Genomic DNA, 72,089 nt, shown 5'->3' with positions numbered 1-72,089 from the left:
ATACAGTATATACTGTATTTATTTAATTTGGAGCTTCTCTTACACTTATGAAATCCATCAGCACTTTATTTCATACTCTTTAGAGCAAGTAAAGAATGCCCAACCATTTTAGCTTAAAATATGACAAAAAGAAATGGAGAGGGTTGTTTTTCTACCTTCCTCCACCTTGTCATCTTCCAATGAGACAGGTGTCGAAAGCCCAAAGCATGAACAAGCACAGCAATATGATGATCAATTCTTCAGTATGGATTTACAAGGAAAAAAAAACCAAAGCGTCTGCCCTATGTTGATATAGTCTCAATACGACCCAGAAGACACCTTGAGACAACTTCCAAGGAGCATTTGGGCAAGCTAAAAGAGAATGAGACAAACTGAATAGGTAGTATATGACATTTAACGAGAATGCAATGAAAGCATCTTTCACTGGGAGGTCAGGACTCCAGATTGTTCCACAACCTGTCTTCATTGACCTTACTTTGTGCACAAGGGCATTGACACTTTGGTACAAGTTTGGGCGAAAGTCCTTAGGCTACTATCATGCTGTCTCGTATCTTGCCATGTAAGCGGCGTGTGGGTCAAACGCCAAGAAATGAGGCGTATTTTGTCCAAAATTCAAGTCCTGTGACGTACACAGCATATATGTGACATTTCTGTGGCATTCCTGTGGTGTATCTAGGGTTTGTATGGGGTTCAAGGCATGTAAAGTTATGGTGTACTGAGGCGTATGCGTGGCGTATGATGCATTGCTGCGGCGTAACTGTTTCATTGATTTCATTGGCATGGCATTTCGTTCTTACGTCTGACATTGTTGCTGCGTACCTGTGGCGTATCTGCGGCAGTTGTCATTCGTCACAGTCAAGAAAGCATCATGCCAACGAAGAAGTCAGGACCCAAGAAGGGCAAGGGAAGAGGGAAGACATCAGCCGCATCCACCCAGCCAGCCCCAGAGCCAGCTTCATCAGACACATGTCAACTAAAGCATTTGCACGGCATAATAAGTGTTCAAGCAATGTTCCCACTGCGTCACTGCTGCGTAGCTTTCGTTTTAATGGCGTACACGTGATGTATGTGTGGCGTATCAAAGCTGCTATGTATGTGCTACGGATTTTTAAGTGTGGACTTAAAAATACGCCGCACCCTGGCATACAAGGAGATCCTGTTACGCATCCTAGAGTATTAGCTACTTAAGCTGGCAATGCTGTGACGTTCCTTTCTTACTGCCACGTATCCTGATACGCCGTACATATGCAAGGCTGAAACGCCAATGTGTGAACCAAGCATTAGTTCCGAACAAAACAAATTTTAATACTGCAACACACAGACATTCCAGATAACTGCAAGCTTCCAACTTTGTGGCAAAAGTGTGGGGAAAAACCAATCATGGATGTGATGATCGTATGTCCACATACTTTTGGTCATATAGTGTAGGTTTGACTTTGACATCTCCAGCCTAGTTTCAATTCTCTGCAACTTCTTGGGTATTAGATGGCCCAAGCAATGTTTGATGTTTTGTCTGACTACCTGGAACGCAGACAATTTCCATCGGACTGCATGGCTGCATTTTGTACTTTTATGCCAAGTCGTCAGCAACGCCTCAATAATTTGATCAGCAAATTTTCACCATCTGCCATATGGACTTTATGAACCAAGTGAAGAATTTCTGTCATTTGCTATAAATGTAAAGAAAACAAAAAGATTCTGCAGCTCAGTAACTGCATTAACAGATTTGATCTATATCTGCATGCTCATATGCATTCTGCTGCACTCACGCTATTAGTTGATTGGATAATTGCATGAATGGGCAGATGTACAGGTGTTCCGAATAAAATGGTCAGTGAGTATAGCTCCCTGATGAGCAGTGTGGACCAGTGGTGACCGTGGCAAGGGTAAAAAAAAAAAAACCCTGAGAGACCAGACTCAAGAGGGAACCCACCTTCTTCTGGGTGATGCCATATAGTGGGATTACAGTCATATAGATGCGACAGTACTAAATGTGTTGAAAAGAAAATGGAATGTTCAGTATGATAATACTGTTAATAGAAGTCCTATGATGTTCAACTGCCTCAGAAAAGCCTTGCGTGATCATCTGAGAAGCTCCTGGATCTTCTGGATTTGGACATGTCCAAGTTTGACTAAGCGAGGGATCCTTTCCACGATGAAGCATGCCTTGTGGACCGGTCCACAAGTGCCATGGAACAGCTGATCCAACTTTGTTTTCTGTCTGTGTCTGTGTAGGATTCCTTTGGGATCCCCCTGAAACATGCTTGTAGGTGAAATAGTTACTCTAACTTGCCCCAAGGTGTGAATGAGTGTGCATGATGCCCTGCAGTGGACTCTTGACCTATCCAAGGAGTATTCTTGCCTCATCCAGTGTTCCCAGGATTGGATCCTGTGTGACCCTGATGAGTTTATATGATGCTTTCTACCACCAGCCAACCCCCCCTCCCCTCCCCAGAGCTAACATGAGAAGAAACCTTAAAAGGAACCAGACTCAAGAAAGGAACCTGTCCTTCATCACCAAGGATATCCAAGTGAGACCATTCACAGCAATAGAAGGTGGGTCATGGGTGCAGAATGCTTCAAGGAGAAGAGCGTCAGATGAATCAGGCAGGTCTGGTGTTTCACACATAAACCCTTGCTATAATTTTAGCTACTGTGCACTCAGCACAGGCTACTCCCCAACGACAGGACCCTGGGTGACAATTCGTTTCACTTTCAAATTCTGTGGGTTTTTTGAAAGCAAGTAATAATAAAACTGTGAGACACTGTGAGTCATTAGAGGAAGTTCTGGTTGCCTTAGGTAGAGACAGTGAACCAACACCTCTGCATGAGGATCCTCACATCAACTAATTGGAAAAGTCGCAAATCCAAATCTAAAGCTATGCCCCCTGCCTCCAAATGGGATTATCGCTCCTCTTCGATTTGTGTGTGCAAGGGTTTTGCCCCAGTCAGTAAATCAAAAGCGATAGGAAGATTATGAAGAAGTTTATAGGAGACCCTATTTTATAACACATGAATCTAGCCAGGCCTTTGGGGGCAACAGGAGCTAGAGTTAGCGATATACTGGGAGTCAGGGTGTTTGATACACTGGGTCATCATAGGGTATTAGGCAAGCTTGGGTTTTCTAAAATAGTCATCCTTGTATGTGCTAATAATGTAGTTCTTATCAGTGAGATATAAATATTGGTAATATTGCAAAGGTGATGTACCATGCATTAGTATGTGACCCCACCCCGTGTATAGTATGTAGCTAGTAAACTCAAGTGGTGTTAACAAAACAATGTGGGTTGCATTGAAAATTGGGCCACCTTTGAGAGCAAGTCTGGTCTTTGAGAGCAGGATGATATCCATCACACTTTGGTCATTCTATTATGTCCATAGACAGCAAGAAATCAGCTTTCCAATTATGTAGTGACTTTTGATGGCCTTTGAGTTGCATCCTGTGCAGCAGCTAAAGACCTTGGGATAATTGCTGATGCTAGTCTTTTGTTTGAAGCTCATTACTCAGTGTAGTCTTTATATTTTAGAAACATGCATTTTTATTATCAGATGCAGGAAAAAAATGTTCATGCCAATGTTAGCATTTCAGTATGCAGAAGAACGAGCTCATACCTCTTGCTCTCCAGACATTCCAATAGGTGCATAAACAAGCTTCAGTTTGTCCACATTTCAGCAACTTGAATCCTTACAGGAACCAGATATCCATCCATCCATCATCTGTAACTGTTTATCCTGTGCAGGGTCGCAGGCAAGCTGGAGCCTATCCCAGCTGACTATGGACGAGAGGCGGGGTACATCCTGGACAAGTCACCAGATCATCACAGGGTTGACACATAGAGACAAACAACCATTCACACACACTCACATTCACACCTACGGTCAATTTAGAGCCACCAGTTAGCCTAACCTGTATGTCTTTGGATTGTGGGAGGAAACCGGATCACCCGGAGGAAACCCACACAGACACGGGGAGAACATGCAAACTCCATACAGAAAGGCCCCGTCAGCCACTGGGCTCGAACCCAGAACCTTCTTGCTGTGAGGTGACAGTGCTAACCACTACACCACCGTGCTGCCAGGAACCAGATATTTTTGACCAAATTACCCTTAATTTATCACCACACTACATTCACCGAAAAAGAATTCTGCAGAGAAAATGCAACTAATTGCTTATAAAGTACTGCTCAGCTTAGGTTCCATGGGATTTTTGCAATTTGTGCTAAAATGGGAAGTACAACAATGATTAATAGAGGCCCCCATGCTACAGGGACGAGCAGCGGACAGGACAGTTAATCCAAGTAAATTTTTCTTTATTTAGAGCTTTTACCAGTGGACATTGTCACAGAGCAGCTTTATAGAAATCTGATTATACAATATGACAGGATTTTGAGGAGCAGTACAGAACACAGTGAAACACAAGTCCATCTACAGTCCATCTGCTCAAAACAAGACTGCTGGACTGCATTCTGGATGACTGTGTTTTGTCAACTCTTCATTTCATTCATTTTGTTTGTTATGTCAAGTTATTAATGTTGTCCCGCCCCAGAAAAATCTCTGCTCACAGACCACCGCTGCCTATCAGCAAGCATTACTGTTGAGTGCATCCTGAGTGACTGTTATTGCAATCACAATGTGTGTTAGAGAGTGAGTGGCACCAGGAAGTACCACCATGGCTTTAGTCTCAAACGCTACACTTTTCACATATGGTCCTGCAGTATGGTTCTTCCCAACATTGCTTGCCCTGCAGATTTCAAGGAACAAGTGGCAATTCTTCTGAGATCACCAGAATATTCTGAATGTGCATCTTGCCCAGCAGGTACTCATTCCACTCATTCCATCTAGTTTCATTTTTAACATTCGTCAAGTTTTACTGACTACACAATGATCAGTGTATGAAGTTTCCATCTAAAGCACTTAATCATGAACTACTGTGCTTTGTTGCTGTTGATCCTTCTCTTCTGACTTTGACTGTATACTGCTTCACTTAAAAATCCCTCTGGGGTCAGTTGTACCATCTTAATCCATTAACTCTGTGAGAGTCCTATTTTGTTGTACAGTAAAGAACACTTGTATAATTGTACAGTGTTTGCACCAGATGAACCACTTTCTTTATGCACGAGGACAATTGGTTCATTTAACTTCTTCCTTATGGCACAAATACTTCCAGGAAGGAAACCATTTTACAAGGAAGTGGAATCTCTTCTGTGTTTTGTTAAATATTTTGAATACTTGGACTGTATTAGTAGCATTGTTACTGACCCCCACACGAGTGAACCAGCTTAGCATTGGGAACTATCAGTCACACAAACATATTCAACAGGGCAATGATGAAAGCTGGTTTCTTTTTCCATACAAAATGAGCACTTATGTCAAATTATTCTCCCGATGAAGAATATTACTATCATGCCTCAGTAATTCAGTAATAATTATAGCAATTCACTCAGCAATTCCCTTGAGCAAACGTAAAAGTGGTCACCAGGAAACTCGGAGAACTAAGAGTCATCTGGTGAAAACCTACTTGAGGAACTGCTTTACAAATTACTTTTCGGGTCAGCCAAGATCAGATAGACCTTATAGGTTCCAAAATAACAAAAAACCCAAGGTTACCCCAAATGGTCAAAACTGTGATATTATGGGCTTGAACATATTGGGGTCCCATACCTAAAATTGCATGTAGCATTCTCTTTCCGTTTTGAAAATATACCTCATTTTATACATGCCCCATTCTGCTAGGTTGTTGACGTTACAGACATTACATTATAAGGCCACTTTTGGCCGGCAATAGGGGAGGCCACTCAAACGAGGTTCAACTGTACATGAATAGCCGTCTCAAAAACAAAAGTGTTAAAAAGCACATTATGTAAAAAAATATGTTATTAACAAGCCAGGGCTGTATCTTGAATGATCAAAATATGTCTTGGTAACATCTTGATTATAATAATTTAGTGTTCAGATAGTTGGCCTGTGGGGTCTTAATTCAATCAATTACAACTTTGAGAGAAGAATATGATTAATTTGTGTCATTCTCACATGAAGGTTTCATTTAAATTTGTCAAGAAGTCTCAATTAACTGGCTTTACCAAAATATCAATTTGGCGTTACGGACACTACACCCGTTACGGACACTACATATTGCAAATATATCTATTAATATAACAACTAAAGACGTATGAATATGTAACTAGAGCCCTACATGAGGCCAACAGGACCAATGCATGTCATAATCACCAAAAATGGTAAAAAATTCTGCAGCATTCTGTTACAGCAAGACCGTTACGGACACTACAGAAAACAACGGAAATGACACGCAAAATCTTTGGCATGTGAATTTTGCAAACATATGCCCCCAGCAACAAGGTTTTTGTATCAAATCATATCACATACTACATAAAATGTCTGTATTTAATTTAAAGTGTTTATTAAAATGCATTAAATAAGATTTCTCAGGCCATTTTCAACTTTGCAGTGACAAAGAAAACAAATTAGGTTCAGCACCCCCCACTGACAAAACTATTGTGAAAGATTTCATTTTTATCGGAATTCCGTGATTCAGCTGTCAATTTGTTCCTCAAAAATCTGCTGATTTACTAAAACAGTTAGTGTTTGACAAATTATTGCCAAGTTTAAGCAGCAATGATGCATTCTGGGGTATTAAATCAAATGAACATGCGTTACATGGTGAAAATGTGCAATATGAAGAGTTTGTCTGATTAAAAAAAACTGAAACATGGATTCAGTGGTGGTAAATTATGATCTGGCTTTGAAACGTCATACACTGGCAATGATAGTCCACCATTACAACATATGAAATAGTTTAATAAACATAAATAGAAGGCTGTTACATAGTGTTACATGATCTCAAACAAGTAGGTACATCTGATTGTGGCTGACCCGTTTTGCATATGTATAAAATAGGTACCCTATGGGTACACGTGGCTACTGCTTATAAATAAAATTGCTTTCTGATCCCATGTCCATACAATAAACATAGCATATATACATGTTATCAGTGATACTCTCCTCATCTCTTGCAAGCATCACCCAGCTGCGAGCAGCATCAGGGCTTGTAGTATTTTGGTTCCCAATTTTGTTTACTGTGTTTTGTCCAAAATACAGTGCTGTGAACTATATCTATTTTCAAAATAGTAAGAAAGTATTTGTTCATGAATTGTCTTAGAAGCATTATTTAGGACTAATGAGCACATTTTGTTTCACAAGTGTACTGTAAAGACTCTAAAATAAAAAAAATAAACAAAAATTCAAGTGAATAGCAGAAGTTTGATATCGGCTTCTCAATCTGTCTGCCAAAAAGCTAAAAAAAACTTCCAAAACCTTTCATTTGACCTTTCAGAAGGACCAAACAAAAGCTGTGATAATCACCAGGTAAATTTTCTTAAAATAAACACCACTTACTTGATATCGAATCAGTAGCCTTGGTGAACCATGAGGTGAATTTCGTTTATCTTTTTATCTGCCGATTATCTTCCGATACTACGAAGTTATAACGAGGTTTCTCTTATTTCATTTCTGGTTCTGATTGGTTCCGAAGTTTATCAAGAAGTAGAACGGGTAATCGAACTTGATCAGGATAAGTGCTGATTGGTTATGAAGTGTCACTATTGTTACACTCATTCTTACATTCATACAACACGATGACATAATGGCTTCGCCACTCGTTCTTGTGTACCTTTGATAACGCGAGATCAACTGTTTGTATCGCAAGATCACAATTTGCCGTTTTGGTGATTGTAATACTTATGGGCATGTGCAGTGCGCTATTGTTTACACTCATTCTTACATTCTTACAACACAATGACATAGTGGCTACTGCCTTGTTCTGTTTCTATGAGGCAGTATCCACAAAAATTGACACAACTAATTGAAAAAAGGTCTCTTTCAATTGTGTTCTTATGTTAACTAAGCAAGCGAGCTATACTGAAGTGAACACCACCTCGATTATCAACCGCATCGAAAGAAAGGTCACTGAACTGGCTCACCAACTGAGCCAAATACTGTTGGTTCAATAGCTTGTGAGGTTTGTTAACTAGTGAATTCATGTTTTTTTTTTAAATATTTGTTCCAGTTACATTGTCTAGCAATGATGCCACTGAATATGAACCTGAGTGTCACCTATAAGCTGTAGCAGCAACTGGAAATCGCTACTGAATCCTAAAGACACATTTTTTTACAAGTTTCATACTTTATATCATCAAAGGCTATAGCTAGCTAGTCAAGCTTACTCATACCATCTTTCCACCAAAACCAACCAGGTGCTAGTTCTGGTTTCAACTTGTGAACCTTCTAAGAACTAGATTGCTTTTCCATGGGGTAGAGAGCCACAATAGAGCCACGTCATTACGTCACTGGATATATCTGCTTTTCCAGCCTCTAGCGCCACTGCTGGTCCCGCTAGCCAGCCTCGCTAGTGCTGCGAGCCCCACAAGTGGTGTTAGCTCACCATGCTAGGCAGCCAAACTATGTTGGTGCAGTTAGCCCGTCATGCAACAACAACAGTGCTGGACTGCATCATCTCTCTTTTTCTTCTTCTTCTTCTTTGGATTAAGCAGACTAGATACTACTCTAGCTCCACTAAAAAAAAAAAAAGTGGTCACAAAGTTTTAGCTGGTCTTATTGGTCACAATAATCCTGCCCCTATCCCCTGACATAAGTGGTTTTTGGTTCTAGACCAGCAAAGAGTTAGTGCTGCTCTGGAACCGGTTTTCCTGACTGAGCCAGTTCTGTGCATCTCAAAACGCAAAAAACTGGTTCAAGATTAGACATGGGCTCTGAACCGGCCCTGGAACTGCCTGAGTGGAAAAGCAGTATCAGTTACCTGTGTATGTTTCTGCAGAGTGGGTGTGAAACTGTGAATGCTGATATCTCCACAGGTTTTGGCTCACATAATTCGCAGATTATTATCACCCACTTTCCTTTGAAGCATTTAGAACTGGAGACACCTGATGCATTGGGTCTGGGAGGTTGATCCCACTCCAGTCCCACACACTGCTGTGAAACATTTAGTGCCTGAAGTGTGAGTGTGTGTGTGTGTGTGTGTGTACAACTTTTATTAGGAAAATGCTTCATTTTGATTGGGTCTCAAAATTCAGTTATTTAAAATGTGCACATGTGCTTCCAGTGTTCCATGATTAAATACATGATTATTTTTTACCTTCTAAGAGTATCCATCCATCCATTACCTGTAGCTGCTTATCCTGTCCTACAGGGTCGCAGGCAAGCTGGAGCCTATCCCAGCTGACTACGGGCGAAAGGCGGGGTACACCCTGGACAAGTCACCAGGTCATCACAGAGCTGACACACAGACAACCATTCACACTCACATTCACACCTACGGTCAATTTAGAGTCACCATGTCTTTGGACTGTGGGGGAAACCGGAGCACCCGGAGGAAACCCACGCGGACACGGGGAGAACATGCAAACTCCACACAGAAAGGCCCTCGCCGGCCATGGGGCTCGAACCCGGACCTTCTTGCTGTGAGGCGACAGCGCTAACCACTACACCACCGTGCCGCCCCTTCTAAAAGTAATTGATATTTATTTTTTTTACATTTAGTTTAGTTTATTTTTAATGTAAAAGTACTATGATTTAATTATACTGAAAAATGTACCACTGGAGTGAACCATACCCTTGAGTACAATCGCTATTACAACTGACCCCACTCTCCCCTACTGTTAAGTAAGTGCATTTATCTGTGTTTATATAGTGTTAGCCTGCTCTGTCTGGTGTGTGTGTGTGCGCTCAGAAAAGTGCAAACAGCAAGCCGCCCAAGCCAGACGACTAATATTATGTAGCAGGCAATAAAAAGCTCTTTTTATAATTTTTATGAGAAAGTGTTGATCCACTCTACCCCAGGCTTTGCGTAGCTCTAAGGCTTATGGTAGCGAGCCAACATCTGCTGGTTCTGAGATTGATCCATGTATTCTTGGCTGTTATTCAGCTAACTCAATCATGTTAGCTTGCTATATGAAGATGAAGGCCTTTCGAAGATTGGGGTGCCATGTCATATGATGTATCTGAAAACAGTTCTGCCAAATCGTACAGGATAAAAATAATGATTTTCATGTTTAACAAATATTTATGCACAGCAGCATCCTTAATGAGGTTAAACATTGTTACCATCATTATATTTACTTTTATTCTGATCTGTTCTGGGTATATTTGCATCAAGAAGCATATTAGAATATATTATATAATAAACACATTATGTAGACACATACACTACCATTCAAAAGTTTGGGGTCACTTTGAAATTTCCTTATTTTTGAAAGAAAAGCACTGTTCTTTTCAATGAAGATCACTTCAAACTAATCAGAAATACACTCTATACATTGCTAATGTGGTAAATGACTATTCTAGCTGCAAATGTCTGGTTTTTGGTGCAATATCTCCATAGGTGTATAGAGGCCCATTTCCAGCAACTCTCACTCCAGTGTTCTAATGGTACAATGTGTTTGCTCATTGCCTCAGAAGGCTAATGGATGATTAGAAAACCCTTGTACAATCATGTTAGCACAGCTGAAAACAGTTGCGCTCTTTAGAGAAGCTATAAAACTGACCTTCCTTTGAGCAGATTGAGTTTCTGGAGCATCACATTTGTGGGGTCGATTAAATGCTCAAAATGGCCAGAAAAAATGTCTTGACTATATATTCTATTCATTTTACAACTTATGGTGGTAAATAAAAGCGTGACTTTTCATGGAAAACACAAAATTGTCTGGGTGACCCCAAACTTTTGAACGGTAGTGTATGGCCAAAAGTATGCGAACACCCAACCATCACACCTATATGTTCTTGATGAACATCTCATTTCAGCAGTTATAATGAGCTCCGCTCTTCTGGGAAGGCTTTCTACTAGATGTTGGGGCGTGGCTGTGGGGATTTGCGTTCTTCAGTGAGGTCAGATACTGATGTCGGGATGGTGATGAGGATCCAGTTCATCCCAAAGGTGTTCAGTGGGGGTTGAGTTCAGTCAGGGCTCTGTGCAGGACATTCGAGTTCTTCACTCCAACCTGAACACACCATGTCTTCATGGAGCTTGCGTTGTGTATGTCATCATGCTGGAATAGGTTTGGACTCTTAGTTCCAGTGAAGAGAAAGTGTAATGTTCCAGCAAGCAGCGACATTCCAGGTAACTGTGTGTTTGACTATGTAGAAACATTTTTCAGAAGAACCCCCATTCAGCGTGAGTGTTTTGTTCATACTGTGTCTGTTTGTTTACATTCCATAGAAATATACAGTATAAATAGATTATCTGTAATTTTATGGAAATTGACTCTTGAACAGGCGCCATCAATGTCCTTTTAAGGATCAAAGAAATAAATATACATCATTACACTGTTTAATGTAATTATGTATAAAGGGAACAGCATGTGCGAAAGGAGAAGGAACAAGCAATGTCCATGTCTCACAGTGCAGGGCAACAGAAGGAACTGCACAGAAAAAAAGGAAATAGTTGGGCTCTGACGTCAAAAGCATAGCAGTGGAAGTAATTTCCTTTTATAGCCACGCTCACTCTGTGCTGCATTTTTTTCCTCCAGCGGGACTCGCCTGAGCAGGCTGGGATAGAGAGGGCCTCCCTGATCATGACGCACTATAACACTCTGAGAGAGGTGGCCTCGCAGCCTGGAAGAGGGAAAAATCCCCTTCTGAAAACTCTTACTTTTACTTTTATTCTGAAAAGTAAAAGTTCGAAAGATATCCCAAGTATATCAGCGAGTAAATATAGGAGAGTTTATCTGCGTTCTTGCTTTTGATCGAAAAAAAAAAGACAGACATTTTAAAATACAGTTATATAATAATCTCAGGGAAAGTCCATGAATCAAGGCCATGCTAGAAACAACAGATTATTCACAGAACCTTCTCAATCTAGGTGTTTGAGTGCGCAAATCTGTTATGGATATCATATATAATATAAAATCATATGACTGTCAAGCAACAATCCTTAAAATAGGTCAAATTTTACAGGAAGCTTAAATGGGATTGTAACCTTTTGGATGGAAACCGCCCCTCCTTCTTCCCCACACTGAGAATACTTCAGCACACATGCAATGGATTTGGCAGCACTGGGCTCTTATTTAAACCATCTCCCCCTGCTTTTCTCATACTTTTGACCGCATCGTCCTCCGCGTTCTTGGCAGTTGAGCACTTTGACAGGCCTTAACAGCACCTTGCGCAGGCAGAACAGAAAGCAGACGTGTTTCCATGACGCTGAGTTCTTTGCGCAATTCTCCTTTATGCCCCTTAAGCATAAGACCTACTTCCACTTTTTCATGCTCCAGTTGAAAAAGGGAACAGAAAGGAAAGGCGTTTGAAGAAGTGTAACTACAGCTCTAACTCCATATTGTTTAGACTTTTACTCAGGTGATGAAGCAAGCACAATATATTGACCAATATGATATGTATGTATGTGGACCAATTGAATCAAGCATTTGGCTAGCTGAGAAACAAAATCTTTCTGATAATAAACCAAACAGAACGTCTTCCTCTTTCATTACAGTATTATAGAACACCAGTTACATATCAATCACTGTAGTTGTTTGCTTTCTAGTGTCTATAGATAAAGGTTTATGAACAGACAAGTGGGGTTAAAGTGCAACACAGGAAGCTCGAGACAGTTAAACATTAATAAAAATTACTGGGAAAGAGATGACTGAGCACTGAAGCCGAACTTATCTCAGGGTGTATTCAGAAAAAAAAAATCTGCGTCATATGTACTTTAACCATTAGGTCACATGAGATATGGATGATATGGTCAATGCTCCTACAGTATACATGTAACAGTATTAAGACACTGTTTTCATTATTGTAGACTCTAAACCAATGATCCTCTTGTGAGGTTTCTGTATATTTTCACCTGAGGTTAAAGCTTCATCTTCAACTCCTGTCATCGTCGTTCCAAGTAATTTGTAGTAGTTATTGAATAATTTAAGATGTCTGGGATTAACAGAGTTCAGAGGAACAGGAACAGTCTTTCATATAAAGAATACAAGAAATATAAAATGGTGAAAGATTCAGTCTCTTTAAAGCTCTATTCCCAGCTCTCAGCAGGTGTGCTTTCTGCTGTCAGACGGATTACGATGAATCACAATAAAGCAAACTGCATTTAATCAAACCGGGCGTTTTCGAATGTCCTGTACTCAGTGGAAATGGATTTGTGGTCCAGGATGATGTGAACATACAGTACACAGCTGTATCCAGAGGCAAAATCTACTGAGCTCTATGGGCTGCTTACTCAGTGTTATTATGTCTTCGAGACACAGCTGCCTTATGGTTCCTTAAAGCTGTGTGTGTGTGTGTGTGTGTGTGTGTGTGTGTGTGTGTGTGTGTGTGTGTGTGTTACCCCGTCAGGGACAATAAGAGCCCTTGTCCACTGAAGCAGAATACATCCAGTGGCTACTTATTTGCTTTAACTGGACTGCCTCTGTTGTCATGGTAACACATCCGGTGTGCCTGTTGACATATAAGAAGAAGAACTAAATAAGCGAAGTGAATTTAACTCTTTCCTGGCGTCATTAGGACAAAATCTAAAGTGAGGCTTTAAGACCTTTTTTTTGGGGGGGGGTTGATCAGATTTTTATTATTATTATTATTATTATTTTTTATTTTGGCTCAGTTATAATTTGATCTACTGTAATGTGATCGGAGCTTTGAAGCTACACACAAATACTATTTTTACTCTGAATATTTGACGTGTTGCTGTTTTGTTAGTTCACTCCAATGGTGTTTTCACTCTGGATCCTGGTCCAAAGAGCCGACGTCTGAACTCTGGACCATGTGTGAAAGCAGTCAATGATTAAGTGATTGGTGGAACCTGTCACTTTAATTTCCAGTTCAAGACAAAGAAATACATCAACAAAGAAGGGAAGTTCTGAAGCAACACTGAAATTGTGTAAAGTGTAAATATACGCAACAGATGACACAGGAAAGGGTGATGATAGACATGTGGGCTGCTCTAAGAAAAGCTCATATTAGGGGCCTTCCACTGTGCACTAATCCAGCAATTCTTGTCCTAAAACCACGTACAAACACAAGGAGTAAACAAGTTAGTTCAGAGAACACATTAATACTACACTATTTTACTGACTAGTTAATTCAATTAATATGTATTTTAATATATATTGTTTTGTTGATCCAACAGCTCCAAAAGAAGGGGTTGAGAATGCCTAACAGTAAAGAACATACGTTTTTATGCAGCCCGAATGAGGATACCAACATGTCGCACTCTAACGGACATTGAGTAAAGGATTATTTACAGCAAGTGGGTCGTTATTGCAAAATAAACCCCAGACAGGATGATGCAGGACCTTGAGTGGAGCAAATCGGAGCTGGACACCTGAACTTCATCCCACTTATTACATGGCTACTTACTAAAAACATCAACACACTAGATATTTATTTATAAATGATTTTATTGCTGGGCGGCACGGTGGTGTAGTGATTAGCGCTGTCGCCTCACAGCAAGAAGGTCCGGGTTCGAGCCCCATGGCTGGCGAGGGCATTTCTGTGTGGAGTTTGCATGTTCTCCCCGTGTCTGCGTGGGTTTCCTCCGGGTGCTCCGGTTTCCCCCACAGTCCAAAGACATGCAGGTTAGGTTAACTGGTGACTCTAAATTGACCGTAGGTGTGAATGTGAGTGTGAATGGTTGTCTGTGTCTATGTGTCAGCCCTGTGATGACCTGGCGACTTGTCCAGGGTGTACCCCGCCTTTCGCCCGTAGTCAGCTGGGATAGGCTCCAGCTTGCCTGCGACCCTGTAGAAGGATAAAGCGGCTAGAGATAATGAAATGAGATGAGATTTTATTGCTTCTGCTAATGACATGGTCCATAGCAATGGTCTGTTCTACAGAAATGAATAATAGACTGGAGAATACCAAAACTGACCAATCAGAATCTAGTATTCAAATGAGCTGTGTAATAATATATTATAATACTAATACACACTATCTGACAAGAGGGCGGCACGGTGGTGTAGTGGTTAGCACTGTCGCCTCACAGGAAGAAGGTTCTGGGTTTGAGCCCAGTGGCCGAAGGGGGCCTTTCTGTGTAGAGTTTGCATGTTCTCCCTGTGTCCGCATGGGTTTCCTCCGGGTGCTCCGGTTTCCCCGACAGTCCAAAGACATGCAGGTTAGGCTAATTGGTGGCTCTAAATTGACCGTAGGTGTGACTGTATGTGTGTGAATGGTTGTTTGTCTCTATGTGTCCCATAGTCAGCTGGAGTAGGCTCCAGCTTGCCCACGACCCTGCACAGGATGAGTGGTTATGGATAACGGATGGACTATTTGACATTATTTTCAAATGTTCTTTTCCGTGAGCTTCATACAGCATGTTGAGACAAAAATGAGACCAAAAAAGTTATCTTTCCACATAATTTATTTAATAAATTTTTGGGAAATTATTCTTGAATCCATCATTTTGTTGCAACACTTTTCATACCCCAACATGTGTTGATAAATAAGTAAAAAATACATTGCTATTACTTTAATAAATACGTAATAAATACATTGGTTAAGTCTATACAATTACAAAACAACGCACATGAAGGCATCTTAAACTACAGAAATACTGTATTGTTACAGTCCCTGATGAAAAAAAAACAAGACTGGTCTTGTCTGGAAAAAAAACCCAAAACAAAACAAAGAAATAATTTAAAAAAAACATTGCTTTACATTTGTTGTGTAAATTATAATAAAGGGAGTTTTTTTCTTTTTACCAAAAGGCTGTCAAGATCCAAGCCATTTATATAAAATAGGCACACTAGATCATAATGCTTTGGTTAAATGCTACATATCTCCCAGTCGAGGTAAAGTGCATTTCTTAGTGAGTACATATAATAGCTATCATTTCAGGTTTGTCACATTGCTGGTTGAGTCGCCTGTAAATTATCTTCTTTGTGTCAACTGATTGTTTGGAATGGGCACGGACACAAGCTCTGCTTACGTCAGTAGCACGAAGATGGCACCTGATGCCTTTGACCAAAGTCTGTGATAATATCTGCTGTTAGCAAAGCAAGCGAGTGGAAGACACAATGGTAGAAAGTACATAAACACAATAAAAAAAAACAAATACATAGCTTTAGTCTGCAAGTGTGTATCAAAATAAATTTCCTATAGCCAGTAAGTAAAGTAAATAAATAAACAACATTATTAAGAATTGTCATTAGGTCATATTAAAGAATCTTTGGAAAAGATCATGATTTCTAAAAACGTCCTTTAAAAAAGTAATTTTAAAAAATTACTCGGAAACAGACATGCGAGCGAAAACAGTGAGGCGTTTGCTGGCTGCATTTTCAAAGGTGGGGGATTCAGAGCCACTGGAGCTTCCTGTGCTGCTGTAGCTGTCATGGTCTGAGAGGGAGTCTTCAGAGGCGAAGCGCTGCATGCTGGCATGGCTGAAACCAAAGGGACTGCTTCGGTTCTCCTTCCCGACACACTTGCTTACCAACGGCTCAAAGTTTGTTCCTTGGCCCCACACACAGTGTGAGGACTTTGGAGGCTCTGCTAGCAGAAGGCTGGTATGGACATCGCTCTCACCTCTGATCTGTGGGAATGGAAACATGTCACGGCTTGTGTCGTTGAATGCAGGGGACAAGATGTCAGCTGGTGGAGGAGAAACTGACGGTGCACGACTGAAGCCCATGGATTCGCTGGGTACTGGGGGGGAAATACTGCGAGAGGCGAGGAAACCAGCAAAGCTTACACTTTGGCGAAGAACTCGTGCTTGCTGGCTGGCAGGTGTTTGGGTCTGCTGGTTGAATGCTGGAGTAGAGAAAACTTTCTCCTCATGGATAAAGTGGCAGCGGCTTCCGTAGGGACAGTATCCAAAGTTGTAGAATGTACGACAGGCCTCCGTTTTGTACTTCGGATGACGGTAAAGGCCTCGGAGCTCACTCTCACCATGTGCAAACTGACACTTGTTACCATATTTGCAGCTGCCATTCTCTTGGAAACTTCGACACAGCTCAGTCTTATAGCGGTTTGAAGGTTGAGGAGCTAAAGGTGGAAATCCAGGTGGAGGTGGAAGTTCAAGAGACTTCATCTTGTTGTTGGGGACGTTGGGGAAATAGTTGTCAGTCAGACTCATGGATCGGTCCGACCTGAACGGATACTGCGGTTTCTTCGGCACATTCTCACTCCATATGTCGAATGACCAGCCGAACGAGTCCTCACTGAGTTTCTCAGAACTGAGGCTCTTCGGCGAGAAGCAGGAAGACAGTTGACGGGACACTGTCGGTTTGGGGTGTCGCTGAGGAAAATCATCATTCAGGCCAATCTGAAGTATATTCTGGAGAGAAAAGATAAAAGCAACTTGAATAAAACGGTTTTCAGCTCAACACAAGCAACATCAGCAAACCTGCCACGTAGGTCAAGTGAGAGCTAATCTAAACAACAGAGCATGAGGACAACACCTCAGTCTGAGCTTACACTGCGACTCGGCAGGAAAGAAGAGAAAAGTTGAAAAAGAACTCCAGATGAGTAACTTACGCGAAACTGTTCGTTGAATATGTCCGACATACTTCTGTGTAGAGTCGTCAGAGTTGGTGTGAGAGTGTTATGGAGCACTGCAGGCTGTGTGTCTGTGTGACGTGTGAGAGTCTGAGCTCTGTATTTATGGTCTCACCACTGGGTGGGTTACTTCACCCTCCTTCCTCTGTGTGTGTGTGACGTGTGTGCGTGTGTGTGTGTGTGTGTGAGAGAGAGAAAGAGATCAAGTGACTGTGTGTATACATTTAGAAGCAGGAAAACGTTTCAGTTTCGCTGAACGTTTTAATAACCTGAAAGCTCCTGAGTGTGCTCGTGTGTGTGTTTACCGTAAGCTGTAATCATGTGTGTATTGAGAAACTTCTCCAGTATAAGATCAACATATAACACGATCCAAAAACGAATCTAGATTATTTTTTCAAGTCACCCTGCACTGTTAAACCGACCAAGCAAACCATTTCTACGTTTCCTTCACATATTGTCAAACCTTATAATGATCTTACACACACACACACCAGTATCTTGTCAAGACTATTGTTTTCAAAATGAATTAGACTTCCCCCCAATAAATGATTTTGTTTGATTCATTATATAATAATAATAATAATACATGTGTATCCAATACATTTCTGCACAGTTAGTTTTTCTAGAAGTTTCTCTTATGCTGTAGAGTGTTGTGTAATCCATATGACCTACACCCAGGTGAGGAAATACTATTGGTTCCAGTAAACCAGTCAGGAGAGGCTGGGTTCAGATGCCACCGACATACAGATTATGCAATCATGTCTTTTAAATTAATTCATGAAGAATAAATGGGTAATGAGCTTCATGGATTAGAATTTTAGGAATAAAAAAAAAAAGAGAGAGAAAATAACGTCGGCTTCCCTGCATCGGTCAGAACTACATCAGGAGGTTGTTTTCTGTTTAAAAATTAAAATCTCTCTCTCTCTGTTTATATATATATATATATATATATATATATATATATATATATATATATATATATAAAAAATTTTGCAGATACTGTATAAACAAAATTAATGTACGGGCCCCAGGGAGGTCCCTGGGGGCACAATATTCACCCACCCCCTCCCTCAATGCCTTTCACGGTATATTTATCAACACAAACTCTTGACAGATCTTCACTAAACTTGGCACGTAGGTACCCATACAGGAGATAGCCATAATTTGGCAGAACTCAGAAATTCTATATTTGGGCCCCAGGGGGTCCACGGTGGGTTCCTGGGTGGTGGATGTTTGGATTTTTGTTTGTCTTGGGTTAACATCATTCCTTGACAGATCTTCACCAAATTTGACATGGAAGTCTGGGGGGCAACGCAGAATTTTGCAAAACCCAGGCAACGCCAGGTAACCTGCTAGTGTGTGTGTGTGTGTGTATACACACACACACACACACACACACACAGGACCAGCAGGAATGGCTGAAATGCCCTTGAGCAAGGCACCTAACTCCCAACTGCTCCCCAGGCTGCTCTGGGTATGATGTACATCACTCTGGATAAGAGTGTCTCCTAAATGCCTGTAATGTAATGTTTATATGTATGTATGTGTATATATATATATATATATATATATATATATATATATATATGTATGTGTGTGTGTGTATGTGTATGTATGTATGTATATATATATATATATATATATATATATATATATATATACACACATGTATGTGTGTGTGTGTGTGTGTATGTATGTATATATATATATATATATATATATATATATATATATATATATATATATACACACACACACATATATATATATATATATATATATATATATATATATATATAAAAACAAACATTGATCCTGTTGCTTTCTGACCAGCAGTAAACTGGCGAGAAGGTGAAATGTGATTATGTAATACACTGTGTTTTGCCTTTCTTCAGTACTCTATTCTCATTTCTTTCAAACTAGCAGAGTCATCATTGCACCTAGATGGGCAGATGAGTCATTGTACTTGCATGGATCGATGAACCATTCTTATAGAAAATGAATTGTAAACAAAAATTCCCTGATTACACCACGATGGTCAGACTGTACATTTTCATACATGTGATTGAGCGATTTACGGCTCTGACAACCAATCCCTGCCAGGAAACCTGAACTGCTGCAAGCAATCTACCCCCCCCCCCCCCCCCCCCCGTCTCGTGTTCAGTTATTAATAGCTCCCTTTCCTTGATTTTTTTTTATCTATATGTAAAGCATTTAGAAAAATTTCCCTGTGTCATTTGGACAGCTTTCGGCTCCTGGTTTCTTTTTTCTTTCTTTGGGAGCTGTCTCAAGAGGATGGAAACTCACCCTCATGACTCACCAAAAGCTGTGTTTGAGTGTGAGTGTGTGTGTGTGTGTGTGTGTGTGTGGATAACTTTCAGAAAAAAATATAATAATAAATAAAACAACAAAAGCATTAACAACATAAGGCAATATCATTGTACGGGACATTAATGTCCTGCTTATTGTTGAACACAAAGTTTGTTTCAGGAAAGGAGTTATTTTTGCTGTTTCTGTCAACATAGATGGCATACAGTAGATATATTTCTATATATTTACTTGCGTTTAAAATTTGTGGTTTGATTTTATGTCGTATTAGACACGATCTCCTTGCTGACGCTCATTTTATGTCATTTGACACAGCAGTGCTCGCCTCAGGAAAAACAGCTGAAACTGCACCATCAAACCAGGACATTAGAACAGGTCCAACCTGAGATGTTTGTTTATTTGTTTGTTTAATAATTTTGTTTCCATTAACATGAAATAATTTCACAGCTGGCATTTGGAATAATGATCTCCTGTTCTGTAACCTGTTCCTCAACCTTCGAATCCTTCTTTCCTTTCTGCTTCAGCTGCCTTCTGAGACTTTCATAAGTTACAGCACGAGAAATTTCTTCAGCAGGTTAGCATCAGAATCGCTTCGGATTCCACACGGAATGTGATATAAACAAATTTAATTTCTTTCAGGGTGGCCTCCATTTTCCTCCATTCCATTTCCATCCCTCTGTTTCATTCTTTCCAGTTCAACAACTCTGAACAATGATTTTTTTTATTCACTTAAAAAAGTAACCAAACTGGTTTAAAAATAATAATAATAATAATAATTTTTACAGTGTAGTGTAGAATCCTCATGATGGACCTGACTGTGAAGTGCAAAGCAGACACATGGTCAAATTCACCATTCATATGACTTCACTCTCACACTTTTAACAGATTTGCGATTTTTGCAGCTGTGTTACCTCCGACTCAGTTTCGCAGGAATGAGCCGGTGCCAGCTCAGGGATACTGTGTACAGTATGTCGAACACTGAGCTGTCATGTTATCCTCTGCCTTCAGGATGACCTCAGAAACATATCTCAGGCCTGACTCAGCAGTTGTGACTGCTGTTCTTGGGCTGTAGCCCATATTTACAAATTCTGCAAGAGGGAAAGTACCTGTCTTTCCTGAGCCACATATAACTCACACCGTATCACTGTGCCATCATTTTGTGATTGGAAGTTTATTTTTAATTGATTGATAAAAACATCCTGAAGGCAGAGGATAACGCGACAGCTCAGTGTTCGACATACTGTACACAGTCGCTGCTTGTAAAATATTGAAAAATGTGCTGTTTATTTATTGGAAATGCGAGTGCCAAATACACCAGGTCTTTTTGCAGTCACTGAGCTTTAACTTTTATTACGTCAGAGTTACTCAACTGAAGGTTTGTTCCTCTCAACTTTTCACTCAGGTCATTTTGAAGCATTTTTGTGGTAGGACATCATTTTTTGACAAGTCAAGCTTTATGTCCTCTATAGCTTCCTCTCCTGGGGCGGCACGGTGGTGTAGTGGTTAGCGCTGTCACCTCACAGCAAGAAGGTCCGGGTTCGAGCCCCATGGCTGGCGAGGGCCTTTTTGTGCGGAGTTTTCATGTTCTCCCCGTGCCCGCGTGGGTTTCCTCCGGGTGCTCCGGTTTCCCCCACAGTCCAAAGACATGCAGGTTAGGTTAACTGGTGGCTCTAAATTGACCGTAGGTGTGAATGTGAGTGTGAATGGTTGTCTGTGTCTATGCCCTGTGATGACCTGGCGACTTGTCCAGGGTGTACCCCGCCTTTCGCCCGTAGTCAGCTGGGATAGGCTCCAGCTTGCCTGCGACCCTGTAGAACAGGAAAAAGCGGCTAGAGATAATGAGAATGAGCTTCCTCTCCTTGTGACACAACCATCAGGGCTGGAGGACTCAAGTCCAGACTCAAGACGTTTTTTTTTTTTTTTCTGACGGTCGTGGACTTGTTGGTATTTACACTCGGATTTGTGTCAGTCTTGGCCATTGGTCTCACCAAATATCCTACCTGGCCTTGACTACCTTTAAAAGCATACACATATATCAGTGAGCTTGATCAGAAAACATGCATTGGTTGAATTAATTCAAAGTCCAGCTCGAATGGGAATCTCCAATCATATGCCTGCCAAAACTCAATGTCTCTCTCATTTGGACTCAGCCTTGACTCGGTCTCAACTTGTCTTGGACTTGACATTGGACTTGGACTTGTAAACCACATTAAGGTCCAATTTCATCTTTAGGACAAAAATATCATCCGTAATAAACCTAATATCAAGAGGTGAGGACACGAAGTGAGACGTGTCTTCACTGAATGTACAGTGGAAATAATAAGTCTACACACCCCATTGAAATGATCGGTTTTTCTGATGTAAAAAAATGAGACCACGATAAATAATTTCAAAACTTTTCCCACCTTTAATGTGACCTATAACCTGTACAATTCAATTGAAAAACAAACAAACAAATCTGTTTGGGGGAAAAACATAATAAATAAAAAACATACAATAAGCTGGTTGCATAAGTATGCACACCCTTAAACTAATACTTTGTTGAAGCACCTTTTGATTTAATTCCAGCATTCAGTCTTTTGGGGTCGGAGTCTATCAGCCTGCCACGTCTAGACTTGGCAATATTTGCCCACTCTTCCTTGCAAAAGCGCTCCAAATCTGTCAGATTGCGAGGGCGTCTCTTGTGCACAGCCCTCTTCAGGTCACCCCACAGATTTTCAGTTGGATTTATGTCTGGGCTCTGGCTGGGCCATTCCAAAACTTTTTTGGGGTCATTGTCGTGCTGAAAGATGAAATTCATCTTCATCTTCAGCTTTCTAGCAGACACCTGAAGGTTTTGGGCCAAAATTGACTGGTATTTAGAACTCTTCATAATTCCCTCCACCTTGACTAAAGCCCCTGTTCCAGCTGAAGAAAAACAACCCCAAAACATGATGCTGCCACCACCATGCTTCACCGTGGGTATGGGGTTCTTTTGGTGATGCGCAGTGTTGTTTTTGTGCCAAACATACCTTTTGGAATTGTGGCCAAAAAGTTCAACCTTGGTTTCATCAGACCATAACACATTTTCCCACATGTTTTTGGGAGAGTTGATGTATTTTTAGCCGGGCCTGGATGTTTTTCTTTGACCCTACCTCATAGTCCAGACATATGGAGAATACGGGAGATTGTTGTCACATGTAGTGACAACAGTACTTGCCAGAAATTCCTGCAGCTCCTTCAGTGTTGCTGCAGACCTCTTGGCAGCCTCCCTGACCAGTTTTCGTCTTGTCTTTTCATCAAGTTTGGAGGGACGTCCAGTTCTTGGTCATGTCACTGTTGTCCCATATTTTCTCCACTTCTTGATGACTGTCTTCACTGTGCTCCATGGTATATCTAATGCCATGGAAATGTTTTTGTCCCCTTCTCCTGACTGATACCTTTCAACAATGAGATCCCTTTGATGCTTTGTAAGCTCTCTGTGAACGCTGGCTTTTGCTGGAGGATGCGACGGAGTAAATGTCTGAACTTTATTTGGGGTTAATCAGAGTCATTTTAATTGATAGCAGGTGTGTACCCAAAAAGACTGAATGCTGGAATTAAATCAAAAGGTGCTTCAACAAAGTATTAGTTTAAGGGTGTGCATACTTATGCAACCAGCTTATCATACATTTTTTATTTTTTTGTTTTCCGCCTAACAGATTTGTTTGTTTTTCAATTGAATTGTACAGGTCATAGGTCACATTAAAGGTGGGAAAAGTTTTGGAATTATTTATCGCGGTCTCATTTTTTTTACATCAGAAAAACCCATCATTTTAATGGGGTGTGTAGACTTTTTAGATCCACTGTACATATTTCTGAGACTCTTCAGAAAACACTCAGAAGACTTTATCAAATGGTTCAGAAACTCTGTTCCTCCGAGGATCTGCGAAGCAAAGTCAGGTGTTTTTTTTGTTTTGTTTTGTTTAGTGGTGAAAATCACAACTCACCATTCCCCAAGTTGCATTCGATTTGTCCACGTCACTGGAAAGATTAAGAATGACAACTTGGTGACTAATTTCTTTCACAGTCTTGCAAATTAGCAGTTGTGTTTCACTGCAGCTTTTTCTTTACACAATTGTCTTCCACTTGTTCCAGTCATTGGAAGCTTCTTCAGCAGCTCTCTGCTCGGGTTGGATTCTGCCTCATATGAAAGTTGTTTTTTATCAAATTCCTTGCCAAATAAATACATACAAATTCATCCTTCTAAAAAAAAGAAAGCCTAGGAGTCAGGGTCCTGCCGTAAACACGATGAGAGAGTTCTTCATGTGCTCGTTCTTGTCCCAAGTTGTGTAAAATCACTCTTGTATCTGGTTCAAAGGATTTGCACACATCACCTTTTGTCCGTGGGAAACTTTGGGCCCAGGCCTCACAGACAAGTGCAGTATTGGAGTCAAGGCTGGGTGCAGAATCTGCCAGGCACGAGCGAGATACTCTGTCTCTCTTTCTATCTACATCTCTGTCACACACACACACACACTGGGGATACAAACCTCTTTATTCATGTCTCATTACCACATTTACACTACCGTTCAAAAGTTTGGGGTCACTTTGAAATGTCCTTATTTTTGAAAGAAAAGCACTGTTCTTTTCAATGAAGATCACTTTAAACTAATCAGAAATGCACTCTATACATTGCTAATGTGCTAAATGACTATTCTAGCTGCAAATGTCTGGTTTTTGGTGTATAGAGGCCCATTTCCAGCAACTCTCACTCCAGTGTTCTAATGGTACAATGTGTTTGCTCATTGCCTCAGAAGGCTAATGGATGATTAGAAAACCCTTGTACAATCATGTTAGCACAGCTGAAAACAGTTGAGCTCTTTAGAGAAGCTATAAAACTGACCTTCCTTTGAGCAGATTGAGTTTCTGGAGCATCACATTTGTGGGGTCGATTAAATGCTCAAAATGGCCAGAAAAATGTCTTGACTAGATTTTCTATTCATTTTACAACTTATGGTGGTAAATAAAAGTGTGACTTTTCATGGAAAACACAAAATTGTCTGGGTGACCCCAAACTTTTGAACGGTAGTGTATGTACAGTATATCCCAGAATTAAGTTCTGAGAATACACACATTGGCAACGTTCTGACACACATCAAAACAAATGCTGACCTCTTCAATCAGATTAAGTGACTTTCCCCAAAGTGTGTGTTTATTATCTTGTGCGTGTCTCATGAATATTCAGAGTAGTTCTCTGAACAAGCGAAAATGTCATGTGATTAATTTTAAGTACTAATTATAGTCATCTAGTTCCCAGTAAACCACAATGATCAGTGTTTAACTCAGGGCCTGTCAACAGGAATGCAGTTCAGGGCCAGAGGTGAGGACATATGCTAAATAAAATCATGCTCTCATTCATTTTGGATGGATGCCAGGTCTTAGTAAAGGAACAGTCAACCCTCGAGCAAACAATCATGCTGTATTAATAATGATAAATAATGTAAAGTACTTTTATGACAGTTCCACTGAACATGAGTTAAACACTTACTTGATATCTGAGGTGGATAAAATACACAGGAATCATCAAGATAAAGATTTGTAAAGAGTTTGTTGACATCTTCATGAAGATAATTACAGTATAAATACTGTGCAAACCAATATTTTTGTATTATTAGTCATTAAAATAATCAGCTGTGCTGTTCAGTGTGTGTCTGTGTTATGATGTGATGATAACGACACATCAGCAACGATTTGGATCTGATATATTTGGAAGTGAAACATTTCTAATCCAGATGAGTCGTTTCCTTGAATTTTCATCAGTGCTGCACGCAACACCCTTTCTTGTATTTTTCTTCTGAATGCAGGAAGTGAGTTGATGGGAGGTATTTAAGGGGGCGGGGAGGGGGGGGAACACAGAAAAGAATGAGGAGGGCAGGAAAGGGGGGGGAGCCCAAGACATTTTGTACTTTAACAACATGTTCTGCAATTTTGAGTTTGTCCCTCTCGATAGCTAAACAGACCGATGAAGGAGGACTCAGGGATGTGAAAGCGTTCAAGGGAGATGGGAAAACATCTGTAACTAAGTTATTGCATAAGCAGAATGCGGTGCGGTGCAGTGAATGATTAGATGGAGATAAATCAGGAGTGGGGTTAAAGAAAGAGAGTAAAAGAGGGAGAAAGAGAGAGAGACTGAGGTTCAGGAGGATAAGAGTGTTGTGGGAATGTGGTGTGCGTCACAACTGGCCTCATGTTTCCATTGATGTGTATTTGTTATCTTGGGTCTATTCGGGCCGTCAACATTCTTGTGCTCTCTGATAACACTACTCCGACAAAACTCATTCGCTCCTTTTCATGGAAAAGTATGCACTTAATGTATGAGCCAAAGCTGAAACACATCGAGACGTTCTCTAATGATGATGCTTCGACACATGTTGTGAGTTTTAAATTTACATGGACTGAAATGTGGATTGGGGGAAAAGGGAAACTAAAAAAAACCCAGATATGGCAGTGCAACTGAGGACAAGTATGGACAATGCTCATATTGCTTCGACTTGATTTTCTAATATTTCACAATACACTCCTCCACTCAGCTTAGCAGCTTCTTTCCTGTCTTTTTTTTTTTAAGAAGTTTCCTCTTTTCTCAAGTGGTGCATCTCCTCCCAGGAAAAACTGCTGATGCCGACCACTCTCGCACGTACTCTCTGTATTTGGCACCAGCCCTCTGTTGACACTCGGCACAAAAAGAAGTAAAAACCGCATACGTGTGGAACCATTGCAACACGCCATGTGGACATACAGAGACAGAGTGAGAAAACACACAGGCAGGCAGAGGGACAAAAACACACCCAAATACAAATGTATTGGTTATATTGCGAATAAAGATGAAGAAGTTTTGTCTGAAATGTATTTTATTGTTTATTTTAACTTTGAGCATGAACGTTAAAGATGCCAACCGCTGCACCAAGATGTGTCTTGTTGAGAGCAAACACTTCTGATTCCTGTTGATGCTTCTCTCCAGTTGCTGTAAATAAATTTGTGACTCCTGACAAAGGAACAGAGTAAACACTGTGAGGAACAGTGACATGTGAGAGAAACAAATCAAACTTCCCCTGTGTAACCAGTTCACCATGACTCAGATCAGAGGCAGGCACGTGTAATCTATTATCCATCGTGTGACCGCTTGAAGCTTCTCTCTGAAGGACAGAGCTTTGCAGAGTTTGCAGAGTTTGTACAGAATGTCCCAGTGCCCTTTTCTTTTACTCTTTGTTCTTGCTTCACTCTCCTGCTTTTATGTGGTCTCGGTGTAGAGCTGCCAAATTTATTACCAATCTCAAGTGACATACTTTTGTGTCAAAAAAAAAAAAAGGCCGAGGTCAGCAGATAGTTCCATGTGGGCTTCTCTGCACTGGGTCTTTCACAAGTTTTCACGGCCCATCAGCTAACCACTGGTTAAATATGCACTTAATCACACCCAGCTGCTGACTTTAACTTTTACATTTTAGGTCTGGGACACGTGATGTTATCTACACTGATAGAATGCTGCCTTTTAGACCTGGTATGTTATTGGTAGAATGTTGATAGCACAAGTACAACTCTATCTCTTGTCATATTTACAAGAATTGGCATTGGAATGGTAACAACGTTCATCTTTTTTTCTCTCAAGGAAGTATTCTAAATTTGTAAACATGAGAATATGTTGTGTTACAGACCAAGCAAGTCGGAGGTACAAAAGGAAAAAAAAGCCTCTTTGTCATCTTGCTGGCAAAAACTGGTTTGGAATAAAGAACAGGATTTTTGCTTCTGCTTTTCTCTTGGCTATAGAAACTGACCTATTTTTAAGGAATTCCTGTACATTTTAGGGTGTTTTACAAAGGTACTGTTTCCTCTTTGATTCTGAATACATTACATTTATATTTTATTAAACATGCTGTTTAATTCCACGCACTGAATTTGAGCAATTTGTCAAAAAAGCCCAGTCAGTGAGTAGCCTACATCTGTTATCTGTTCATACTTTTAATATAATTAATGTGCACTTCATCAGCCAGTCAGTTGACACCTGGAATAAAAAACTGGATGTTAAAGAAGCCATTAAGTCTTTTTTCAGTTCATTTCATGGCAGCTGCTCGAGTTGGGGATTAACTTTAAACCTGAAGCTTCAATCTTTTACCTGTCTTTCACTGAAATACCTTCAGGAACTGGTTTCTCGTTTTTTAGAGTTATGATGGATGCGTGGACACCATCCACCATCTCCCAATAACACTGGGGTCATGATGGGAATACACTCTGTTAGGGATGCCAGTCCATCGCAGGGCACTGTACACGTACACAAACACATCAACATACATTTACACTTACAGTAGGCATATCAGGTGAAAATTCAAATTCAGTACAAATTGCTTGAAAGTGCTCTCATTGAATTCATAACTGAATGCAGAACAACATACTTTTTACAGAATTAAAATATGCTTATCCATTCTTGAGATATTACAAATCAAAGATTTAAAAAATGGCTTAATTTTTCAAAAACTGCTGTAATATTCTGTATGAGGATCACATGGTCCAAAATGGGCCTCATTAACCAATGAGATCAATTTTTTTTTTCTTAATAACTTTTCTATTTTTCAAGATATTTACATGGAAATTGGCAGGAACATACCGGTATATGGTTGGATACTGAATACAAAGTTTGAAAAATTAGTCAAAACAAATAATGCAAATTAGTATTTAATTTGCATTAATTATGCTAATTAGGCACAACCATTAAATTGGTACACTCAATAAAAAAGTAATAAAAGATTATTTCTAATCCCCTCTTTGTGTTCTGTATGCCTTTTGTATTTCTCAAAAGTAGGGCCTACTAGTGTTTATATGAAAGAATATAAATTATTTTTGATTAATATTCACAGCTTTCAAGGTGAACCTTGAAAAAACTGCGTGATTGAAATATCCAATAAATATCCATCCATCCATCCATCCATTATCCATAACTGCTTATCCTGTGCAGGGTCATGGGCAAGCTGGAGCCTATCCCAGCTGACTATGGGTGAGAGGCGGGGTACACCCTGGACATGTCACCAGATCATCGCAAGGCTGGCACATAGAGACAAACAACCATTCACACTCACATTCACACCTACGGTCAATTTAGAGCCACCAATTAGCCTAACTTGCATGTCTTTGGACTGTGGGGGAAACTGGAGCACCTGGAGGAAACCCATGCAGACACGGGGAGAACATGCAAACTCCGCACAGAAAGGCTCCCATCGGCTGCTGGGCTTGAACCCAGAACCTTCTTGCTGTGAGGCGACAGTGCTAACCACTACAACACCGTGCTGCCCATCCAATAAACAATTCCTATTAACGGAACTGAAATTGACACTCACGTTTCTGACTTGTTTTTTAAAATCTCATTCTGACCACTAAGATCTCAATATTTTTCATCAAAATAACTCCAGTTATATTCTAAACTAGTTATTTATTTACATGAATCAATTTGATTTGAAAAAATAAGTAGGTAAAGCTATGAAAACTCATTTCAGAGTCTCCCGTGAATTGTAACATTAAAACTAGCAGATGGAACATTTTGCTGAATACTTCATCAGAAACAGTGAGAGCGAGAGAACATACCTATAAAAGTTATCTGGTTGATATTCATGAGTAATCCAGTTGGAAACCGATCAGAAGAGAGAGAGAGAGAGAGAGAGCATGACTGCTTTCCCGTAACTCCAAAAGAAAAGCACCGGCAGTTTTCCAACATCACGCAAGCAGAGAGTTTACTCTGTTGTACCAACTTCAACCTGCCATTACTCCCAAAGTACTGAACAGATCTTCACCAGATACATTTCTTTGGAAAGCAGAGATTATAAGCTTTTTAATAATAGTATTGACAGTAGAACATATTCAATAGTGAAGCAATGACAGATTTGGAAACTTAGATGAGCATCTGCATGAAGAATTTTCACACCACGGCCAGCGAGCGTAACTCGAGCTCAGGATCAAACCAGGCATCTGGAACTGTGACATGGAAACACTGTCAAACATTTTTCCTTTTTGAGGCAAATGTGTAGCTTGTCAGGGCAAGACTATTTCACAAGTGTGTCTTTAACGTCGTCTTGCTGTGCTGCTCTTCTCATTTGTTCATCAGTTTTGTTCAATAAAGTTTTTTGCTGTTTGAAGTGATTCTTACACAAAACTGTTTCTTTGTAAGAATACATCGGCTTCTTGACACGGTGTTACTCTTTGTATGTTTAGCAACATGAAAAAAGATTGAAATAAAGATTTGAATTTTCCAGCTTTCCAGGGATCTGCTTGCTCATATGAACCCTGCTGTCAGACAACATGGTTTGTGAATTGTTGAAATAACTGAGTTTTATGGCTGTAAACAAGGTTCACTTTGACTCTGAAACCTGCTTTGATTGGACTGACTCAGAATTTCTCAGAGTTTGGGTCTGGGTGTGTCTTCCATTGCATAAGGAGGCCTGACAGGTCGTTAATCCACCTTTGCATCACTGTGACAGCTACTGGTAACAGGTCCAGCCAGTTTCTGTAAAAGGCTCTTGATTAAACATCCCACTTTGTCCCTGTGACACATGTCTCGTATCTAAACCACATGTGACCAGGCGGATTTAGTTGGTGGTTATTTTAAAAAAAAATCACCTAGTTTCCATTTGGCAATAACCAGGTTTTGTTGAACATGTGACTTATTTACTGTAGTGATAACAGTACATCAGTATTAACAGGGCATTTTTTTTTCTGTGTGGTTTTGTGTGTGTGTGGTCTGACCCTGCTTAGACCCATGTTTCCATCGACTCAGTACCTTTATTTACTGTCATGAAAAGTGCCTGATGTTTAAATTTCATTCAGGTCAAAGTCACAAACACAAGAGTGACACTCACGAAAAGATCAAATCGCTTCACAACATTATATTTCGTGAAGTAGTGTGTATGTTCATCGTCTCTGACTGATTAGTGTTACACTCAGACCTGATTGTATTCTTTATATTCAGTATGTGTGTGTGTGTGTGTGTGTGTGTGTGTGTGTGTGTGTGTGTGTGTGTGTGTGAGTGAGTGAGTGAGTGAGTGGAATTTTCTTACCTGCTAAAAGAGATACAAGATATGCTGAACATTCACTTCAGTTCGAACTCATATGATGAGCCTCTTCTCATGTTCTCAGCAGAACATGTTAACATGTTGATTCTTGTTAATGAGGAGGGAAGTGATGATTTGGTCTTTTGCTCAAAAATAAGTCAATAGCAATAATTATGGAGCTGTGCCTTGTTTTATATCAAAGCAAAGCGTAATTTTGGATTATTTATTTATTTATGCGAAAGTGGATTTCAATAAAGTAGCTAAAGATTCAGAATGATGAAGGTCTTCGTATCATGCAACCTGGAAATATGTATATAAATATATACAGTACCAGCTAAAAGTTTGTACACCCCTACTCTACTCACTGATAGGTGTTTCTGTATTGTGACTATTCTCTACACTGTAGAACAAAACTGAACACATCAAAACTATGAATGAAATAATTTGTTTAACATTTTAGATACTGGGCGGCACGGTGGTGTAGTGGTTAGCGCTGTCGCCTCACAGCAAGAAGGTCCTGGGTTCGAGCCCCGGGGCCGGCGAGGGCCTTTCTGTGTGGAGTTTGCATGTTCTCCCCGTGTCCGCGTGGGTTTCCTCCGGGTGCTCCGGTTTCCCCCACAGTCCAAAGACATGCAGGTTAGGTTAACTGGTGACTCTAAATTGACCGTAGGTGTGAATGTGAGTGTGAATGGTTGTCTGTGTCTATGTGTCAGCCCTGTGATGACCTGGCGACTTGTCCAGGGTGTACCCCGCCTTTCGCCCGTAGTCAGCTGGGATAGGCTCCAGCTTGCCTGCGACCCTGTAGAAGGATAAAGCGGCTAGAGATAATGAGATGAGATGAATGAGATTTTAGATACTTCAAAGTATCCAGTGTTTACCTTGATGATGCTTTGTACACGATTAACATTATCTTAACCAGCTTAATGAGGTAGTCACCTGGAACGCTTTTCAATTAGCAAGTGTGCCTCGTCAAAAGGTAATGAGTGGACGAGTTTCTTACCTTCTTAATGTGTTTGAGATCAAACAGTAAATAGTAAGTAATAACAATACAGTAAATAGCCCTATTCCACAACTGTAGTAATCCATCGTAACAGTGGGGGGGGTCAAGTGTCAGTGGTGTAGGCAGGTTGAACTGTCAGGCAACATCTGATAAGTTTCACCCATGTCTGATGACTGCAAATTTACTTTGGTGTGTTTTCTGTGTTCTTTTAGGGTGAATCTGGTGATCAGAGAGAGAGAGAGAGAGAGAGAGAGAGAGACAGAGAGAGCTGAGCAACCCAACGCCGTGTGTATGGGTGTGTGTGTGTGTGTGTGTGTATGAGAGAGAGAGAGAGAGAGAGAGAGAGAAAACAAACAAAACTAAACTCACTGAAAAGTGAAATCAAAGTAAAAATAAAATGCACCTGGAATTGTCAAGCCTGTCTTCCAGTTCCTAGTTCTACAGTAGAACCTGTGAGTGTTACATCCACATTATGTCAAGAAGCGCTCAAATAAGTAAAGAGAAACGACATCCATCATTACTTTAAGACATGAAGTGAGTTTTAATTTTTGAAAATAAAGGAAAAACATTGAATTAGAAGGTGTGTCCAAACTTTTGACGAATACTAGGTTAGAGAAGCAGCTTTGGGACCGGTTCGATACCCTGGACCAACAGGAATGGCTGAAGTGCCCTTGAGCAAGGCACCTAATCCCCAACTGCTCCCCAGGCTGCTCTGGGTATGTTGTACATTGCTCTGGATAAGAATGTCTGCTAAATGCCTGTAATGTCATATATATATATATATGAGACCCCACATTTTGAACAACAGACAGTGAGGCATGAGTGGAGGCACCTCACCACAACAATCTCGAGTCTCAAGACCATGGACAATGTTTTGGGTGCAGCAGCAGGTGCCCAAGATTTCACAATAAATAGTGAGAAAGAATCAGAAGAGAATCAGATGAGGCAGTGTGACTCACTCTGAATTATCTCTACACTGCCCAGAGTCTGGCCAGAGCCTTGTTTCCTAAAGCCATCATAATTACTGTAACGTGGTCCTGCAGGAGATTTCATGCTCTCTACATTAAGCATTTTGAAGCTATTCCTGATGTAGTCACGATTTTAGTCTCACGGCTCACGACAGTACGAAGAACCCAATGCCATCAGATTTCATATGAATGGTGTAATCTTGGGATGTTAAACATAGAGTCTGCTATTTGGAATGGGGCTGATCAAGGTTCTAATCCATCCAACCCCCCACATGAGTCACAAACTCAGTTCCTGACGGCACACGTCGAAAACACTGAGCAAATGTTGGGGTTTCACAAAAACAGGGGGAAAACATATGCAATCACAACTTTTTTATTGGGAATAATTTTGCTATCTACTCAAACTTTACTCCTCCTTCCCCAAATCAGGTTTGCATCTGATATATCTGTTTGTACCAGATAAACAATCACAGTTTAACACTTACAGTGGGGCAAAAAAGTATTTAGTCAGCCACCAATTGTGCAAGTTCTCCCACTTAAAAAGATGAGAGAGGCCTGTAATTTTCATCATAGGTACACTTCAACTATGAGAGACAGAATGGGGGGAAAGAATCCAGGAAATCACATTGTAGGATTTTTAATTAATTAATTGGTAAATTCCTCGGTAAAATAAGTATTTGGTCACCTACAAACAAGCAAGATTTCTGGCTCTCATAGACCTGTAACTTCTTCTTTAAGAGGCTCCTCTGTCCTCCACTCGTTACCTGTATTAATGGCACCTGTTTGAACTCGTTATCAGTATAAAAGACACCTGTCCACAACCTCAAACAGTCACACTCCAAACTCCACTATGGCCAAGACCAAAGAGCTGTCAAAGGACACCAGAAACAAAATTGTAGACCTGCACCAGTCTGGGAAGACTGAATCTGCAATAGGTAAGCAGCTTGGTGTGAAGAAATCAACTGTGGGAGCAATTATTAGAAAATGGAAGACATACAAGACCACTGATAATCTCCCTCGATCTGGGGCTCCATGCAAGATCTCACCCCGTGGGGTCAAAATGATCACACGAATGGTGAGCAAAAATCCCAGAACCACACGGGGGGACCTAGTGAAAGACCTGCAGAGAGCTGGGACCAAAGTAACAAAGGCTACCATCAGTAACACACTACGCCGCCAGGGACTCAAATCCTGCAGTGCCAGATGTGTCCCCCTGCTTAAGCCAGTACATGTCCAGGCCTGTCTGAAGTTTGCTAGAGAGCATTTGGATGATCCAGAAGAGGATTGGGAGAATGTCATATGGTCAGATGAAACCAAAATAGAACTTTTTGGTAAAACTCAACTTGTCGTGTTTGGAGGAGAAAGAATGCTGAATTGCATCCAAAGAACACCATACCTACTGTGAAGCATGGGGGTGGAAACATCATGCTTTTGGGCTGTTTTTCTGCAAAGGGACCAGGACGACTGATCCGTGTAAAGGAAAGAATGAATGGGGCCATGTATCGTGAGATTTTGAGTGAAAACCTCCTTCCATCAGCAAGGGCATTGAAGATGAAACGTGGCTGGGTCTTTCAGCATGACAATGATCCCAAACACACCGCCCGGGCAACGAAGGAGTGGCTTCGTAAGAAGCATTTCAAGGTCCTGGAGTGGCCTAGCCAGTCTCCAGATCTCAACCCCACAGAAAATCTTTGGAGGGAGTTGAAAGTCCGTGTTGCCCAGTGACAGCCCCAAAACATCACTACTCTAGAGGAGATCTGCATGGAGGAATGGGCCAAAATACCAGCAACAGTGTGTGAAAACCTTGTGAAGACTGACAGAAAACGTTTGACCTCTGTCATTGCCAACAAAGGGTATATAACAAAGTATTGAGATGAACTTTTGTTATTGACCAAATACTTATTTTCCACCATAATTTGCAAATAAATTCTTTAAAAATCAGACAATGTGATTTTCTGGATTTTTTTTTTCTCATTTTGTCTCATAGTTGAGGTATAACTATGATGAAAATTACAGGCCTCTCCCATCTTTTTAAGTGGGAGAACTTGCACAATTGGTGACTGACTAAATACTTTTTTGCCCCACTGTATACAGTACTATAACAGCGAAGCCAGTCCCTTTTGTTCACATTTAATACAATTTATTTTGTGAAAATGAGTGAAAAAGAATTCTGACAAATATTTTTGATTGCTTCATATTTAATTAAAGATCGACAGATTTAATCCCAGTTCATTTTCTGATCATTAATCGGATTCTGAGATCTCTCTCTCTATATATATATATTTCATCTCATCTCATTATCTCTAGCCGCTTTATCCTTCTACAGGGTCGCAGGCAAGCTGGAGCCTATCCCAGCTGACTACGGGCAAAAGGCGAGGTACACCCTGGACAAGTCGCCAGGTCATCACAGGGCTGACACATAGACACAGACAACCATTCACATTCACACCTACGGTCAATTTAGAGTCACCAGTTAACCTAACCTGCATGTCTTTGGACTGTGGGGGAAACCGGAGCACCCGGAGGAAACCCACGCAGACACGGGGAGAACATGCAAACTCCGCACAGAAAGGCCCTCGCCGGCCCAGGGGCTCGAACCCAGGACCTTCTTGCTGTGAGGTGACAGCGCTAACCACTACACCACCGTGCCGCCCCCCCCATATATATATATATATATATATATATATATATATACACAAAAAAAATATATGTGTGTGTGTTTGAAAAGGATTCATGACTATTTGACTTCTTAGGTCAACATGCTTCTGAATTCTGAAGTCTCCACCCAAACTTTTTCACTGCTTGGAATGCAGCAGAGGTTTTATCACCACATGTTCCTCATTTCTGCAGGGAATTTCTTGGACTGCCCATCATCTGGAATTCCTTTTCATTTGTCAGTGAAATATAACTCACAGGCTGTCAGTGAGCAGATGCAAAAGGAATTCTGTTTATCCAAACACAAAGTACTTTAATAACCAGCTCCTAAACTATTTGGTGAAAACCTGTCAACAATAATGTATCTCAGTGAGAAATGGGCAGTCTTTGATCATAAATAAATTAATTAAAAAATAAAATTGCATGGTTTAAACCAAAATCCCTAATATCTAATTCTTATACACTTTATATGAAATAGGTGCTTGATATAATGTGCCTAATTTGGAGGATGTTATGTATAGCCGTGGGCTATCTACCCATTTATTATCATATTATTCCACTATTCCGTCAGGGTTGCGGGGGAAGCTGGAGACAATCCCAGAGGACGTCAGGCAAGAGGCAGGGTTCAACCTGAGCAGGTTGAACTCAGAACCTTCTTGCTGTGAAGATTCTGTGGAATGGTGCTATTTCCTGGAAAACAACTTCCATGGACATTGGAGTTCCATGAAAGTAAATAATTACTTGAGATAATATACAGTAGTTTCACTTTCCTGACTCCTCCAACAGAACCTCTGAAACAAAATCTCCCTCGCAAACTTGAGTCATTTGATCCTGGATCCTTCTACTGCATTAGAATTTGCTCCCAATTGTTTTTTTTTCTTTCTTTTCGGAAAACGGAACTAATTACTATCCTGTCAGGTCGGCACTGTACGAACGGTGATTCCAGGCCACGCTTCCAGACGCCGATCCCCAGAACACTCTGCAGCATACAGATGTGGCCATCCCAGCAACCTTCACAACAACCATCACAAAGTCTCTCGGCTTCACCAGATTGCTAATCATGCTCACCTGTTTCAGACCACAGACACATTCACCCACAGTATAAAAGGCCTCGCAGCCACAGCACCAGGTTTTGTTGTAATTCTGACTGGCATTACTAAGCTTTTCACTTTTGTCATAATCTCTGTGGTTTTGATCAAATTCTGTTTCCAAGTCGAGTTTCTGATAACCTGTGTTTGTTGATCACCTGAACTCTGCCTGCGCCTTGACCCTGACCCTGCCTCATGGTTTGGCCTCACCTGCCTGTTTAATAGTGTAACCTGTTTGTGTTCGCCTCCAGACATTAACATGACCCATACAATGGTGTTAACAGTTGAGATGCAAACTTTATATGCTTAATCTACTCCCTGAATTGAACAAGTAACAGTCAGATCTGATTATTCAAGTCTACAAATGCATGACTGTGATGCTCTCAATCAGGCTTGTAGGACTTGAGTCCAGGACTCGGATGTGAGTCCGACTCGTGCCCTAATTTTAAGGACTCGTGACTTGACTTGGACTTGAGCACTGATGACTTGGACTCGGACTCGTGCATTAACTGCATTTTGGACTCATAAATTGGAGACAAGGACTCTGTTTTTTTTCTTTATTTTTTGTAACATGGCATAATAATTTGACATAAGATATTTATATCTCTGTTAATTTTTGTACTAATTTTGTGCAACAGAATGCACATTCACCTATTCATATGTCATGTTAATGGCGCTAAAATGCCTGGAGAGAACGCTCCTAGGATTGTCCACTTTGCTTATACAAACTTCTCGTACAGTGGGAAAAAAATGCACTGCTATGTGTTCCATATGTAGAAGAACTATCGAGGAGATGACGGGGACAACCTCGAACTTCAATCATCATTTGGTAAGACTCCACCCAGAGAAGGAAGCGACACGCTATGTTCATTGCTCTGTTGATCACGGGGCTTGCTGAGCGATGAACTAGCTAGTGTTAACCCTCTCTCATGTTATTTGCCCTGTTGATAGTGGGCGGGGCTTGTTGAGTGATGAACAAGCTTTTTTATCTGTAGCCTAATAACTAAAATGGGGCAGTCGAGCAGTAACGTTAGTCCAACACAGTAGCAGAGATGGTTTCACATAAAGGCATCGACCGCCACCATCAAATGGTGCGGTTGGAGTCTTGTTCTCGGACTCAACTCGAAACTTTCTTTAATGACTTGGACTTGACTCGGACTTGAACACTGGGGACTCAAGACTGGACTCGGAACCGAGGTTTAGTCACTGGACTACAACACTGCTCTCAATATACTGTACTATACACTAACATAAGATAAATAATAAAATACAACTTTCATGTTTTTTTTTTTATATTGACTGAATTTACTCTCATTATTTGTTGACTTGCTGTAGCTAATATTAGCTGAGTGGTTAATATTAGTTGGCTAGCTATTAGCTAACTAGCATTAACCAAAACACCAACTTGCAGTTTGCTAATAATGGCTCACTTAGCTCGCATATCATTGGTGAGCTATGAAACATTAATATTAAGTAATTTTGTGAAGGCTATAGAGTTGTTTCAATTTTTGAATAAATTGCACTTATCAGCTTGCACTTTTTCCTGAAGAAGATAAAGCAGGCAGTCTTGGGCAGCTTCTGTAGCACTGCATTTATGTGGCCAGACCTGTAGTGTTGACACCAGTAAATTACTGGAGTGAAACTCTGTGACCTGGAGGAAATTTACACTTGCTGCTGCTACCAGAAGGCTGTCCACATCCTAATGGACTCAGGTCGCCCTGGACACTGCCCTTTCATCCCCTTTCCATTTGGAGAGCACTACAAGTACAGCACATCCACACCTTCACAGCAGGACTGGGCAACTTCTTCCCCAAAGCTGTTACTAAACCATCTGCAAATGTCCCTCATTCGCAACAAATCGACTCTCTGAAGTAAAGGTAACACACCTTGGACCTGTTGTCAATGTCCACATGACATTCCACACAAACCTTGCATCATGGCCATTTGCACTGACCCAAACTCTGGTAACATGCATGATATTGAATATATTTTAAGTATAAGATGAAGCCTTTATTGTCGGATATCCATGATGGTACAGTGAAATGCTTTCCATTGTACATTTCAGCTTGTTAGGAATTTCAGAGCACAGTGTCAGTCAGAATATAGTCCCCTGGAGCAGATCGGGTCAAGGGTCTTGCTCAAGGCCCAACAGGGGGCCTTCTTCTTCTTCAAGGCCCAACAGTGGCCACCACTGCCCATATAAAGAAGTTGACCCCAATGTCCTCTTACAACAATTGCACTAATACTGTTCAAATACACTATGGCCAAATGTTTGACTCCCTGACCATCACAACCATGTGTGCTTGCTGAACATCCCTCTTTGCACTCTTCTGGGAAAGCTTTCCACTAGATTTTGGGATGTGGCTGTGCTTATTAGTGAGATCAGACACTGATGTTGGGATATTGAGGAGGTCTGGGGTGCAGTTGGTGTTCCAGTTCATCCCAAAGGTGTTGAGTGGGGTTGGGGTTGAGGTCGAGGTCAGGACTCACTCAAGTTCTTCCATGCCAACCTTCACACACCATGTCTTCATGGAGCTTGCTTTGCGTATAGCAGTATTATCATGCTGGAACAGGTTTGGGCCTCTTGGTTCCAGTGAAAGAAGAATAGAAAAAGCTTCAGCAAACAGACATTTCAGACAATGGTGTGATTCCAACTTTGTGGCAACGGTTTGAGGAACAACCACATATGGGTGTGATGTGATGGTCAGGTGTCCACAAAGTTCTAGCCGTGTGTGTGTGTATTGTTTTTCCAGCCATCAGGTGTCCAGTTTTGGTGAACCTGTGCCCATGGTAGTATCAGATTCTTCTTCTTGGCTAACAGCTTGGAAAGCTTTCCACTAGATTTTGGGATGTGGCTGTGCTTGTTAGTGAGATCAGTCACTGATGTTGGGATATTAAAGTAAATAAAAGTAAGTAAAATTTATTTATATTGCACTTTTCCCAGACAAAACAGTCACAAAGTGCTTCACAATAACAGAAAAATTAAAAGGCTAAAACACAGTAACATAATAACACAATGAGATATAGTCACAGATAATGTAGCAATAGGTATACAATGTTAACCAAAAGCTAGTTTAAAAAAGTGTGTCTTTAGCTGCCTTTTAAAACAGTCTACAGAGACAGCAAACCTGAGATGAATAGGTAGGGCATTACACAATTTAGGAGCAACTGTCTCAAACGCACAGTCACCATGGGTTTTTAGATGAGTACGTGGGACAGACAGAAGGTTTTGATTGTCAGACCTGAGAGAGCGTGCCAGTATATGGGGGTGAATTAAGTCTGCTAAATAGGCAGGGGCCTGGCCATGTAGTGTTCTATAGGTGATAGTGAGAATTTTAAACTGAATCCTGTACTGTACAGGAAGCCAGTGAAGGGAGCTGAGAATGGGAGTAATGTGGGAGTATCTGCTTGACTTAATAAGTAGCCTAGCAGCAGCATTTTGAATGGACTGTAAGCGAGAGAGGACAGATTTGTTAAGGGAAGAGAAAAGAGTGTTACAATAATCAATGCGGGAAGAGATGAAAGCATGAAGAAGCATCTCTAATTCTGTGTAAGACACCATAGAGCTCAGTTTACTAATGTTACGCAGATGAAAAAAAACATGATTTGGTTAACAGTTTGATATGTGTTTCGAAAGACAAGGACTTATCAAAAGTCACCCCTAGATTTCTCAGACTGGACCGAACAAAAGGTGAATAAGGCCCAATATTCTGTATAATCTCAGGTGTAACATTATCAAGAGCAAATATTAACACTTCTGTTTTACCAGTGTTCAGCTGCAAAAAATTTCCTGCCATCCACTCCTTGATGGCATCTAGGCAGCCTAGGAGCCTAGAGAGCCTTGATGCCTCCTTGGGTTTAAAATTAAAATGAAGTTGTAAATCATCTGCCTACATATGATAAGTGATATTAAAACTATTTATAATATGACCCAGCGGTAACATGTACAGTGTAAAAAGGAGTGGGCCCAGAACTGACCCCCGTGGGACACCACAAGAAAGAGGAGAGGAAGAGGAGAGAAAGTCCCCTATGGAAACATTAAGGCCCTGTCTACACGGCAACGGATTCAGGTGAGTCCGATACAATTGTTTATCGTTTCGGCCTGGCGTCCACACGGCACCGGCGTTTTGGGTGCCCCAAAACACAATCTTTTGAGAACGGGTTCCAGAGTGGAAAGATCTGGCAACGTTGCCGTTGCGAAGTCGTCTGGATGAGTAGAACGGATTTGTTTACGATGACGTCACAACCACATGACTGTGAGTGCTTCACGCCGGGTAGAAGTGTAACGAACTCGATGCGAGTTGTCAACAAATCCTATAACTTGGTTCATGAAACGCGCTTACAAAATATTTTCACTGTGAATATTTATTGTGTAATGGTGCAAAGTGAGAGAGAGAGAGAGAGAGAGAGAGAGAATAGCTCTTAGGGCAGAGTCAATCCCGCCAGCAAAAATAGGGAAAAAAAGGAGCGATCTCACCTCTTCAGATGTTGGTTTAAGTCCTACAATACATTCCTCAAAAAGGGCATAGAAGAACAAGTTAATCCATCAACGTGTAGCATTCAATTTATTCTGGACCATTAAAGACGCCGCCTTCCGCGTAGAATCATACGTCATCCTCGCCGCCATATTGGATGGGTCAAAGCGGAGAATAAAGATGCCTCATTCATGTGCTGCGTTTAACTGTACCAAACGAGATCACATGGGATTACCTTTCACAGGTGAGACTGGAAAAATACTTTTCATTGTATTTGGTCATTATAATGTAATTTTACGAACAGATTTTTCTGACTTTGTGGCTAATATGAAGTCTCGCGCATAATAGTTTATGCGCATGCATCCTTACTTTTTCTGTTGTTCTGGTGTCTCCGGACCATCTTACAGCGCACCTAGAGGTGTGGCATGTGTATTGCATCGTTTTCAGCAAGCGTTGCGTTGCCATATGGACCTGATATTTTACTGATCATTGCCCATTTGGACGCGATATTTTTTTAAATAACATCTCGTTGCCGTTGTCGTGTGGATGTAGCCTAAAACTCCAGTAAGATAAGAGGTAAACCAGTCTAATGCAATCCCTGAGATGCTCACCCAGTCACGTAGCCTCTTAAACAGAATGTGATGGTCTACAGTGTCAAAAGCAGAGCTAAGGTCAAGGAGCACAAGTACAGAGCATTCACCTGCATCTGCAGGCATTTGAATGTCATTAGTGACCCTTAAAAGGGCAGTTTCAATTGAATGACGTTTCCGAAAACCAGAGTGAAATTTATCATAAAGACTGTGACTGTCTAGTAAGGCTGTGAGTTGGTTGGCTACAACCTTTTCCAGAATTTTGGATAAAAACGGTAATTTAGATATGGGCCTATAATTCTTGAGTTCAGCAGGGTCCAAATTGGGCTTTTTTACAATGGGTTGTATAGTGGCATGCTTAAAGGAAGATGGGACACACCCTGTAGCCAATGACAAATTAATAATAGCCGTCACTACAGGTCCAATCCATGGAGAGGGATTAAAGATGGCCTTTGACTTAACTTTTAGTGGAGCCACTTTATCCAAAACATATAGGACTTTAGTAAATAAGAATAGTGGAATTATGTCTTGGGGACTGGAGGATAATTTCATGTTCTTGACCAGATTTTGTAGGTCATTAAAATTAATAGGATGAAAAGACTCCAGAAGAGTACAATGTAGAGAGGGGCTACTTCTAACGGTGCATAACCCAGGCTGAATACTAGATCTAATGGCTGAGATCTTATCAACAAAGAAGCTGAGGAAGTTATTACAGTCATCTTGAGAAAAGCATGGCAAAGCAGTTATGGGCAGTGAAACAATGTTGTTAACTGTGTCAAACAAAAACTTAGGGTTATTTTTTGATGAAGAGATTACGTTGGCAAAGTAGACAGACCGACTCTCCCTAATTAAGCCATTCAGAGAGTGCCTGAGCTCCTTAAAGTACAAACGATGTACTTCAAGTCCAGTGATTTTCCATAGGCACTCAGTCTTACGACACTTTCTCCTTAAACAACGGACATCATCCGATATCCATGGAGAGGGATTAAAAATGGCCTTTGACTTAACTTTTAGTGGAGCCACTTTATCCAAAACAGAAAAACATTGTTCATTGAAGGATTGCAGCAAGAGTTCAGCATCATTACATCCTAAAATAAAGTCCCCTCTAAAATTTGAAGAGAAGCGATTCACAGATTTCTGTGTGATAGAGCGAAAGCATGTCATTCTTTTGCCGCATGGAGGATCAATAGGTACAGAAAGATTAAAAAATATACTCTTGTGATCACTTATCATCAGGTCTTCACAACTAGTATTCACAATGCTAAGACCGATAGAGAAAACAAGGTCCAAAGTATGACTACCAGAGTGAGTTACACCAATAACATGCTGTATTAAATTGTGCGACTCAGTAATACTTAGAAACTCATTTGGAGCGCGGTTTTCACAATCATCAATGTGCAGGTTAAAGTCACCAACTAACAACAGATTTTCCAGTTTGATACAAGAAATCAGGAAGTCTGAGAATTCTGATAAAAACTGAGTAGCCGAACCAGGAGGATGGTAAATTAAGGCACAAAAGAATGGCCTGGACCGCCCAACTTTAGTGAGTTGCAGCTTGAAAGTAGAAAAAGTTTTCGTACTCACCAGTTGGCAGACATAGCGAGACTTCCACACCACAGCTAGACCTCCACTGCGGCCTGACAGGCGTGGAGATCCAATGTAGGAGCAGTCTGCAGGGCACAGCTCATTTAGGTGAATAAACTCCATGTTCTGTTGCCACATTTCTGTCACAAACAGAAAGTCCAAGTTTTCCCTAGTAAACAAGTCATTTAGGACATAAGCCTTGTTTGCAATAGAGCGGGCATTTACCAAGCATATTTTCACAGATGAAAAGGAAGAGTTCGAGAAGCAGGAAGTTGTGCACTCAAGGGGTCAGAGCAGTGGCAAGCCACGACAGCCCCGACCATCTCCAAAGCTCGGACGAGGTAAATCCATGCTTAGAAATCCACAGGGGGCATCCAGAATCACTGCCTGCAGATATGATGTTCTGACAGGACTACCCCGAGGCCAGGCAGGGAATAACCTTCCCAGCTGGACACCATACGGGAGCAGCGCAGGATGACCCATGTCAGGACAGCCCTGAGAGTTGACAACAAGAACTTGCTTCCAACGGCGCCGAAGTTTAACTTGGGAACCCGCCCTAGATCCACGTCTCTTCCATTTGCAGTGTTTCTTGGCTGATGACATAAACTTCCTCCTCCAGTCATGCTGTAGTGATGGACCAAGGGAAGGTAAGCGGCGCACAAATGGGGGTAGTGGAGGTGGATTCCCAACTCCGGGCAGACTATCCATGACAGTTCTGATTTGCAGCAGCATTTGCCGATCGTAGACCAAGGCAGCCAAGACATCACTGGCGGATAATAGTAATGGAAAGAATAGGCATAGAATTGCCAACAGTTGAGATAGTGATAGTGGCAGCGACAGTCGGGCCAGGGCAGCAGCAAAGCCAAACACAGGCGCCATCTTAGTGAACCCCGCCCCACTTGATATTGAGGAGGTCTGGGGTGCAGTTGGTGTTCCAGTTCATCCCAAAGGTGTTGAGTGGGGTTGGTGTTGAGGTCGAGGTCAGGACTCACTCAAGTTCTTCCATGCCAACCTTCACACACCATGTCTTCATGGAGCTCACTTTGTGTACAGCAGTATTATCATGCTGGAACAGGTTTGGGCCTCTTGGTTCCAGTGAAAGGAGAATAGAAAAAGCTTCAGCAAACAGACATTTCAGACAATGGTGTGATTCCAACTTTGTGGCAACGGTTTGAGGAACAACCACATATGAGTGTTGAGTGGGGTTGGGGTTGAGGTCAAGGTGTTGAGTGGGGTTGAGGTCGAGGTCAGGATTCACTCAAGTTCTTCCATGCCAACCTTCACACACCATGTCTTCATGGAGCTTGCTTTGTGTATAGCAGTATTATCATGCTGGAACAGGTTTGGGCCTCTTGGTTCCAGTGAAAGGAGAATAGAAAAAGCTTCAGCAAACAGACATTTCAGACAATGGTGTGATTCCAACTTTGTGGCAACGGTTTGAGGAACAACCACATATGGGTGTGATGTGATGGTCAGGTGTCCGCAAAGTTCTAGCCGTGTGTGTGTGTATTGTTTTTCCAGCCATCAGGTGTCCAGTTTTGGTGAACCTGTGCCCATGGTAGTATCAGATTCTTCTTCTTGGCTAACAGCTTGGAAAGCTTCCCACGTGGTGTTCCGACTGTTGTAGCTCATCCGTGTTGAGGTTTGAAGTGTCCTGAGGTGCTTTTCTGTTGTGAAAAGTGGATCTGTTCCTGTAGCCTTCCTTCCAGCTCAAATCAGGGAAGTGGTCAGACTCATCAACAAGGCATTTCTACCTGCAGATCTGCTGCTCTCTGGATTTTTTTTTTTGCACAACTCTATAATAGAATTAAGCTGTTTATCTCTACTATACATAGCACATGAGTCAATTCACTGGCTTGTTACCAAGGCCTTCATGACTTGGATTTGTGTTGGACAGAAAAATAAAGAAATAACTAACTTGTGACTCAGTGTAATTGCCAGTGACCTTTGTGTTACTGATGAACGTGCAGTATAATGTGTAACCAGTCAGTGTTTATTTATTTATCTTTAATCTCTTCTCCATTGCTAATAACTGCTATTCCTATTCAGTATCTAGTTGTACAACATTCCTCATCACTTAAGTTTTGTTTGTTGTCATGTGAACCTTGTTTTCAAGGAGCAAACTGTGAAACGAACACACTAGTCATTCTGTTGTATTGCTGTATTACCACTGCTGTGGATAAGCAATGGTAGCAGAAACAAGATTTGAATAACAAAATATCTCCAGTTGAGTCCTAAAATAAGTGACTTTTTTTTTTTGTTTCCATATACAGTAGATATTCAAATTTCCTGTTAAAGCAAATGTTTGTCCATTGAAAGTACATCTTACTTTATCTTGGCTTTTTTTTCCCTCTTCCTGAAGAAATATCAGAACTTCTCTGAGTAACTTTAGATTATATTCAATACATCACAGTTAAACAGGCAGAAAGAGCAAAGTGTTATAAATAACATAAGTTTTGCAATGTGTTTCTGTGGATCTGCTGTCGTATCTGTAAACCTGTCCCATTTGATGCATTTGTGAAGCCACAGTGACACACAATCACATGATGTGAACACGGAAGTCCACGCCACAGTGAGTCGGAGGCCTGTTTAAGCCTCTCTCAAAAACAGCAAGCAATGTGATGTGTGGTTAGTATTTAGGGAAATGTTTTGAGGAAATGCTCCGTGCTAACATGTGACATTAATACAGGTACGATCATTAACTGTTAGGTTAGAGCCAGTGTTGGGCTTTTTTTGACCTTCAGCATAGTAAAAGTAAAAGCTGGTGTGTTGAGAGCTATTGTAAAGATTATTGTTATTATGTTTGCTGAAGTTATATTTTCCTAAAAAAGAAAACATGTGATAGAAGAAGCACCAAGTTTAGAATATATTTCCACATACACAGTGGAATTTTGAAATAACTGAACTTGAGAAAGACCTTGCCTAAAGCTCAATGTTCTCTCTAATTAACTTCCTATAAATTCCCACTTCTCTTTTTCTTCACTAGGGATGAACTTTCCACATGAGGATGCTTTGTGCTGACCACATCAATACAAACACTTCCATTTGTACTAAACATTTCCTGCTTACTTCAAAAATACATACCCTATGGGTACATGTGGCTACTGCTCATCTCATCTCATCTCATTATCTCTAGCCGCTTTATCCTTCTACAGGGTCGCAGGCAAGCTGGAGCCTATCCCAGCTGACTACGGGCGAAAGGCGGGGTACACCCTGGACAAGTCGCCAGGTCATCACAGGGCTGACACATAGACACAGACAACCATTCACACTCACATTCACACCTACGGTCAATTTAGAGTCACCAGTTAACCTAACCTGCATGTCTTTGGACTGTGGGGGAAACCGGAGCACCCGGAGGAAACCCACGCGGACACGGGGAGAACATGCAAACTCCACACAGAAAGGCCCTCGCCGGCCCCGGGGCTCGAACCCAGGACCTTCTTGCTGTGAGGCAACAGCGCTAACCACTACACCACCGTGCCGCCCCGTGGCTACTGCTTATAAATAAAATAGTTTTCTGATCCCATGTCCATGCAATAAATATAGCATATATACATGTTATCAATGATACTCTCCTCATCTCTTGCAAGCGTCACCAAGCTGTGAGCAGCATCAGGGCTTGTAGTGTTTTGGTTCCCAGTTTTGTTTACTGTGTTTTTTGTTCAAAATACAGTGCTGTGAACTAGATCTATTTTCAAAATAGTAAGAAAGCACTTGTTCATGAATTGCCTTAGAAGCATTATTTAATACTAATGAGCACATTTGTTTCACAAGTATACTGTAAAGGCTCAAAAAAAAATCAAGTGAATAGCAGAAGTTTGATATCGGCTTCTCAATCTGTCTGCCAAAAAGCTAAAAAAAAACTTCCAAAGCCTTTCATTTGACCTTTCAGAAGGACCAAACAAAAGCTGTGATAATCAAAAGGTAAATTTTCTTAAAATAAACACCACGTGATATCGAATCAGTAGCCTTGGTGAACCACGAGGTGAATTTCGTTTATCTTTTTATCTGCCGATTATCTTCCGATACTACAAAGTTATAACGAGGTTTCTCTTATTTCATTTCTAGTTCTGATTGGTTCCGAAGATTATCAAGAAGTAGAACGGGTAATCAAACTTGATCAGGATAAGTACTGATTTGGTTCAGAAGTTTCGCTATTGTTACACTCATTCTTACATTCATACAACACGATGACATAATGGCTTCACCACTCGTTCTTGTGTACCTTTTGATAACGTGAGAAACTGTTCGTATCACAAGACCACGATTCGCCGTTCTGGTGATTGTAATGCTTATGCGTATGCGCAGTGTGCTATTGTTACACTCATTCTTACATTCTAACAACACGATGACACAGTGGCTACTGCCTCACTTTGCCTCTGAGGCAGTATCCACTAAAATCAACAGATCAGACAGAGCTTTCCAGCTGTCAGCACTCTGTCACACAGCACCATGTTTCAGTCTGCAGTAAGTGGCTCCTGCTTCTCCCAGCTCCACACCTGGTCAGGTGACCACGTTTTTGAAGTGGGACAGCTTCTTCATTCACCTGCATTCTCAGCTTGAACTGCACTGAAAGTCTAAAGGACAAGGGAATCCTCTTGATTCTTCTACAAGCAAAAAGCCTTTGAGATGACATGGCCGCTGTGATGTCCCTCACTGTCCCTCACGTGCAGAGGCTTCACCAGGATTGGGAATGCTGGGAATGTTTGAGCGTGGGTCGTGGCCTTGGTCGCGACTGGGGGAGTTGGGGAAGGGGGCTCTCCCTCAGGAAAAGTTTGAAAATTTCATCTTTTTTGGTGCAGTCTGGTGACTCCTGGAGCTGCAATTAAGCCTTAAAAAGAAATGAAAGAAAGCATTAATTTTAAGTGTGAATTATATTTTATTAGGCATTTAACACAAACTTTTTCTTTGCAGGAGGCTGAGGGTCCTCATCATCAGTCTACCTTGGTCTCTTGGCAGAACTTTGCTTTCCCAATGGTTTCTTCTATTAAAACATCTATTAAAACATTTCTTAGTAATGCAGGGTTGGACTTAAAGCAGTCCCTATTGGGAAAATACTCTACAAAATCATAAAGGACTCAATTTTTTGAAAAACCATGGAGTCCAGGGACTCAAATTTGAAAGTCTTAGCCAAACCCTGTACCTTCTGCATGGACAAAATCTTGCTGTATTTGAATATTAATCAAAAGCAACACAGTACATCTTTCACAGACAGAATACTCATGGTTACTTTGAAATTTAGTTATAAGTTCCTTTTTGATCAAAGGATTAGTGTTTTTCACTACCCGATATTTTATCTAGATTATCACGTAACAAATATAGATGTCACAAAAACCTATATATAACATATATATTGCAGTACGTAGGTACTTAGTGGTCACATTAAAAAAAAAAGTTTTACCTCCAAATAGCCTGAACTTTGTCTGACAGATTTGATCCTGTATACGGTGGGCATTCCCACCCCGAAATAGAAACCAATTGAAACTGAAAGAGTGAAAGTGATTATCATGCCATTACCATGGGAACAGTCTTTTATGAATGTGTGAGTGGGCGCTCAGCGCTCTAATTCCGGTGTGACTGAGCAAGGTGACAAGTTTTATGTTTCATCTAATTTAGGTAATTTTAAAACTATAATATTATTTGGCAGTGGGCACATAGGAAAGTGTAAAGTATAAAGTTTCTGTCAATATGTTTATCATGCTTGTATGATGAAAAACTCATGAAGATATTTATCTAAATACACGACCTACTCATTCTAAACCTGCCAAGCTTCGCCGGCGAAGCTCTCATATCTCATGGTATTTTGCTTCCATTCAAGCCTCGTTTCACAGTCTGAACAATAAGAACGCTACATTTTTGGCGGTAAATTTGATTTTTTCGATTTAACTTTCATATATGGAAAGCACGTGCGCCGGGAACCCTCTGATCGTTGACAAAAATGTCCACAAAAATGCACAAAATTACTTCACAAAACGACAAAATTTCACAAAATTTGGGTTAACACAAGTTAGTATAAAATTTATAGGCCACGTTTGGGGATTTATGGCCATGTTTTTGAGAATCGGCTGTGGAAAACACAGCTGCACGGCTCGCTAGCTAAGCCTATGCTCACATGTCTGCAGAAATGACAATGACAACTCTTCAATTTGCTTCTCTGAGGGGAAAAAAAATCACTTTCCACAACAGAATTGCCGATGGTAGCTTCTCCTGCAAGCTCATGATGTGGTGGGATTCGAGCTCAATGAACAGGCTGAATATCCCACCTCTCATACTCCTCTGCATTTCTCCACACTCTCCTTTATCTTTTGTCCTTCATCCCAGTAATACACGGTGTCTTTATTCCAAAGCCCACACCATCCAAACCACATCTTACTCTCAGCTCTTATTCACACATCATCTCAGCTACTACTTGTCTATGCTGTCTCTTTAAGCACATCGCCCTTCTGTCTCTCAAAGCTTCAGTCCCTAAAGGTTTGCAGCCCTTTTTTCCATCAATGCTCTCAGCACTTCCTGTCCCTCCATGACTGCAGCTTTTGTCTTTCAAAGCTTGAAGCCCTTTCTGTCTGTCTCTTAAACCAGTTCTTCTGTGGCTTGCAGCCTTTCAGGTCTTTCAAACTTGCAGCCCACAGTGCTCATAGTGCTTCCTGCCAGTCCCCCCCCTTATTTTGTCCATCATTCAAGCTTCCATTTCCTCTTTACCCAGTCCTTCTTCATAACCATTTTGAGCTTCCAAGTCATCTCTCATCGTTCACTTCTCAAGGACAGTTCTTACAGAAGTACTATAAATATTCTTCTTCTTCCTCCCATGGCTAAGTCCACTTCCCTTTCCCTTAATGTTACTTCATCAGGCTTCTTTTCTTAGCCAGAAGGAGTCCTCTACCACACTGCCTCTCTCTAAGCTGCTGAAATCACCTTCAAGTCTTCAAGCCACGGGAACCATTCATCATCCTCGATGCCCTTTGAGGACATGAACAGACAGGTAGAGCTGCTGTAACACGCCGCTAATCGATCATTCATACTTGTCACTTAAAATGCCCCAATTTGTGACCCAACACCAGACTGGAGTATCAGATTTCATGCTTCCACTCTCCAAGTCTATCTAACTTCCTCAGAAAGGTGCCTAACTGGATTCCTTCATGCCTAACGTCTGTGGGAGCTCGTCTGCTGTGCACACTAAAACTACATCCAGACCATGCTAGCTGGAATTATGTTACATTTGCATACAATAAGAAATCATCCAGAAAGAAAAGAAGTTTACATTACAGTTAATGATTGTGTATGATTCATGGACACATATTTAAACACAGTATAGTTTAAAGACTTTACGTCAATTCAGTTTGAATTAGCCAAAGAAAAGCAGAGGAGACTATTGATGAACATGTTGCTGCAGTATGAAAAATGAGCTTGGGTCAGGTTACATGTGACACAGTTGACATGCTGATGATGACTTGGCAGAATAGGATATACAGTTGTAGTCAGAAGTTTACATACAGTGACCTGAATGTCATCTTGGATATGAATGTCATGGCAATATTTGGGCTTTCAGTAATTTCTTCAAACTGTTCTTTTTCTGTGGCAGAATGTACAGCATACATCTTTAATAATTAAAAAAACAAAAACAAAAACAAACTAGAATTTGGTGCACAAGTTTTAATTTTCTTTGGATTTTCTGAAATCCACACAGGGTCAAAATTATACATCCAGGGTCAAAAATTTACATACAGCACACCTAATATTTGGGTAAAATGTCTCTTTGCAAGATTCACCTCGACCAACCATTTTTGTTTACCATAAACAAGCTTCTGGCAGAATTCTGGTTGGATATTTCATGACTCTTCATGGTAGAATTGGTAGAGTTTAATTATTATTATTATTATTATTATTATTATTAATTATTTTTTTCTTGGCATGGACTCGACTTATAAGCCTGGTCCACATATTTTCAATAGGGTTGAAGTCAGGGCTTGTTTTAAGCTTAATGTTAGCCTGCTTTATCCTCCACAACCAGCTCTGATGTGTGTTTGGGTTCATTGTCCTGTTGTAACTCCCAAGTTGTGTTCAAGTTTCTGATGGTGTATGCTGAAGAATTCTGAGGTAGTCCTCCTTCATTATTCCATACAGTGTCCATCTGTACATGGTGGTCATTGTGGCCAAACAACTCAATCTTTGTCTCATCTAACTATACAGCTTTCTTCCAGAAGGCTTTTTTCTTAGTGCGTATGGTCAGCTTCAAACTTTAGTTAAGCTTGAAGGTGTCAATTTTGGAGCAGGGGGTTATTTCTTGGAGAGCAGCCTCTTAGTCCATGGTGATCTGAACTGTAGACAGTGATCCATCAGCTTCCAGTTCATGGCAGGGCTGTGCCATGGTGGTTCTCAGGCTGTTCCTGACCATCCAAACCAATTTCCTTTCAGCTGAGGGTGACAGTTTGGGTTTTCTTGAAGCAAAGTGGCTTGGCAAAGTGACTACACCTCACAATAACTTGCATACAATTGTTTGAACTAATCTTGGAATTTGCAGTTGTTTAGAAATGGCTCCAAGAGACATTCTGGAGTTGTGTATATATGTGATCCTCTTTCTCAGATCTGCACTGAGTTTTTGGACTTTCCCATTTCACTGTGTGTTGGTCAATCCAATGAATGCTGTAAACAAACTCTTTTTATGAAGGTACAGAGAAGCTACCAGCTGGAGTCAATCATGATCACTAACAGGAAGTTAAGAGACTTCGGCCATGGCAAGATGAGAGGCATTTTGGAAGTTTCAGTACCTCTGAATTAATAATCTAAGTGAGTGTATGTAAATTTTTGACCCTGTATGTATAATTTTGACCCTGTGTTGATTTCAGAAAACCCAAAGAAAATTAAAACTTGTGCACCAAATTCTAGTGGTTTTTGTTTAATTCAAGATGTATGGTGTACAATCATTCTGTCACAGAAAAAGAACAGTTCAAAGAAATTACTGAAAGCCCAAATACTGCCATGACATTCATATCCAAGATGACATTCATGTCACTGTATACAAACTTCTGACCACAACTGTAATTGACTCAGTCAACAGTCATGGAGGGGAATCCATTCACTGACACAGGTGGGGTAATAATCGAACCTTCCTGAACACAACCATAACAATACCCCAACCATTTCAGAGATCTCCTGGAGTCACCTCCTGTAGTATCAGACGCACTTTGCTTACACAGCTGATGAACATCGACCAAATACATGCATGCAGGTTCAATGAAAACTTAATGTCACTATTTTTAACAGGCTGACAGTCAGTAAGATCATTTTTACACCAGACACGATGGTTATCGCTGAAAGGACATTTTTCACATGAGTTATTTGTGCCATCGCATCCTCGAGTCCCTAAATTCTAACAGGACTGTAAATGAGTGCTTTATTAAAGGCAAGCACACTTGTTTGATGAAGCGGATATTGTTTCTCGAGAACTTTCTGGTGTGTTGGTGTTTGATGCATTGTGTGCTGTAAATTGAGTCGCAGTGAAATGGACCTTTTCAAGTCAGATTTCCTGATAGGACCCTCCCAGTTAGATTTATTTCCACAATGAAATAATTTACACACATTCCTCTGTTCATTTAAACCCACTTCTTATTAGTTCTAGAGTTTCTAGTCCTGTTTCTTGAAGTTTCTGAAAGGCAGTGTAAATGTTCCACATGCACATGATTCATGTAAATTGAAACTCCATCTTCAAGATTTAATCCCATAGTGGCACAGTGGTTATCACTGTCACCTCACAGCAAGAAGGTTTCAGGTTTGAACCTCATGGTTGACGGGGGCCTTTCTGTATGGAGTTCGCATGCTCTTCCTGTGTCTGTGTGGGTTTTCTCCGGGTGCTCCGATTTCCCCCACTGTTCAAAGACATGCAGATTCGGTGAAATACCCAGCCTCTGGGGTTGTACAAGCCAGTGCATGCTTAGTGCCGGTCCCAAGCCCAGAGAGACTGGGGAGGGTTGCATCAAGAACGGCATCTGGTGTAAAACCAATGCCAAATCAAGTATGTGGGACAGATCTGCTGTGGCGAACCTGACCAAATGGGAGCAGCCGGAAGAAGAAGAACAATGCAAGATTTAGTTGAGAGAGCAATGCTTTAAAATGCATTTCTCTCAGTCGTGTGATTAGTTTTATCATGCTGTAATACTTGTACTGTTGCATTTCTGGTAGCTGGTATGATCCTGAAATGGATTTTATTTTTTTGTCCATGACCAGGTGTTATTCTGCTTACAACCCGGATTCCAAAAAAGTTGGGACAAAGTACAAATTGTAAATACAAACGGAATGCAATGATGTGGAAGTTTCAAAATTCCATATTTTATTTAGAATAGAACATAGATGACATCAAATTTTTAAACTGAGAAAATGTATCATTTAAAGAGAAAAAATAGGTGATTTTAAATTTCATGACGACAACAACACATCTCAAAAAAGTTGGGACAAGGCCATGTTTACCACTGTAAGACATCCCCTTTTCTCTTTACAACAGTCTGTAAACGTCTGGGGACTGAGGAGACAAGTTGCTCAAGTTTAGGGATAGGAATGTTAACCCATTCTTGTCTAATGTAGGATTCTAGTTGCTCAACTGTCTTAGGTCTTTTTTGTCGTATCTTCCGTTTTATGATGCGCCAAATGTTTTCTATAGGTGAAAGATCTGGACTGCAAGCTGGCCAGTTCAGTACCCGGAACCTTCTTCTATGCAGCCATGATGTTGTAATTGATGCAGTATGTGGTTTGGCATTGTCATGTTGGAAAATGCAAGGTCTTCCCTGAAAGAGACGTCATCTGGATGGGAGCATATGTTGCTCTAGAACCTGGATATACCTTTCAGCATTGATGGTGTCTTTCCAGATGTGTAAGCTGCCCATGCCACACGCACTAATGCAACCCCATACCATCAGAGATGCAGGCTTCTGAACTGAGCGCTGATAACAACTTGGGTCGTCCTTCTCCTCTTTAGTCCGAATGACACGGCATCCCTGATTTCCATAAAGAACTTCAAATTTTGATTCGTCTGACCACAGAACAGTTTTCCACTTTGCCACAGTCCATTTTATATGTGCCTTGGCCCAGAGAAGACATCTGCGCTTCTGGATCATGTTTAGATATGGCTTCTTCTTTGAACTATAGAGTTTTAGCTGGCAACGGCGGATGGTACGGTGAATTGTGTTCACAGATAATGTTCTCTGGAAATATTCCTGAGCCCATTTTGTGATTTCCAATACAGAAGCGTGCCTGTATGTGATGCAGTGCTGTCTAAGGGCCTGAAGATCATGGGCACCCAGTATGGTTTTCCAGCCTTGATCCTTACGCACAGAGATTCTTCCAGATTCTCTGAATCTTTTGATGATATTATGCACTGTAGATGATATGTTCAAACTCTTTGCAATTTTACACTGTCAAACTCCTTTCTGATATTGCTCCACTATTTGTCGGCACAGAATTAGGGGGATTGGTGATCCTCTTCCCATCTTTACTTCTGAGAGCTGCTGCCACTCCAAGATGCTCTTTTTATACCCAGTCATGTTAATGACCTATTGCCAGTTGACCTAATGAGTTGCAATTTGGTCCTCCAGCTGTTCCTTTTTTGTACCTTTAACTTTTCCAGCCTCTTATTGCCCCTGTCCCAACTTTTTTGAGATGTGTTGCTGTCATGAAATTTCAAATGAGCCAATATTTGGCATGAAATTTCAAAATGTCTCACTTTCGACATTTGATATGTTGTCTATGTTCTATTGTGAATACAATATCAGTTTTTGAGATTTGTAAATTATTGCATTCCATTTTTATTTACAATTTGTACTTTGTCCCAACTTTTTTGGAATCGGGGTTGTATATCACAGCAATTTGCCAATGATTGAAGTGTTATTTATTGAGGAATGAAGCATCTGACATTTTAAGTTTTTATAATTAAGATTTTATCCTAATGAATGTCCAAGAGACAAGTTAGTTCCTGTTATCACTTACAGTACCAGTCAAAGGTCAAGGTCTTTTTATTTGTCATTTCAACCAGTTGGTACAGTACACAGTTAAAACAAAACTACTTTTCTCCAGGACCATGGTGCTACATTGAACATCACAGAACTACAAATCTACATATAACAACATAAAGTGCAAGAGTGCAACAAGTGCAACACTGCAGACAGTAATGACACAATAGACAATAAATGGACAATAAATGACACAGTGCAGATGCAAGCAACATAAGGTGCAGAGTTGAGTGTGCATATTGAGGTAGTATATGAAAGGGAATAAATAAATGTAAACCTTGTGTGTGCGAGAGACACTGTAAACATTGTAAGGCAATAGTGCATTATTGTCCACTGTGCAAAAGACTGAGGTGTGAGTGGTGTGTTCAACAGTCCGTCAGAATCAGTGCAGTCCGTCAGAGTTGAGGAGTCTGATGGCATGTGGGAAGAAACTGTTACAGAGTCTGGCTGTGAAGGCCCGAATACTTTGGTACCTTTTTCCAGCCGGCAGGAGGGTGAAGAGGTTGTGTGAGGGGGGTGTGGGGTCGGCCACAATGCTGGTGGCTTTTCGGATGCAATGTGTGGTGTAAATGTCCGCGATGGAGGGAAGAGAAACTCCAATGATCTTCTCAGCTGTCCTCACTATCCACTGTAGGGTCTTGCGAGCTGAGACGGTGCAATTCCTAAACCAGACTATGTGGCCACACCTTCTAAGTCAACGTTTTTACTTTATTTTTATTAATTAAGGCACTTCATGATTTAAAGTATGATGGTTGTCATTTCTCTTTACTTAGTTGTTCAGTTTTTAACATAATATGGATTGTGTATACAGTTGTGGAATAGGGCTATTTACTGTTTATTGGATGGGTGGCACAGTGGTGTAGTGGTTAGCACTGTCGCCTCACAGCAAGAAGGTTCTGGGTTTGAGCCCAGTTGTGGATGGGGACCTTTCTGTGTGGAGTTTGCATGTTCTCCCCTTGTCTGCGTGGGTTTCCTCCGGATGCTCCGGTTTCCCCCACAGTCCAAAGACATGCAGGTTAGGCTAATTGGTGGCTTTAAATTGACCGTAGGTGTGAATGTGAGTGTGAATGGTTATTTGTCTCTATGTGTCAGCCCTGTGATGACCTGGCGACTTGTCCAGGATGTACCCCGCCTTTCGCCCATAGTCAGCTGGGATAGGCTCCAGCTTGCCCGCGACCCTGCACAGGATAAGCGGTTATGGATGATGAATGGATGGATATTTACTGTTTGATCTCAAACGCCTTAAGAAGGCAAGAAATTGCACTAATTAACTTTTGACGAGGCACATCTGTTGATTGAAAAGCATTCCAGGTGACTACCTCATGAAGCTGGTTAAGATAACGCCAATAGTGTACAAAGCGTCATCAAGGTAAACACTGGATACACTGAAGAATCTAAAATATCAAACATATTGGTTTTTTTTAGCACTTGTTTACCACATAATTCCTTATATGTTCCAGATGTTATTTCATAGTTTTGATGTCTTCAGTTTTGTTCTGCAATGTAGAGAATAGTCACAATACAGAAACACCTATCAATGAGTTAGAGAGGGGGTATACAAACTTTTGACTGGTGATTATTGTGGTTATAAAATACATCACTGCCTCACCAGCATCTGTCTGTTTCTCCCTTTCAGGAAATAAAGATGAAGCTCGTCATTTTACAGAGAAACTGGAAAGCGTAAAAATGTCTGTCCTGAAGGCTTTCCTGTTTTGCAATCTTTGCAAAGTACCGTGACACTTCCATTTATGGAAGAACTGACTCCTTCCATAAAAAGTGAAATAAAGGTTTCCTCACAAAAAGTCAACGTGTCAGTGATTTCATTTTTCTTGTTCCTGTGAATGAGCTGTTACTGTAGAACTGATAACACATGAATCAGCCAGAACTACGACAAAAATAATGTGCACTGTTTGACCAATGAGACTGCACTGGAGTGATGGAACACATTTTAGTAAAAGGAAATGATTTATAGAATGAGATGTACTGTACCTGTATGTGATGGTACTGTGTCCTGACGGGGACGGTGTTGGGACACATACAGTGGTGCTTGAAAGTTTGTGAACCCTTTAGAATTTTCTATATTTCTGCATAAATATGACCTAAAACATCATCGGATTTTCACACAAGTCCTAAAAGTAGATAAAGAGAACCCAGTTAAACAAATGAGATAAAAATATTATACTTGGTCATTTATTTATTGAGGAAAATGATCCAATATTACATATCTGTGAGTGGCAAAAGTATGTGAACCTTTGCGTTCAGTATCTAGTGTGACCCCCTTGTGCAGCAATAACTGCAACTAAACGTTTGCGGTAACTGTTGATCAGTCCTGCACACCGGCTTGGAGGAATTTTAGCCCATTCCTCCATACAGAACAGCTTCAACTCTGGGATGTTGGTGGGTTTCCTCACATGAACTGCTCGCTTCAGGTCCTTCCACAACATTTCGATTGGATTAAGGTCAGGACTTTGACTTGGTCATTCCAAAACATTCACTTTATTCTTTTTTAACCATTCTTTGGTAGAACGACTTGTATGCTTAGGGTTGCTGTCTTGCTGCATGACTCACCTTCTCTTGAGATTTAGTTCATGGACAGATATCCTGATATTTTCCTTTAGAATTCGCTGGTATAATTCAGAATTCCTTGTTCCAACAATGATGGCAAACCATCCTGGCCCAGATGCAGCAAAACAGGCCCAAACCATGATACTACCACCACCATGTTTCACAGAAGGGATAAGGTTCTTATGTTGGAATGCAGTGCTTTCCTTTCTCCAAACATAACGCTTCTCATTTCAACCAAAAAGTTCTATTTTGATCTCATTTGTCCACAAAACATTTTCCAATAGCCTTCTGGCTTGTCCACATGATCTTTAGCAAACTGCAGACGAGCAGCAATGTTCTTTTTGGAGAGCAGTGGCTTTCTACTTGCAACCCTGCCATGCACACCATTGTTGTTCAGTGTTCTCCTGATGGTGGACTCATGAACATTGGCTAATGTTAATGTGAGAGAGGTCTTCAGTTGCTTAGAAGTTACCTTGGGGTCCTTTGTGACCTCGCCAACTATTACACACCTTGCTCTTGGAGTGATCTTTGTTGGTCGACCACTCCTGGGGAGGGTAACAATGGTCTTGAATTTCCTCCATTTGTACACAATCTGTCTGATTGTGGATTGGTGGAGTCCAAACTCTTTAGAGATGGTTTTGTAACCTTTTCCAGCCTGATGAGCATCAACAACGCTTTTTCTGAGGTCCTCAGAAATCTCCTTTGTTCGTGTCATGATACACTTCCACAAACATGTGTTATGAAGATCAGACTTTGATAAATCCCTGTTCTTTAAATAAAACAGGGTGCCCACTCACACCTGATTGTCATCCCATTGATTGAAAACACCTGACTCTAATTTCACCTTCAAATTAACTGCTAATCCTAGAGGTTCACATACTTTTGCCACTCACAGATATGTAATATTGGATCATTTTCCTCAGTAAATAAATGACCAAGTATAATATTTTTGTCCCATTTGTTTAACTGGGTTCTCTTTATCTACTTTTAGGACTTGTGTGAAAATATGATGATGTTTTAGGTCATATTTATGCAGAAATATAGGAAATTCTAACGGGTTCACAAACTTTCAAGCACCACTGTAGTAAAGGGTCAGGGGTCATGTACTCTATGTAGCATTGTGCTTCACATCAGTGTTTATATTCAGCTTATCAGTCAGCATGCACTAAAGTTTGGAAGAACCTTATTTAGATTTAAATGTAATTTAAAGGTACAGCTATAAGATGAGCCATAACCATCCACACCAACTGTGCGAATTGATGATACAGTGTTTATGGTGCTTGCTGTTCTCACTTGTACATCGACTGCTGTATCATCCTTCTGATATCAACCGTTCCACATCTGTGATTCATTAGTTTACATGATTGTTAACTTTATATCCGAGTCATAAATGTTAAGAGTTGAGTCATTGGTTTATTGATCCAATCTGTCCAAAAGCATGCCATCATATGACTTTACAGCCCACACTGCAACTGTTTCCTTTCTAAATCCAGGGACAGAGGGCAAAGTGCTGCATATAAACAGCTTGTGTGTGTGTATACAGTATTACACTGATCTATGAAACATATTTTATCTAAAAACAGAATTGATTTTGTCTTGGTTGACAGCTGAATGGAGAACCCAGTTGTCTTTTTATTATATTTTTTTAAATTAATTCTCCACACTTTGCTGGGTATGCCATTTTTATTGTTCCTTTGACGTCAGTGTCTGGTGTTTTTCAAACAGTGCAACTCAGAACTGCTGTATGACTTTTCACACTGAGTCCTTTTGTTGGTCTCATTTCAGATGTTCATGTCATTGTGTTAATAATAACTCCATGGTGTTGTTCTGAAGGTTTCTGAAAGCGTTGTCGCTTGACCATGATGCCTCACCTGTAAAGTTTCTACATGTTGAAGATGGAAAGAAATAAATGGGGCGGTCATGAACATGTTGATTCTTTTTATATTGAATGTGGCAGAAAATATCTTACGTGGCAGAAAATAACTCCATGTATCAGAAAGAGGATCAGAGTTTTCCATGTTTAAAAAAAAAAAAAACTGTGTATGTCTCTTGACCTATACGTCATGGCCTCTCCACTCAGTGGTGTAAAGCCTTTTTGTAGTGCATACGAGCTGTGCAGAGGATGTCACTGCAACGTCTCAATACCTTGAAATAGTTGATGCGTAGGAGGAGCTCACTTCCCCTGGCCAAGTATGCTAATGAACTCATGGTTAGACCAGATGCTCTCTGAGACATGGCTACAATGCAGTAATGTTTGTGTGACTATGAGAAATAACCCGATTATTTTAGCGTAATAAATCGAAATAAAAAACAACCCCCACGTTTTTCTGGAGCTACTTTGGGATTTGATGCGCATTCTTAAGAGCTATATACGTACAGTGGTGCTTGAAAGTTTGTGAACCCTTTAGAATTTTCTATATTTCTGCATAAATATGACCTAAAACAACATCAGATTTTCACACAAGTCCTAAAAGTAGATAAAGAGAACCCAGTTAAACAAATGAGACAAAAATATTATACTTGGTCATTTATTTGTTGAGGAAAATGATCCAATATTACATATCTGTGAGTGGCAAAAGTATGTGAACCTTTGCTTTCAGTATCTGGTGTGACCCCCTTATGCAGCAATAACTGCAACTAAACGTTTCCCGTAACTGTTGATCAGTCCTGCACACCGGCTTGGAGGAATTTTAGCCCATTCCTCCGTACAGAACAGCTTCAACTCTGGGATGTTGGTGGATTTCCTCACATTAACTGCTCGCTTCAGGTCCTTCCATGACCCACCTTCTCTTGAGATTCAGTTCATGGACAGATGTCCTGACATTTTCCTTTAGAATTTGCTGGTATAATTCAGAATTCATTGTTCCATCAATGACGGCAAGCCATCCTGGCCCAGATGCAGCAAAACAGGCCCAAACCATGATACTACCACCACCATGTTTCACAGATGGGATAAGGTTCTTATGCTGGAATGCAGTGTTTTCCTTTCTCCAAACATAACGCTTCTCATTTAAACCAAAAAGTTCTATTTTGGTCTCATCTCTCCACAAAACATTTTTCCGATAGCCTCCTGGCTTGTCCACATGATCTTTAGCAAACTACAAATGATCAACAATGTTCTTTTTGGAGAGCAGTGGCTTTCTCCTTGCAACCCTGCCATGCACACCATTGTTGTTCAGTGTTGTCCTGATGGTGGACTAATGAACATTAACATTAGCCAATGTGAGAGAGGCCTTCAGTTGCTTAGAAGTTACCTTGGGGTCCTTTGTGACCTTGCTGACTATTACACACCTTGCTCTTGGAGTGATCTTTTTTGGTCGACCACTCCTGGGGAGGGTAACAATGGTCTTGAATTTCTTCCATTTGTACACAATCTGTCTGACTGTGGACTGGTGGAGTCCAAACTCTTTAGAAATGGTTTTGTAACATTTTCCAGCCTGATGAGCATCAACAACCAGTGGCGCAGATACGTTTTTTGAACTGGGGGGGACAAAGCTGCCAGCAAACCAACCCCAACCCCGTGGCTGGGCTACGTGTGTGTGTGTGTGTAGAGTGTAAACCAGTGCATCCTGACTTTCTAACTATGCCTGTGTGTTGCATGAGCGGCAGTCAGTCAACAACTCTTCGCAAAGTTTCCTTATGAAACAATATGCTCGCTGAAATTATGGCAAGGAACGCCAGATTAAACATTAAAACTGCCTTCTGAGCACTGTATCTACAGGCTACCACCGAAAGAAGGAGGCTACCAGAAAGGCATCTCTACTCCATACGATTTTACTTTCACTACGACATTACTTTGAACAGACTATCAAAAAATTGCAAGGTGATATGATAAAGTAAGGCACAGATTACTTACAGTCATTTTTTTTTTTTTTTAAAAACGATGCAATCGTTTTCTGCCTTTTGGCACCCTTCATCATGCCGTGTTGGGGTCCTGAACTAGGAGGCGCTGTCCCCGATATGCCTGTCAAACTTGTTGTGGGTAACCATAGCAACCAAGCTCAAGCTTGCAACCTGTGCAGTCTGCGCAGTTGCAACTATGTATGTACTGCTGTGCACCTCAATAAACCAAATGGTAATTAGTCTTTTGATTTTTCCGTGAGGTTTGCCTTATGCAAAGAAAGACAGCATAGACGTTTTTTCCTCCCTATAAGTGGGGGGGACCGAACGAGGTGAATTTAAATCTGGGTGGGACGAATCCCCCCCATCCCCCCTCTATCTGCACCCGTGTCAACAACGCTTTTTCTGAGGTCCTCAGAAATCTCCTTTTTTGTGCCATGATACACTTCCACAAACGTGTTGTGAAGATCAGACTTTGATAGATCCCTGTTCCTTAAATAAAACAGGGTGCCCACTCACACCTGATTGTCATCCCACTGATTGAAAACACCTGACTCTAATTTCACCTTCAAATTAACTGCTAATCCTTGAGGTTCACATACTTTTGCCACTCACAGATATGTAATATTGGATCATTTTCCTCAATAAATAAATGACCAAGGATAATATTTTTGTCTCATTTGTTTAACTGGGTTCTCTTTGTCTACTTTTAGGACTTGTGTGAAAATCTGATGTTGTTTTAGGTCACATTTATGCAGAAATATAGAAAATTCTAAAGGGTTCACAAACTTTCAAGCACCACTGTACATAAAATAAAACTGCTTTAAATTCAATGGACAGTATTCCTGTCATATTGCTCATGTTTTAAAATACCTGTGTGTGTGCAGATTTTAATCATCAATCAGTGGCCACAAAACAGGCAATCCAAAGTTTTGTAAGAGCGCTCTGTGAAGTCTTTATCGGAAAAAGGAAATGGAGGAACTTGCCAAAGTACACTGTGCTGTAAAACAATGACTCATTTTATTTACTGTCCAATTAGACAGTCAGAGCATAATTTTAGGAACTTTAAATAACAAAATGTCCTCACCCTAAAGAACTTAACCTCAGTTCCATTTCACTTTGACCTTCCGATCAGACGTCCAGTGCTTTACTCACTGATTATCTTACAAGTCATTAGATATATTTAGCTGACTATAAGTTCCTGAATCAGTTTTTTGTAGAAAGTGGAAAAAAGCTTAAGGTTCATACAGGCTAAATTTTAGTTTTTGTTTTTTTTGAGATCCACACTACTGTGTGACTAATATAATCATTTAACAATCCAACTGTCCTCTTTGCTCTGATAAAACTGATATTAGTGCTAAAATAAGGAGCATATACTGTAGATTTACACATGTACGCACATCATATACACATTATATCCTGGCAGTGTGTTCCAGAACAATTATCACCTCATGGTATGATTTTGTAGAAAATCTGAATCAGCGTTATCGGAATAATTTATTGTGCATGATGGCTAAAGGTGATGATACATGGGGCAACGTTTTGGGCAACCAGATGAGACCTAGGACAACAAATTAGGGCAACAGACAATCAGATAAGAGGTAACAACCAATCAGGCATGGGTTTCCCAAAAGCCTCTTAATGTTAAGAGCATCTTAACTAGGAGAGAGAGTGTTCATTGTGCTGCTCACACTACCATTTAACGATGATCTTTGTGCTGCGATGCTTTTGGGAAACTCAGGACAGATAAGAGCGAATCTACTGCCAGGGAGACAGACACCGCAAAGATGGGCACTGGAACATTTGCAGCTGTCACTTTTGTCTTGGCTTCAGCCTTTATTTCATTCAAGTAAGTATCACTTCCAGAACAAAACTGAATAGATACTCTGGTCACAAGATGATTTGCCATTATTTTATCACTTCTAATTCAAAATAACCACATAAACACTTTCTAAATTTCTTTAAAAATACAACCAGCCTCAATCACATATGCTACGTATAACTAATAACTGACACATACATCACAAAAACATCATCGTTTCATTCTCATCTCAGCAAAAAAGAAAGAAGGACATGAACCAGGAGATGGCCGCTGAGGAGTAAAAGGGTGTGACAGAACTTCTGAAAGGCTTTCTTTCTTTTTTACATCCCGAAGTTTGTACTGATTTGCCCTCGGGTTCCACAAGTAGTTGTGCTCTGTATGTGAATTAGATCAGACGAGAAGTTAGACAATCTCTATTACAACTCACAAACAAATTAATAAATAAATAAAATCATGAGCTGCCCATCACTTTTAATTTGACACAAGAAAGCTAATGTCATCCCGACATAGCTAGTGATAACTTTCAGCTAACTATGCTATAAGATGACAACTCCTACCAGGGGCGGCACGGTGGTGTAGTGGTTAGCGCTGTCGCCTCACAGCAAGAAGGTCTGGGTTCGAGCCCCGTGGCCAGCGAGGGCCTTTCTGTGTGGAGTTTGCATGTTCTCCCGGTGTCTGCGTGGGTTTCCTCCGGGTGCTCCGGTTTCCCCCACAGTCCAAAGACATGCAGGTTAGGTTAACTGGTGACTCTAAATTGACCGTAGATGTGAGTGTGAATGGTTGTCTGTGTCTATTGGCCTTTTTCAGCTCACTTCAGCCTGACACGGCTCGCGTTTCGACTACCATAGAGCAGCATGATTCAGCTCGCTTCAGCCCTGCTCAGCACCCAAAACTCGCACGGTTTTGGAGTAGGGCTGAAGCGAGCCAAACCGAGCCGAGTGGGGCTAGGGGCGTGAGGAGACACTCCCCTGTGCACTGATTGGTGAGGAGGAGTGTCCTCACACGCCCACACACGCCCCGCGAGCACGCTGGGATCTGTAAACACCGTAAACCCGGAAGAAGAATAATTACAAATTACGAGAATTTCTGAAGCCTTATGCGCCTCGCCTCATCTATACGCTCTTGCCAGTATCTGTTGGCATTGTCGGTGACAACAAGCCACAGCACCAAGACCAGCAACACTAACGACTCCATGTCCTCCATGTTTATTGTTTACTATCCGGGTCGTGAGACTACCGCTTAAAAGGTCACTGATGTCACTGTTTGCGCCGCCTAACGACATCACGTGACATCCACCCACTTTCGCTAACTCCACCCAATGTGTCCACCCACTTCCAGCCAGCACGGTTCAGCGCGGTTGTAGTCGAAATGCAACTCCAACAGCCCCACTCAGCTCGTCTCAGCCCAACTCAGCATGGCACGGCTCAGCCCAACTCAGCCGCGTTGGTAGTGGAAAAGCAGCATTAGTGTCAGCCCTGTGATGACCTGGCAACTTGTCCAGGGTGTACCCCGCCTTTCGCCCGTAGTCAGCTGGGATAGGCTCCAGCTTGCCTGCAACCCTGTAGAACAGGATAAAGCGGCTAGAGATAATAAGATGAGATGAGAACTCCTACCAGGCAGGTCCCCTGGTGGCCGATAGGGGAATGACCTCACAACTGTGAATATGGAAATAAGCTGTCCCGAACCAAATTATGGGTGACCCTTTGGCAATGCCGAGCACCTGGTAGCCACCCCTGCCAGGGTTACGGTGAAGCCATGGGTTTGCAGCAAGGTAGATTGTGTTGTGCGGTGGATGAACTCCTTACAGTCAGAGTCAACGGTGCATTACATAGAGATGCTGAACAGATGAATCACTTCAGGTCAAAGGACGGGGTCAACCAGTTCAGTTAATGAATTACTGCAACTCACTCATAGGGGTAGCGTCCATGATTGATTATTCAGCTAATGAAAGATTAACATGACTCAAATTCACTCTAAAAGTGGAATGATGAAATCAGCTAGTCCTGCGATGACCTGGCGACTTGTCCAGGGTGTACCCCGCCTCTTGCCCATAGTCAGCTGGGATAGGCTCCAGCTTGCCCACAACCCTGCACAGGATAAGTGGTTACAGATAATGGATGGATGGATAGATGGCTGGCTGGATAAAATCAGCTTCAGGTCACCCTCTAAGGCTACATCCACATGACAACGGCAATGAGATGTTATTTAAAAATATATCGCGTCCAAATGGGCAACAATCAGTAAAATATCAGGTCCATATGGCAACGCAACGCTTGCTGAAAACGATGCAATACACATGCCACACCTCTAGGGGCGCTGTAAGACGGTCCCTTCGGAGACACCAGAACAATAGAAGAAGTAAGGACGCATGCGCATAATGCGCGAGACTTCATATTAGCCACAAAGTCAGGAAAATCTGTTTGTAAAATTACATTATAATGACCAAATACAATGAAAAGTATTTTTCCAGTCTCACCTGTGAAAGGTAATCCCATGTGATCTCGTTTGGACGGCAAACCTGTTGGTACAGTTAAATGCAGCTAATCTTTATTCTCCGCTTTGACCTCTCCAATATGGCAGCGAGGATGACGTATGATTCTACGCGGAAGGCGGCGTCTTTAATGGTCTGGAATAAATTGAATACTACACGTTGATGGATTAATTTGTTTCTCACCTGTGAAAGGTAATCCCATGTGATCTCGTTTGGACGGTAAACCTGTTGGTACAGTTAAAGGCAGCACATGAATCTTTATTCTCCGCTTTGACCTATCCAATATGGCGGCGAGGATGACGTATGATTCTACGCGGAAGGCGGCGTCTTTAATGGTCCGGAATAAATTGGATTAATTTGCTCCTCTACGCCCTTTTTGAGGAATGTATTGTCGGACTTAAATCAACATCTGAAGAGGTGAGATCGCTCCTTTTTTTCCCTATTTTTGCTGGCGGGATTGCACCATTACACAATAAATATTCACAGTGAAAATATTTTGTAAGCGCGTTTCATGAACCAAGTTATAGGATTTGTTGACAACTCGCATCGCATCGCAATGAGAAGATCATTGGCACTACTGGTGTTAAGAATCAGACCATTTCATAAATGAATATTTTGCTGTAGAGCTGCAGTGTTTGTACAATTGCATGTTTTTGCTTCACTATTACTGTCGCTATTCTGCTTCTTGCATTACTACTGTGAACTAACACTGAACATAATAATAATAATAATAATAATAATAATAATAATAATATCCAAGCTCGTGTTTCACTCTCACTAGTGCTCTGTAAGGCTTTTTCTGGTGATATTCGTTACACTTCTACCCGGCGTGAAGCACTCACAGTCATGTGGTTGTGATGTCATCGTAAACAAATCTGTTCTACTCATCCAGACGACTTCACAACGGCAACGTTGCCAGATCTTTCCACTCTGGAACCCGTTCTCAAAAAGATTGTGTTTTGGGCACCCAAAACGCCGGTACCGTGTGGACGCCAGGCCTAAACGATAAGCAATTGTATCGGAGTCACCTGAATGAATCCGTTGCCGTGTGGACAGGGCCTAAGATGTGTTGAAGAATTCACCTATTTGGGAAGTAAAATCTCCAGTACTGAGAGTGATGTAGTTACATGCATTGGTAAAGCATGGGGTGCAATTGACAATTTGTCAGTAGTCTGGAAGTCAAACCTTCCTGCTGATATGAAGAGAAATTTCTTTCAAGCAATTGTAACATCTGTTCTGCTTTATGGTTGTACCGCATGGACTCTGACATCGAAACAAGACGGAACATATAACAGGATGCTAAGATCTGCACTGAATATATCCTGGAGGCAACATCTAACTTATAAATAACTCTATGGGCACCTACCACCCATTTCTGATGTCATTTGTGAAAGAAGAACATGCTTTGCAGGCAGAGGTGGACAGTAACAAAGTACATTTACTTGAGTACTGTACTTAAGTACACTTTTTGAGTATCTGTATTTTACTTGAGTATTATTTTTTTGGAAACTTATGACTTTAACTTCACTACATTTGAAAGACAAATATTGTACTTTTTACTCCACTACATTTCTATCAAGGTCCTCGTTACTATGAAGCAGCTTTGAAAGTGGATTTTTTTCTTTTTTTTTTTCTAAAACATGATTTTTTTTTTTTTTTTGCAGGTGATACTGAGACAGCCGATCAGTAATCACTAGGGTCACATCACATCCATAGACTGGATAAAATCAAGTTCAATGATTTCTCCGCAGCATTATTTGAACATGATCAGTTGATGGCAGGATGGAAGGAGACAGTTCTTCTGGGGAGCACACGCACTCATAGCTATAGCTAGAACCCATGTTTCAGTTTTCTGAAAGGATTAAAGATTCATATTGTTTTAAATGTTTGCTTTGTTTGCCAAAAACAGAGCACATCACGGCCTACAAAAACTCGCCATCCAACCTGCGGAAGCATGTTGAGGGATGTAAAGTTTTATTTCAAGAGAAAGCTTGCAGTGAAGTTGTCTGTGCTTTTAGAGCTAGCAATAACGTTGCAATAGCTACGCAGTCTGGTTAGTCAAATGACGTTCTATGGGTTTGCCCACTAATTTGCCGTAGTCTTGTCCATGGCTAACGTTAACACATAGCTAGTTAACTTGGACACTGCTATTTAGAATATAAAAACAGAGTTACGCTAACATGAATAATGTTAACTTATCTGAAGTGCTTTCTGAAATATGTTTTAGCATAAATCTTGCCAAATAAACAGAATGTAGAAATCTTTCTTTTCTAGTAATGTTAGCTACCCAATATGATTTTGAATCTGAAAAGAGTTTGCTAGCATGTCAGGTGGAGTTTCACTGACTAGCTAGCTTAACGTTAAACCACCATGATGGCACAGCATGCGTTCATTTTGTGAATTCACATTTCTGTCTTTGGTAATGGCATTAGGTTTTGTAAGCGTTGTGGCAATAATACAACGGTGCATTGACAGAAGATGTACTTTTAATATTAAAGTATTTTTAAAAGCAAGTACTTTAACTTAAGTAAAAATTTGACTGTACGACTTTCACTTGTATCGGTGTAACATTTGACCAGTGGGATCTGTATTTTGACTTAAGTAATGAAGTTGGGTACTTTGTCCACCTCTGTTTGCAGGCCACTGCTGGAGGGCTAAGAATGAAATCATTAGTGATGTCCTACTATGGGATCCTAAACATGGCTGAGCAAACGCTGGAAGACCTCCCAAAATGTATGTTCAGCAGCTATGTGATGACATTGGATGCGATCCTTCAGATTTGCCTGGGATCATGAATGATCAGAACGGATGGAGGAATCGAGTTATGGAAATCCGTGCAAGTAGTTCGACCCAATGATGATGTAAGCAAAGACCACCACTAGTTAGCTAAATCCCATTCTGTCTCTGTGGAGCAGTGGTTAGCTAACGGCAGTTTACACTTAGCTGAAAAAAAAATCTGTCTGAATTCCAAACTGAGCACATAAAAATAGATGTCTGTTGGTTTTCTAAACATTTGATGAGGTAAATTCACCACTTTGGGTTTATACATAACAACTTATCAGTATAAAAAGATATAAGTTGTCTCTTTTTGTCTTCGCTCCACTGCTGTTGAGACGACGCCATCTTTGCTGAAAATTTCAGAAGCTCTCACTCAGGTGGTCATGTGATTCGCTGCTAGCACTCTGATTGGATGATGTTAAAAAGTTGCCCAAAATGATCAAAATCATTCAGATAGAAATTGTTGCCCAGTCTCAGTGGGAAAGTGCCGAAGCGCAATTGCCCGGCAACACTGCCCAAAAAGTTGCCCCGTGTATCATCACTTTAACACGGTTATTAAGAGCACACTGGACAGACGTGTGCATGATGTAGAAATTAAAGAAATCATGAGAACAATCTTCTTGAATCAGTTTCACGATCTTTGACCATGGCTGTCAACATATTCAGATTGTCTAATTTTGAAATGTTATCATGGATATTTTTAGCAAAGGTCTAAAAAAAAAACAAAAAAACCCCCCAAACAACAACAACAACAAAAACCCACCCAGATGTCAACACACAGAGGCAGAAGTCTGATAGTTCTGTTAAATTGTTTCAGTACTCACTTTTGTTGCATGTGGTCTGCATGCTGTACAGGCCTTCATGGAAGAAATGATGTGGCCTAATGATGTCTCTTACTCATCTGGTTCACGCTATTTTCCCCCGTCAGAGTGAACAACCTCACACAGGTGCAGGTATCGCATAAAATCTCAAACGTCTCAATGGCTTTTGTCTCTTTTCATCAGGATTATGTTAATGATTGAAATTTAACATCAAATTACTGAATATAAAATAAGAGTATGGTTTATCTTTAATATATACCCTAAATTTCACTGTTTATACCTGATCTATTATTATTATTATTATTATTATTATTATTATAGAATGAAATGAGGTTCTGAGTTGAACTCTTAATATAATGATTCTTAGGCCAATAAAACAGAGAGCACGTTTACTTCTATTGAAGTTTCCTTTTTTGCTTTGGCTCATGACCTTTTATGTAATCGATATTGTAATCTACAGTACATCTGACCTAGATTACATCTTCCAGCCATCTTCAGCAGGGGCTCTTTGTTCCATATGGGGGCTTGTTTTCAGCTCTGAAAGTTACCATCAGGGCACATGGTTTCCATTCGCTCACATAATTGAGGTGAATTCACAACTCAAAGCTCATGGAAAATTAAAAAGTTAAAAGTTAAATTAGGGAAAAATAGCTGAAACAATATAACATTCAACGCACGATGAGTAAAGCGTTAAACGAGTGCTTTTCTGTCAGAACAATATTACCGTACATTTCATTATTACTCACGCATAGCAAAGTGATGAACGCATGTGAGTCATTCTCGGTGTCTCAGGCAGTGTTAGGGTACGCCTGTCACAGCGAGATGTGTCATACTGAAAGTACAGTCATATTGTTACTAGTGTGCTGTGAAATATTGAGTTTAACGAGTGTCAGTTCGAATGAATTCATGCAGCAAAAATAGAATCATAAAGTTCTTAATTTGTGTCTGTTGAAAATATTTAGCCTCATGCATTATTACAATAATAATAATAATTTATTATTATTATTATTGCATCCCACTTTATATTTGGTGGCAGTTTATTTGTAGGGAGTCTTCACAAATCATTCCTATCTCTTATCACATATCAAATAACATTTCTATCATAATTCCTCAGTACTCATATGACCAGCTCAAGTATATGCATGATTAAGAGACATGTTTTACAAATTAAGATTTTATAATACCCTTAAACATTGATTCACATCTTTAAAGTACTTTTCCTGAGCTTGGAATCATGCCTCATAACAGCGACTTTAGAACGGCATGATCACATTCCTTCATCAAGCTGAGGTGAACTGAACACTGCATTGGCATTGAGGCTGTTTGTTTATAAGGAAGTGTGTAAGATTTATTTCAAAAGCACATATAAAAAGAACTTGCATGGACAGCAATGTGCTGTGTATTGAATAAAATGGAATGAGAAATATAAAGGTTACAAATGAAAAAAAAAACCCAGCAAGACAAAACTAAAAATGGTAGAAAGCAAAGTGTCACGTGTCAAGTCTGAACCAACCTTTGAACAGACGGATTTCTCTCAGGAAGACCTCAAGGTAGAAGACTGAAGATAAGAATAACTGCACAATATAAAGAGGAATCAGAACAGGAAGAGCTTTGAAACAAATAAAAGCACTTCAAGCTCAACTCTAAAATCATCTGAGATAAAATATCTTCATTTCTAATTTCATGCTTCTACAATTTCATGAAGCATATTACTCAAAAGAAGCTTTTTTTATTAGTAGAAATAAATTGCTTAAAAAAGTGACTAAGTGCTCAAGTGTAATCGTCTTTATCTTCTCCCACATCAATACAAGGCCACTTACTTTTCACACCAGCTTGTGATTTTCTGACATGAGCTCTAAATATATTAAATATGAAGAGCTCGTGCACCTTCATCTATCTTCATATATTCTCATACATTTCGATAAAAATGTTTTGTTGTTCTTCTTCATGTTTGATGATGTGCTTATGGAGGAATACGACATTGAAATGAGACTTTTCAGATTTTTAATGCTCTGAAGACAAATTCTTTTCATGCATGATTTCATGTGAAGATTTGTATGGAGTGATACAAGTGAGAGAAATAAACATTCAACACGCCAACTATTCGTCTATGAAACATATTTTATACTAACACCATTTCCAGAAAGGTTGGGATGTTTTCCAAAATGCAATAAAAACAAAAATGTGATTTGTTAATTGACGTGAGCCTTTAATGAAGTGACAAAAATACAAAAAAGATTTTCAATAGTTTTACTGACCAACTTAATTGTATTTTATAAATAGAAACAAAGTTAGAATTTGATGCTTGGAACACATTCAAAGAAAGTTGGGACAGAGGCATTATTACCATTGTGTTTCATCACCTTTCCTTTAATAACACTTTTTAATCAAATGGGACCTGAGGATACGAATTGTTGCAGTTTTGCAATGGGAATTTTTGTCCATTTTTGCTTGATACAACACTTCAGCTGCTCAACAGTCCATGGTCTCCATTGTCTGATTCTCCTCTTCATGATG

At 40.7% G+C, this 72,089-nt stretch overlaps 1 protein-coding gene and 2 long non-coding RNA genes across 3 annotated transcripts; 1 reads left to right on the top strand and 2 right to left on the bottom strand.

Moving 5' to 3' along the window:
• Nucleotides 1-15,370: 15,370 nt before the first annotated feature.
• On the bottom strand, nucleotides 15,371-17,609 carry zgc:162730 (uncharacterized protein LOC564559 homolog). Its single transcript, XM_060943232.1, has 2 exons — nucleotides 17,500-17,609; nucleotides 15,371-17,299 (listed from the first exon to the last, which is right to left on the bottom strand). The coding sequence occupies exons 1-2, from the start codon at nucleotides 17,527-17,529 to the stop codon at nucleotides 16,250-16,252; spliced, it is 1,080 nt and encodes a 359-aa protein (XP_060799215.1). The 5' UTR covers nucleotides 17,530-17,609; the 3' UTR covers nucleotides 15,371-16,249.
• A 9,100-nt stretch (nucleotides 17,610-26,709) lies between these two features.
• On the bottom strand, nucleotides 26,710-30,142 carry LOC132900136 (uncharacterized). Its single transcript, XR_009656757.1, has 3 exons — nucleotides 29,437-30,142; nucleotides 27,977-28,122; nucleotides 26,710-26,851 (listed from the first exon to the last, which is right to left on the bottom strand). It is a non-coding gene; the product is annotated as an uncharacterized LOC132900136 (long non-coding RNA).
• Nucleotides 27,316-32,307, top strand: LOC132900137 (uncharacterized). The gene is made up of 3 exons (XR_009656758.1): nucleotides 27,316-27,364; nucleotides 27,517-27,682; nucleotides 32,109-32,307. It is a non-coding gene; the product is annotated as an uncharacterized LOC132900137 (long non-coding RNA).
• The last annotated feature ends 39,782 nt before the right edge of the window (nucleotides 32,308-72,089 follow it).

This window comes from Neoarius graeffei, chromosome 16 (assembly GCF_027579695.1).
Source record: "Neoarius graeffei isolate fNeoGra1 chromosome 16, fNeoGra1.pri, whole genome shotgun sequence".
In the NCBI taxonomy this organism is placed as follows: Eukaryota; Metazoa; Chordata; class Actinopteri; order Siluriformes; family Ariidae; genus Neoarius; species Neoarius graeffei.
This window is presented reverse-complemented; position numbering and strand designations above follow the sequence as displayed.

What these genes read in the sequence shown, in the direction of transcription:
- zgc:162730 (XM_060943232.1), bottom strand. Translation starts at nt 17,529, where the DNA reads ATGTCGGACATATTCAACGAACAGTTTCGC. An exon ending in TATTCAACGAACAGTTTCGC is followed by an intron (nt 17,300 to 17,499) that starts GTAAGTTACTCA and finishes TTTTCTCTCCAG; the next exon opens with AATATACTTCAGATTGGCCT.